The sequence below is a fragment of the Maniola jurtina genome, chromosome 6 (genome assembly GCF_905333055.1).
Source record: "Maniola jurtina chromosome 6, ilManJurt1.1, whole genome shotgun sequence".
NCBI lineage: Eukaryota > Metazoa > Arthropoda > Insecta > Lepidoptera > Nymphalidae > Maniola > Maniola jurtina.
In genome coordinates, this window is record NC_060034.1 from 9394611 (window position 1) to 9466699 (window position 72089).

The 72089-nt window shown below is 35.5% G+C and overlaps 1 protein-coding gene across 2 annotated transcripts; it reads right to left on the reverse strand.

Moving 5' to 3' along the window:
* Positions 1 to 4758: 4758 nt before the first annotated feature.
* LOC123866393 (carbonic anhydrase-related protein 10) lies at positions 4759 to 49803 on the reverse strand. 2 transcript variants are annotated; one of them, XR_006796180.1, is made up of 11 exons: positions 49545 to 49803; positions 40024 to 40259; positions 29207 to 29257; positions 21594 to 21730; positions 21031 to 21222; positions 15314 to 15409; positions 12484 to 12550; positions 10762 to 10916; positions 6822 to 6939; positions 5803 to 5851; positions 4759 to 5674 (listed from the first exon to the last, which is right to left on the reverse strand). XR_006796180.1 is itself a non-coding variant. In XM_045907929.1 (11 exons), exons 2-11 carry the CDS (start codon positions 40085 to 40087, stop codon positions 5652 to 5654), a joined length of 966 nt encoding a protein of 321 aa, XP_045763885.1. In that variant the 5' UTR covers positions 40088 to 40259; positions 49545 to 49803; the 3' UTR covers positions 4759 to 5651. The 2 variants fall into 2 exon arrangements, 1 of the variants encoding a protein (XP_045763885.1); XM_045907929.1 differs by having other exon boundaries at positions 6822 to 6953.
* Positions 49804 to 72089: the final 22286 nt, after the last annotated feature.

Consider the following 72089-nt stretch of genomic DNA (forward strand, 5'->3'; position numbering starts at 1 on the left):
TAAAGGTTTGCGTATTTGTACATTATTTTTGTTAAGTATATACAAATAACTCTATGAAGAGTGTCTAACAGCGGACAATAACGGGATAAAAACATGTACTTCGCACTGAGAACGTCATTTAGTTCTTGACTATTTTTTTCAAGCTCTTTGAATTAATTGTATTGGTCGCGCCGTCGTAGCCACGTTAGATATCCTGGCGTAGCGCCTTCGGCGTTTTTCAGTTATTGTACATTTTACTGTAATGCTGAAGTACTTCGACGCTCGAATTCTATCAACGTTGGCCCACCTACGTACATCTCAATGTAAAATCTCATACTTAGCCCACACCGCTAAATCTCTATCACTCAATGAATATAAAGCAAATAAACTCAAAGCTGAAGCAGAGCTTACACTCATCTTGGAGTGCATACTCGACACACTCGTGAAGTGTTTAGTGGGGTTTGTAAACACCGCGGCCCTCGGGACTCTGAAATACCTTCATGAAATATGTGAATTGCTTCAATTAAATCCATACTAATATTATAAATGCGAAAGTGTGTCTGTCTGTCTGTCTGCTACCTTTTCACGGCCCGATTTATATGAAAGGTACCGAGGTAGCTTGCGTCCCTGTAATTGACATAGCAAACTTTTATCCCGGAAAATCAAACAGTTCCCACGGGATCTTTAAAAACCTAAATCCACGTGGACGAAGTCGCGGGCATCCTCGGGTATGTTTATTTGACGGGCGGCGGGTATGTTTATTTGACACTAGCTAATGCCCTCGATTTCATCCGCGTGGACTACGCACAAACCTTTCATATTGTTTCATAGTCGCATAATATCTCTCACTCTCTTGCTGAGGGTTATGACTCCTTTCTACATTATTAATCACATAATTGTAAGAGTTCTCTTGGTTTTGGGATGCTAATACGGTGGATTCTCTGATCCTTCCGTATGCAACTCGATAGTTGAGAACGAGATATAAATGCAGTAAACAAGCACTATTAGCACTTCAACAAATTCTTTGTCGGTGTTTAACAGGGCTCTCTCCGTCAATTAATCCATACAATCGTAGTTCCAATTTCATTTGAATATTAAGCAACTAAAGTCCATGAAATTTTGCAGACATATTCTAAAAACTAATATCTGTGCCTGTGGTGTTTTAGATTTTTCTAAAAATATGTAGTTTTAAAATTACAGTGGCTCAAATATTTGTATGTGAATTTTTAAGACCGCATAACTTTGAAACCGAATATTTTAACAGAAATCTGGAAAACAACAGGCATAGATATTAGTTTCAAGAATATGTCTGCAAAATTTCATGGACTTTCGTTGCTTAATATTCAAATGAAATTGGAACTACGTTTGTATGGAGCGAGTGACGGAAAGAGTACCCCTGTAGGTAGACGTCAAAATCTCCGTCACTCAAAGAATATAAAGAAAATAAACTTGGAGTTGTAGAAGTGTAGCAGAGCTTACACTCATCTTGAGAGTACACTCGACACGCTCGTGAAGTGTTAAGCGGCGTAAGTAAACACCCTCGCTCTCGACACTCTGTGATACGTGAATTGGTTTGGCAAAAATATTTTACTTTGATAATAATGAATTGAATAAGAAATTGGAAACCAATATTTTTGAGGATTGAGTGCTTGAATTTGAAGATTTCCTTTTGAATTAGAAATCTCATCAATTTATATTTTTACTAGATAGATGATGCTCGTGTTTTTGTCCACGAATTTTTTTTAAATCGCTTTGATCTCTGATTCTTTGATTTTGGAGGAAAAAAGTAGCCCTCGTCCTTTCCTGGGAAGCAAGCTATCTCTTACCTTTAATCAAAAACGGTTAAACAGATGGACTGTAAAAAGCTGGCATAGAAAAATATCAAACTGAAAACATTCCTTTTACAAAACATTGCCACTCATCTCAATCTTTAATTAGCTAGTGGAGTAAACGAAGCATTTTCGTTGGAAGTCCTCAGAAACAGCTCCGATTTTGATGTTTTTTTTTTTAAATTCTTGTTTTTTATACATTATTTAAAATCAGAAACGTTTTGAAGCGGGGAAATAATTTTTAGTATTTTTTTATCCATATGTGCGATATTTATACACGAAGTCCAGAAAAACGCTACCTTCTCTTTAAGAAGTTGTAGAGGAAGTCAAATGCTACAAATGACCTCTAAACACTTATGAGCAAAAATCGCCCGTTTTTGAGTTATTGATCGTTTTCAGAAAAATACGTATTTGTTTCTTTTCTTCTTCTTTGTCGTGTCACTCTTGACAGAGCGGTCGTGGTCATCATGAAGCAACGTCTTTGAGGGCAGATGTTACACGCCTCACGAGCATTCGCCACTTCTCCCTGCTGGCTGACAGCCTGGTACACTCGTGCAAGGGACCGCCCACAGCAGATTTAATTTGGTCGGTCCATCGCATGGGCGACCTTCCTCGCCCTCTGGTGCCCTCCACCTTGCCCTGCACGACAAGACGCTCTATGGAGTTACTCTCACGCCGGGAGACGTGTCCAAAGAATTTCAATATGCGACTCTGTACTAACGCTGAAAGCCGTTGTTTAATTCCGAGTTCTTGGAGTATAGAGACGTTGGTGCGAAATTAAAAGAAACGTTGGTTCGCACCAACGTTTCTTTTAAAATTCATTAAAAAAAAAAGTAAGGCATATTGCCGACTTTTTATTTAATTTCTAAGTACTAGACATCTCAATTAATAACTATAAATACTAAAATAAAAATAATCTTTGTAGGTTCCCCGGTTAGGGATCCAAGACTGTACCAGTTTCATAATTTCTATTGGGTTACTTTGCCAAAAATGCAATTTTTTTTAAACGTTACAGAAATTCTTGGCCTGAAAATTATTTGCAAAGCTTCTACATATTCTCAGCTATCTAATGATGTACAAAACTTTAAAATAAGTTGAAAATTAGCTAAAAAAATGATAAAACAATAGCACAAGGGAGAAATTTCTTAACGTTTAAATTTTAAACAAATCGTTCCTATTGATCAATTGAGCTATCCCGTGGCCGATTTTATGATCAGACTTGACTAAATTATATATTCACAGTAAACTGTTACCTCTCTCTAAGTAAAGACTACCTCTAAACAAAGAAAAAAACGATTTGTTTAAAATTTAAGCGTTAAGAAATTTCTTCCTTGTGCTATTATTTTAACGTTTTTTAGCTAATTTTCAACTTATTTTAAAGTTTTGGGCATCATTAGATAGCCAAGAATGTGTGGAAGCTTTGCAAATAATTTACAGGCCAAAAATTTCTGTAACTTAAAGAAAAAATAGCATTTTTGGCAAAGTAACCCAATAAAAATTATGAAACTGATACAGTCTTGGATCCCTAACCGGGGAATCTACAAAGATTATTTTTATTTTAGTATTTATAGTTATTAATTGAGATGTCTAGTACTTAGAAATTAAATAAAAAGTCGGCAATATGCCTTACTTTTTTTTTAATAAATTTTAAAAGAAACAAATACGTATTTTTCTGAAAACTATCAATAACTCAAAAACGGGCGGTTTTTGCCCATAAATGTTTAAAGGTCATTTGTAGCATTTGACCTCGTCTACAACTTTTCAAAGAGAAGGTAGCGTTTTTTTGGACTTCGTGTATAAATATCGCACATATGGATAAAAAAATTCTAAAAATTATTTCCCGGCTTCAAAACGTTTCTGATTTTAAATAATATATAAAAAACAAGAATTTAAAAAAAAATCATCAAAATCGGAGCTGTTTCTGAGGACTTCCTAAGATTGGCTATTTTACGGCTTTATTTACTCCACTAAGCACTTTACTCGCAAGTTCAAGCGCTGAGTGGCCTAGACAAAATTATTTTTAATGAACTCAATTTGTGTAAGTCCATTAAGCTAGGTCGAATGGAAAGTTTTCCAATAACATAGCCTCGCGATCCATCGAGAACCGATTTATATATCTTAATTAGCAGTTATTGCGATCGTGTGAGTTCATCATATTGTGTATATTGCTTAATCTACTTTACCAAACGTTTTTGTATCGTTTTTATTAGCTGATGCTGATGATGATTTTAACGATTTTGACCAGTAGGTCAAAATCGTTAAAACGGGCAGACATACAGACAAGCTTTCGCTTTATAATATAATAGTATGGATTAATGATGCAGTTTACCTTTAAGATGGATACTGGATGAGCTTAATACTTAAGCCGCTAATCATAATAGTTATTATTTTATCTATATTACCCATACTTTGTTGGCTTCAGCTACACATCATAATGCGGAATACTCGTAACGTGACTGTAGAACATGTCTTGGGTTTATAATCTGTTCGCCCCCATCCACTTTGCATTTGGTACGAAATTCATTATTCCTTTTATTACGGGCACCTATATAAAAAGGTATGATATTCAAATGCTACCATAATATCATTGCGTCACTTACTAATTCTCGAGCATCTAATCCAAAGGACTTTGTGATGGAACCCGATTAAATTAAGTTAGTACAGCGAAAAGGAGAGCCAATTTCGATTCACATAGAATTCAAATGAGCTTTTTATTCAAACACAGGAGTGGAGAAAACACTAAAACAGACGGTTCCGCACCATTGCCGCTGAAAAAAACGTATAGACGTATATTTTAAACTCGCGATCGCACACTTTGTGACTCTGCAAAAGACCCCGAATGGAACTGTAATGGGCTTCCATTGCCATCATAATTTTTCGAACATTTTACTTACTCTAAGAGGAAACTGGAGGCTGTAAATTTTAAGGGAAATAAAGAAAGGCGTCAGGAAGTATCGTTTATTTAAATAAAACATAGATATTATCTACATTCTCAGAAGCAAAGTCATAAATCGCTCTGACATCAAATTTTACATAATATTACTCTCTAAATATGTTATTAAAGCTGTAATTATGCTTTACATCCATCTATAAATCTATACTTAACTAAAATTAATAAATTTTCAAACCAATTTGCATACATTTAAACGTTCGTTATAATGATATGGCTTAATTTCAATCCTCTATATTTCGTTTACGTATGTGTTAGTAATAATTTTGTTAAATCAATGATATTCTAACTAAGTAAATTGTATTATTTTTTCAATCCGTTTACGATTACACACTTGATATGAAGTGATATGAAACTTTATATACCTACTTAAATGTTTGGTGATATGATATGATTTACAAACTAAACACTAAATTTGTTTTCTATTAATTATGCGTGCTATGTTCGAAAAGGATACATAACCGTTTAATATTTTTTAAATTACTTTATTTAAAAACTATAAGGTACTAAGTACAGATTGACAGCGAGACGCAGTTTGAATAATCTATCCGAAAATATTTGTTCTAAATTACAAATGGCTATACAATATTACTAACAGTAACAGTTCATATGAATAATATATTATGTATCTAAAAGTTATCTAATAAGCCTACTGTATATAGATAATTCAGCTCTAAAACAATTTGATTATAGACCCTTTAAATTACACTAACCTACTTAAAAGTACACTTTCTGTTCATAAGTCAAGCAATATACTTTTAACAAGACTGTACAAAAGATATATATACAAAATACTTATCCCTAATTTTCTGAATAACGTTGTTTAGATAAATAACTGCTAGTATAATATAATATTATTATATGAATGCCTGCCGTAGTTGAATCATAGAGGTTCAATACTGTGTCCAGGTTTTGGCTGAAATAGAAATAAGATAATCTTATTGCTGTACCACCAAGTGAAAGATAATAAAAAGAAAAAGTCTTATAATATTAATAGGTTTACGGTAATATCAATAAATTTAACATTGTATGATAAGGACTGACCTTTATAATGCATGTCTCGATGCATACTGGGGCAAGTTTTGCCTGGATACTGAAAAAAAGATTCATATATTAATGCTTTTTTTATTGATTACAATTTAGGTTTTGACTGCAAACTCGCACCTGGTAGTGATGATGCAGTCTAAGGCGGAAGCGGACTATCTTACTTCTAAGATAACCATTACACTTATACACTTAATACACTTCCATTACCCCTTCGGGTAATGGAAGTGTATTAATAATACGTCATATTACCCAATAAATGCGTATAATATATCTATTTAAATCATAGTTAACAATACAATCACATTTTACTCAATCTAGCCCGCGCGTTCGCCGTAGAAGCTTGGTAGGTACCTAAACGTAGGTATGTATATATGCTGTGAATCGTCATTCCTGTTTAGCTGGGCCCGCATATCATGCGGATGCACTCCCGTCTATATCTATTGTGCTTGACCCTTTCCCTACTCGTCCCCTAAACTAGTTACAATATCAACGTTGAGAAGTTGCTTTCAAGTTCGCGGTGCAGAAAACTTGCTATTATGTCGCTATTAAAATATATAATATTCGTATGCTACCTGTCTAGTCTGTAACAAGACTTGCAAGTATTTTTTGCTTGCGTTTGACGACAATCATGCCTAATTAAAAGCAATGACAAGGTCTAAGTTAGAGCGCGCTTACTTAGAAGACGCCTATGCAGCCTTGCCTTGGAGGTATTTAGGATATACATGCCCAGGTGCTGGAAGGACACTCTACTACGGTTCGAATCAGAAACGTTGAGCAAAAACGTTTTGTGCGAGTAGATTTGATGTCGACCACATAAGGATGCCAACGTTCAAGGTTTCTCGCTGTCCTGTGGTGGAATAGTGAAGGAGGAACCAGGTCGTCAATTTTCTGAGCACACTCTCCAAAGTATATGAGTCCATATGTATTCATCTTACCTACGCTGTGTAAGTATGTGTTCTAGTGGAAACTATTATAATATACTTCATATAAGTAGATTGATGAACTCACACACGTACCTTGCTCAAGTCAAAGTCAATGTTAGTCCGCACGGCTCGGTGGTGAAGTGGTTGCGGAGGTCGGAAGTTGTTTCCGAGGGGTGCCTTCGGGTGCCTCGCATCCCCCTGCATCAATCGCCTTAGGGCGTGCAACTAAAGTTGTAAATAAATTTAATTAACCGCACAGTTTGTGGAACAGTAGCTAACTTTTGAAATTTGCGAAAGAGCTTTCGGGGCTATTTGGTTTAAGTGTGAAACAATGGCGTATATGTATAGCTAAAATACCCGTAACTTAAGCATAAGCTAAGTTTTTATATCACACAAACATCATTTATTTTGTATAACTATAAGATCTATAAGTCTGAAGAAATTTCGGGCACTATTCAACATACTTAAGATGTTTAAATGCAGCAAGAGCCTGTACATAGGAAATTTTGAGTGAGAAAAATGTGAGAATGGATAATAAGAGATGAACGATGGTAATTATTCTGTAGGCAACACTAAAACTATCAGTTCGGTAAGTAGTGAGTTTACACTTTTTGAATAATTAGATCAAACTATCCGGTAAACATCTCTCAATATTTCCTTTAGGTTTTCGGGTGGATTTAACGTCCACGGTAAACAATGGATGATGATAGCCTAGATGGCTAGAAAAACCAACATCCAAAAGTTTTTTCTTAGTAGGTATATGCATATTATACATAGATAGATATACAAGATTTGAGTTGAATTGAAATTTCTTCGTATGTAGGTAGGATAGTTGAGGTGTAGTGTTGGTATAGCCCCCAGGTGGGATTAACGGGCGCGAGGCACGCGAGCCCGGTATCTCATTCCATCGCTGTTTACGCCGTATTAAACCGTTTGATTGTGATTATAGACATCACTGCGGAGCTAAGAATTGTGGATTGCCGAAAATGACTCGTACGTTTCCTTTATTGCTTTATTAACTTCCACGGCTTTTTCAAACATCACAACAAAAGCATGGCAATACGTTTCTACCACACACATTCACTGTCTTTTTTCAATGGTTTAAGAACGCCTTTTAATCACACTAGTATTATAAAGGCGAAAGTTTGTGTGTATGTGTGTATGTTTGTTACTCTTTCACGCAAAAACTACTGGGTGGATTTGGCTTAAATTTAGAATGGAGGTAGATTATACCATGGCTATTTTTTATTGCGGAAAATCAAAGAGTTCCCACGGAATTTTTGAAAACCTATATCCACGCGAAAAAAGTCGCGGGTTAGTCAGAAATATTTCTTAGTTCACAATAAAAGATACCTATATGATATTAATTTTATAATTTGTGCTTCAAAGTTAAATTAAACTTTAAATTGTTTCGTGCGAATGCTACGTACGTAATTCACGTAAATTAGGAACCGAAAATGCAAGTGATAAAGTTGTAGCTCCAACCGCGAGGCGTTCGCCGAACTACCCGCAAGATTGCCGGCAGTTTCCACTAACACTTAATTTCCCCACTAACAAACGGAAAACATAAACAATGATTTATAATAACAGCCATACAACGGCACTTTCAGTTTACTTTTAACACGTACATAATTCACGGCGGAGTCTTTGTCTAAAGGCGAGGGACGTGAGTTGTTTATTGTAGCGTGAGCACAAATGAAAATGTTATTACGTTGGCCTCGACCGCGGCCGGCTCACGGACTCGGCTCATGCTAGATGTGCCGTCACTGGGATTTATCAAACAATCCGTACCTATACATACGTAAGAATAGCCGGCTAAAATTGTAGTGGGCTCTTCTCAGACCTGGGCGCGTTTGGAACCCTCGTAGCTAAAGTTTTAAGTTTACGTATTTACCACTATATCATCTTAGAAATCTAACAATTCTGACTATCAGAAGGCGTACAATAGTACCTACTTAGAATAAATGATTTTGATTTCGATTTTACACAAAATTGAAGTATTCATTGTGTCTGTGATTTAGAAAGCTGCCTTTTATGAAGTAAATAACTATGGGTTTTCGATTATGCGTCGTATTCCTCATTGCTGAAGGTCGTCACTCGTGCTCTCTCTCTATTTATCTCATAATGGTAGCGGTTTTCTTGGGATAGTGATGCGGTGGGTTCCCAGGCCTTTTCGCATAAGAGTAGGCACTCTTAAGTTTTACGCTTATTATCATATGTTAGTGATAAACATTTACATACATACACATTACATACGCTCACTTTTTAAATTTTGGTGCGTCTATCTATTTTTCTTTTTGTCTGGGTATCTTCAAAACGGCTGAACTGATTGACTGACTGTCTCGCCTAAATTGATGAGGTATTGTGGAGTGCTATAAGCTACTTTTTCTTTATTAAAAACAATTATTTCGCGCTGAAGAAGTTGTGCAGAGTTACTTAAAAACGTACAGATATACATTTAAGACTATATTAAGTAAAATTAGTCAACACAGTTAATTTCTTGTACCTATATCTACTTTGAATGCTACTTCTATCTAAACTGAATTCAAGCATTATGGTCTACAAGTACAAGTATTTGACGTTTCAAAGTCAAAGTCAAAATCATTTATTCAAAGTAGGTAGGTACAATTGTACTCCTTTTGATGGTCGAAATTGTTAAATTTGTATGATATAGTGGTGATAATTAATTACGTAACTTGAAACTAAAGCTACGAGGGTTCCAAACGCGCCCAAATCTGAGAAGAGCCGACAAAAAACTCAGTCGGGTATTCTTTTTTTTAATTATCACCTTTTTCAAAAGTACTACACAGGTATTATACGTTTTTTGAATAAAAAAAATCTATTTCAAAATTACGTGGAATAGTTAACGTATTGTGTTCCATAATAAGGCAACTAATGAACTAGTTATTTGTTAAGGTAATTACGTTTGCAAATCACGATTTAAAATAGCAAACTATTCTTAATTTCAAATTAACTTCGAGCCACAGCCGGGGTCCTTGCTTATGAATATTATTACCGCTATGCCAGATGTATGCAAACATGAACACTGAACAGGTTTTCAGTTTGATTTACAAGTACCGGCTCGTATAAACGTAGCAACGAACGTCGAGTTTAAATTTGAGTTACCGCAATTGAGTACAGCATAGTATAGCTCTTATATATATTATATATAGGACATAGGTATTGGATCGTACCTATTACAAAACTTGTATGTTATTAAACTATTTATTTGGTACACATAATTAAAATGTCCATCTTTATTTTGAGAAATTTTATGATATGAATATTGAATAGGTATTGTGGGCTCATTCCATGAGAGATAGTCATTATAGCTATAGCCATGTTGTAAGTATATGAAGCATGCTGATAATGATTTATATAAGCTCCAGAGTTGGACCCTAATTTTTTGCAACACTAAACTGTTTTGCAATACATTGTATTTGCAAGCCGAGATGTTAATTATAACACCTTTTAATAAAAAATCGGCCAAGTACGAGTCAGACTCGCGCACCGAGGGTTCCGTACTAGTCTATTTTTTCGTCATTTTGCACGATAAATCAAAAACTAACATGCATAAAATTACGTACAAATCTGTTATAGAATGTACAGGTAAAGCCCTTACATACTATGATGCCCCACTTGGTATATTATTCTTACTTTGAAAGTTGAAAATACTAATTATTTGTTATAGTCAGACAGAACAGACAGACAACGAAGCGATCGTATAAAGGTTCTTTTTTCCTTTCGAGGTACGGAACCCTAAAAACGAGTTTTGGGCAGAGATTTTAGACAAGCGAAAACTCACTCTCTTTTTTTTTTAAAGAGTATCAGCCAAGTTTATTATGCTTACTAATATTCCCCTTTCCCCTCCAACTAAGCGTAAAGCTTGTGCTAGTACAACAATAGTGCAATGGGTGGGGTTTGAACCGGCGTCCTTTCGGCTTTCAATCCGCTCCTTTAATCGTTGAGCTATCGAGGCCATAAATATACGTATATGTACCTATGGATGGAATATTCAAAGCATTACACGAACCTGTTGTTTAGTGATATAAATGGGTTTGTTAATAATAATCCATGTGACGGTCTCGTAGCAGGCGGGCGCAGTGGTAGAGCCATCGTACGTCATGTAATAGTCCGTCTCTGGCAGCAGGCCTCGGACCGACAGCCGGTTTACTGGCATTTCCGCTCCTATGAAACAATGTTATCTTTGTATTATTCCCGTTTTACGTTTTAGTTGGAATTAAACACAGAATTATAAATAAGGTAATAGAAATGGTATCTGTTGTCTATACTTCTATATAACATAATTGTAAAGAGTTAAAACTTGTAAGTTTATAATATTGGGGGTAATGCCCGGAGCCAATGATCCGAAAATTATGTCAATGATAGATAGCTACACTATCTCTTAGTGCTACAATTACGATATAGAGGCTATAATTATGATGTGATATATAAAATAATATACGCAGACGACGACAAGGCCAAAAGGTTGTCTTAAATAGGTACAGCGTGTGGTCGATTTTTATAAGTAATTTATTCATATAACAAGTGTAAATTAAAAATTTTCAACACCCCCGACAAATCATTTTCAAATAAATAATTATGTATATCTAGGCAACGTCCGTCTTGACAGCTTGACATTTGTCAATTGACATAATATTATGAACCTAACGGTTATGTAACCTTCTTTTCTACAAGAAAACTAGAAAAGAGCTGATAACTCTTAAACGGCTGAACCAATTTTTTTGGATTATAGCTAAGAACACTCTCGATCAAGCCACCTTTCAAACAAAAAAAACTAAATTAAAATCGGTTCATTCGTTTAGGCGCTACGATGCCACAGACAGATACACGATACACAGATACACAGATACACACGTCAAACTTATAACAACCCTCTTTTTGGGTCGGGGGTTAAAAACAATTGGAAAAAGTATAAAAATCAATAAGTTATAATTCAAACACTAAAGTTATGCTTAATTTATAATAACGCAGTAGCATACCTACTGATGTTTCACTACACCTCTGCTCGGTTAAAACTTTACGCGCTTTTACTACTTCTATAACAGCTATTTTGAATTTTATGGAATTAAACCATAGTTGGCATAATTTCAAATTATTTCTATCATACTATGTTAATACTAATAGGTGGGGTGGCAATTGGCGTAGAACAAGTATTGTTATTATTAATTAATAAAGCCCAAATCAAAGGATTATTTTCGTTTTTAATTAGGATTTCACACTATGCAAAAAGTAAATGATATTGGACTAGAAATGTCCATTAGCGCATGATAATGGTGCTAACTAATTCGGGCATATTTCTGAACTAAACTAAATTGGCAGGTCTAAAAGTAATATTTCCCTTTTATCACAGAGAAAATTGTAAAAATGTTAGCACTATTTTAAAACAATCCTTTTAGCTTTTTCACTACATGATGTACTTTACAAAATTTAGTAGTACAGTACGTACTACTAAATTTTGTCCTGAACTTACAAATAAATGTTATAATTTGCACAGGATCGTATTCGTATACTTTTTAATTTTTGTTATTGATATAAACAATCAATCAATGAAATAGAATATTCTCAAAGCCATTTAAAGTTATTGCTTCTGAATATAACGACGTTTTGAACGGTGATAAGTACCGTAGAAGATAATAGATTTATCGCCGTAGGGAATAAAAATCCCAACTCAGAAGGCAGCTACGCAAACTTTCAAACGGTCGTTGAAATTGCGTTAAAAGTTATAACTTACCTCCGTACTTTATATTTTCTAACTCCTCCGTTAATATCCTGAGCTCGGGATTTGATAAATCTCCAAGCTGAAAATAAATGCATCTTAAGAAATTGTACGATAACTGAGCAGTAATAATCTGCTTCGTTAAGTTTTGAGTTTCAATCCGACTGAAACTAATTGGTATCGCTTCAAGCTATGACTAATTATATTAATTCTTAAAAGTAACGTGTATTAAAACCTGAAAGAAAAACAACTTGCGGTGTGATGGAAACTGTATGACAGGAAGACATAATGAAAGCGCACGTAAACGTGTATGATTTCGGCTGGCTCATTTTTTGTGCAAAGGATCAGTCTTGGGCATGATTCGAACAGCAAATTAGGTAGATTAATATCCTAGGTATAAATTTTACTGTCACATTAAAAATCTGTCGAGGATTGGACATTTTTCTGTCGCGATGCGCTACCGTCGCATTGTGTGTGTTACAGCTTTAATAATTATATTCCACATTATCATTTTACCTACTAAAGGAAATTTAATGCAAATATCATTGCAGAGCTGAGCATTAGTGTTTAAGCGAAAGCAAACTAAATGTCATTAACCTGGTAAATAGACCAGGTAAATTTAATTAATACAGGTAAATAAGTTTAGAGCAATTTAGGCACATAGGTGTCTCGTGTGAGCAAATTGCTTGCTTGTGCATGTTTCGTGTAGCATGCAAGTTTGGGGAGATATGAGTTCCGTACCCAATAGGAGAAAAATCTGGTCCATATTAGGAGGTAGGTACATGGTCAATTGATTATATCTCCATGCTTATTTAACTTTATAGCTAATTAGCTTAATAGTGACGTTTTGCGTAACTGGTGGCTCTGGTTTGTGTGTGTGTGTGTGTGTGTGTGTGTGTGTGTGTGTGTGTGTGTGTGTGTGTGTGTGTGTGTGTGTGTGTGTGTGTGTGTATGTGTGTGTGTGTGTGTGTGTGTGTGTGTGTGTGTGTGTGTGTGTGTGTGTGTGTGTGTGTATGTGTGTGTGTGTGTGTGTGTGTGTGTGTATGTTTGTTATTCCTTCACGCAAAAACTACTGGACGGATTGGGCTGAAACTTTGAATGGAGATAGATTATACCCTGGATTAGCACATAGGCTACAAACCTACATCCACGCGAACGAAGTCGCGGACATCAGCTACTGAATAATAAAACTGCCATACCCCTTTCATCTTAGACTGCATAATCAGTTCCCACAGGTGAGATTGCAGTCAAGAACTAGCTTGTATTGGAAAAAAAACTATTTCCGAGAGCTAGATTGGGTTGAGATTTAATTTCGTGCTTTACGAATTCTACTTTGTTTAAGGATTTTTCACAGATTCCGGGCCTAATTCGTGAGCGCGTTAAAGATATATGACGAGTATATTATATAATGTGTGGAAGAATATTATACGTGCTGTGTGTATGCGTCTGTGCAAGGTATAGATGTAAACCTACATACGTCTGACATATATTGTGGCCTAAGCTAAATCGGATAACTACGTTATCGGTTATCGGTTAGCTAATCGGTTGGCTAAAAATTAATATACACATAAATAAACCATTGCGCCAGTTTTTTAGTTAATATTTAACTGCTTATCTAGTTAGAAACTTTAAACACTAGAAATCTTGTGCTTATATATCTTCCAAGTAGTAATTTAGAAGCAAAATACCCTATCTCTATAAACATTGCTTGCTTTCACAGGTATCGTATGGCGTGCAAGCTTAGGGAGATATGAGCGCGCCAGCAAACACCCTGAAACAACAGCCTGCCCTCATTAAGGAGTAAACGGTCGAACAGTTACTTTGCTATAAGAAAACAGTCGTTTGAACGGCGTTAAGTCTACGCAACTAATTGCTATCAGTTTATTGAGTCTGAGGTGTTATAGGGATTTTTAGGGTTCTGTAGTAAAACATAGCTTATAGTTTCCTCCAGTCTGTTTGTCCGTCTATCTGTGTGTCACAACCATTTTAAAAAACTTTTTTTTTAATTTTCTAGTTTAACCCTTAAAATTACCCCTAAATTAAAAATTCATATATTTACGTTACACGTTTATGTTTGTCAGATCTATTAAGTGTACCAGATTTCAACTTAATCGGTCCAGTAGATTTGGAGAAAACTGGCTGTGACAGATGGACAGACAGACGCTTTTTCATTCAAACGTACGACACGGTAAAAATACACTGTATAGCAAAAATAAAACATATTTTTATATAACGGTCAGACAGCTCTTAATTTGAACTAATAGCTTTGACTAATCCAATGCCGCGCAGAAAATACCAATTTACTTAATTAACTACCACTATTTTCGGGGAGGCAACGGATAGGTGTGGCTCGTTGATAACAATTCGCCGATAACTATCACCTTGGATCCCTATTCAAACATGATAGATATTGATAGATAGATAGATAGAACACTTTATTGCACACGAAAACAGATATAAACGAAACACAACACAGAAAGAAGAAAACAGAAAAAACAATTGTGTGCAAAGGCGGCCTTATTGCTTGGATATACCTAATTCATTATTTTTCAAACACAGGTAAATGTTACTTTATTTCAAACCAGACTATGTACCTACTTGAAGATGGTATCAAAGTTCAAATTTATTAATGGTAATAAATTTAATAATAAACTCTACTTGATTTGTAGGCTTATACGTATTGCCGAAACTGTCATGTGATATGTTGATATTCATTACCTGTATTTATAAAAAACAATCATACTAGTCTTAATTAAAATAAATAGCGGTAAAGTTGGTAAAACTCAGTACTTTATTGAAGTGTTTTATCTAGAAATAATATAATAATAAATAATGAGATACTTACTTGTAACAGTAAAGAAATTGAAACGATTCCTTGAGCTTTGTGAAGAGCTTCTGAGAAGTTTGAATACAGTTGTGAATTGAAACCAAATATTTGAATCTGAAACAAACATAATTTTTTAAAGGTATACATAAACTTAAGTAGTGAAATCATTCGCAGATTTGAATGACAGAATGAAGTCATTTGCAGAACAGGTGTAAATTAAAAATTTATAACACCCCCGACAAGTGAAGGTTACAGTAACTAGAAAAGAGCTGATAACTTTCAAACGGCTGCACCGATTTTCTTGGATTATAGCTAAGAACACTCTATATCAAGCCACCTTTCAAACAAAAAAATAACTAAATTAAAATCGGTTCATTAGTTTAGGAGCTACGATGCCACAGACACACAGATACTCAGATTCACACGTCAAACTTATAACACCTCTCTTTTTGGGTCGGGGGTTAAAAATTTAATGTTCAAGGCCGTAGAGTCGAACCATTTGCGTCAAATCATGATTCAAAGCTTTATATAGAACTTCTACTGTACAACGTATTGTTATAAGACGAATTTTCTGAGACACAAGACGTTGATGCACGTCGCGTGCAACCTCGCGCTCGTTTATGTAACAACCTTATTATTTAGGTATCTTATCTTTTTAATACCTAATAAAAAAATTAACATTATAAATTGTTATTTTGGTTAACAGGGCTCTCTCCGTCACTCGTTTCCACTCGTTTCATACAATCGTAGTTCCAATTTCATTTGAATATTAAGCAACCATAGTCCATGAAATTTTGCAGACATATTCTAGAAACTAATATCTGTGTCTGTGGTGTTTTAGATTTTTCTAAAAATATGTAGTTTTAAAATTACAGGGGCTCCAAGATTTGTATGAAAATTTTAAGACCGCGTAACTTTAATATTATCTATTTAATAAGGTACGACAGGACTGTCATAAACGTATTGTATAACAAGTGTAAATTAAAAATTTATAACACCCCCGACGATCCAAAGTATTTGAGTTTTCCAAAACATCATTTTCAAATAAATAATTATGTATTTAGGCAACGTCCATCTTGACAGCTTGACATTTGTCTATTGACATAATATTATGAACCTAACGGTTATCTAACCTTCTTTATCACAAGAAAACTAGAAAAGAGCTGATAACTCTTAAACGGCTGAACCAATTTTTTTAGATTATAGCTAAGAACACTCTCGATCAAACCACCTTTCAAACAAAAAAAAACTAAATTAAAATCGGTTCATTCGTTTAGGCGCTACGATGCCACAGACAGATACACAGATACACACGTCAAACTTATAACACCCTTCTTTTTGGGTCGGGGGTTAAAAATGAATAAAAATATTTTTAACCCCCAATCCAAAAAGAGGGGTGTTATAAGTTTGACGTGTGTATCTGTGTATCTGTCAATGGCATCGTAGCTCCTATACTAATGAACCGATTTTAATTTTGTTTTTTTTTTTTGAAAGGTGGCTTGATCGGGAGTGTTCTTAGCTATAATCCAAGAAAATCGGTTCAGCCGTTTGAAAGTTCTCAGCTCTTTTCTAGTTACTGTAACCTTCACTTGTCGGGGGTGTTATACATTTTTAATTTACACTTGTAAAAAAAACCAAGCCATTGTGTCAGTAGGCGGCCGATGTATTTTAGGTTAATGGGTGCATTCGATTTCGCCACATTATGCTTTGAGCTTTAAAACACTTGAATTAAAATAGTAGTGATAATTTTTATATAACGAACACGAGTGTTCTCCATCTTGAATAAAAAATTTAATAATTGTCTCTTAAATCCATATTTCTATAATAATATAAACTAGAAGAGGCCCGCGACTTCATCCGCGTGGATTTAGGTTTTTAAAGATCCCGTGGGAACTGCTTGATTTTCCGGAATAAAAATTGCCTATGTCAATTACAGGGACGTAAGCTACATCGGTACCAAATTTCATACAAATCGGTTAAGCGGATGGGTCTTTAGGAATCACGTGGGAACGCTTTGATTTTCCGGGATAATAAAGTAGCCTATGTCCGTCCCCGGGATATAAGCTAACCGTGTACCAAATTTCGTCAGAATCGGTTAAACTGTTGGGCCGTGAAAAGGTAGCAGACAGACGGACACAATTTAGCATTTATTAACTGTATGGATGTCTGCCTGCTAGTATTCTACAGCCTATCCGTTTAACCAATTTGACCTTTGATACAGATATGGCTCAGTATCCCGGAGTCGGACTTTTTGTCCCAGAAAATCAAAGAGCTTCCACGCGATTTTTAAACCTCCGTCATCATCTAGTCAGTAGTAATAATAAAGTTTCATACCTATTATTAGTATTTAAATGTTTTTGAGGATACTTATTCGTTTTATTCTGCTGTTATTATAATAAGGAATAAGGATATGAAAGAAAAATAAATCCTTTTATAAATAATCGCATGATTTTAGGTTTAACGTGGTTGCGTGAGAATTTGTCACATAAATAAACACGAGGTACACTTGAGTTGACTCGCAGTCGGTCTTGGGTATTACATTAGGGATTTAGGCGCCTTGGGGTAACGCACAGCCGACGCGCGAAACATCTGTTACGCCTCTGAAACTTCTTATGAAAAATACCAATATCCCAATGTTTTTAGTAGATACTTTAATAACAAAGGCATAAGACCTATTATCTAGTCCTGAAAAGTTTAAAGAGAAATAACCCTAGCGCACTCACCAGCAATTTCAGTACAAACGTAGTTAGAACAAATATATGCAAGCAAGGCTAGTATGTCCGTGATCTTCCAGATTTTTGTAAAAATGTTCGATTTTAAAGTTACACGGGCTGAAAAATTTCCAAACAAATCTTGAGCGGCTGTAACTTTGAAACTACACATTTTTATAGAAATCCCATAAACCACAGATACAATTTTTGTTTCTTAAACGTGTCTACAAAATTTGATTGCATTTGATTGGTTAGTAAGTATTCAAATGGGGACCAAACTAAGTTTGTACGGAGCGCTAGGGCTTCTCTTAACACCTTGTTTCACCCCAAAACTCTACCGTAATAAATTGTTTGGATAAATATAAATAAAAACAAATCCTGCCAAGAATAAGCACATGATTTTGGATAAAACGCGGCTGCGTAAGAATTTGTCACATAAATAAACACGAAGAACGCTTGAGTTGGTTCGCAGTCGTTCTTTGGGATTACATTAGGGATTTGGACGCCTCGGGGGTAACGCAAGGCCTATGTGTGAAACATCTGTTACCCTCAGAAACTTCTGCGGAAAAATCCGCGACATTCTAATGTATTTTATATAGGTTCGTGTAACGATTTTATAAATTAACCGAGACATAAGTACTGAACTGTTGTTTAACTTTGTTAACTTACAGGGTAATTTACGAGTAGCAGACATGTAAGAGAATACATCGAGTAGATACCTACTTTACAAAGCTTTGCGCTTTGCTTAAATTAATTGCTTCGGTAAGTTCGGTATCACAAATACAGAACATAATGATTATTTCATTATACTCGTACATAGTTTCTACTCCATTTGAATCCTATTATCATTAATTAAATTCAATAGCGGAAAATCAATTATATCAAAGATTTTGAGTTAATTTTGTCTTCTTACATGCATTCTAGTCTACTAAATATCTGATAAGTATGTACCGAGTACGATGTTTGTGCGCAATTAATTATTTTTTGTTAAATAAACGGGACTCAAGGGGTTAAAAAAATTAAGGTTGCCTGCTTTCCGTAAAGCCTATGTCACCCTCAATGACCCTTTAACTATATCCATGCAAAAAATCACATCGATCCGTTGCGTTGCTCCGTTGCGACGTGATTGAAGGACAAACCAATAAACCATCAAAGTCAAACCAATAAGCAAACACACTTTCGGATTTTTGAAATGGGTAGTGATAATATAAGGATTCATCATAATCTATTATAACATAAAAAATCTGAAATAATCTGCTATAGCAGGTTTTTCAGGGATAGTTACCCTTAGATAGTTGTAGACCTAAGTCAAAGTCAAATCAATTCAAAGTTCAAATTGGGTACCATTGTACACTTTTTAATTGTCAATTTTTGAATTTGTAAGATAATGATGGTAGGTAATAAATTACGTAAACTTAAAACTAAAGCTACGATGGTCCCAAACACGCCCAGGTCAAGTCAGGTAAATAGTAATATAACTAATGAGTACCTAAGTATTCGTTGCAGTATTGCAGTCACGTCTAAGTTTCACTCAGTAAACAAGGGGAGAGATGCGCACTAATTGATTGCAGCTCACGAATGCAAACATTTACAACTATTATTATATTATGGGTAGGTATAATGCAGATATAGACCTACTGTATAGGTACACTAAACTGCACCAGGTTGGCACTGCATTAGCTTTAATATTGTATTGTAAATGATCACTACCCATTTTGTAAATGCGAAAGTGTGTTTGTCTGTCTGACCTTTTCACGCTCCATCTGTTAAACTGTAAACCTGCATCAATAATTACAATCGCCATTGCTGTTATTGCTTTTGCTATTCTTAATTTATGCGATTTATGCTATTCTTGTTGCAACCAATCGGAGGTGATTGCAATCGTGACATTGTAGCTGACATTCAAGTGCAATCGAGCTGCTGATTTTAACGAAAGACATAAGCGATAGTATCTCGAAAACTACTTTCATCCCGGAAAATTAAAGCGTCCCCACCCACATACATATTATCTACGCGGATGAAGCTTCGATGAATTAAACACGGGATAGGAAATGCAAGAAAAATGATTTTTCTTGCGTTTCATTTTTGCCGGTTGTTTCTATTCGAGCACTCGCGTCACACTGACAATGTGATATTTTTGCATATTTTTGACTCTGACTAAACCGTACGTGGAGGGATAAAGGCGAACGTTGACAAGGCTTCCTATCCTGTGTTTAATTCATCTAACGGACGAAGACGTCTCGGCCATCATTATTAACAGTATAGGTATATAATATCAATTTCATACCTAGAAGTTCATAGAACTAACCTCAGCAGGAAACGAGTAACCCCGGAAAATTAAAGCGTCCCCACCCACATACATATTATCTACGCGGATGAAGCTTCGATGAATTAAACACGGGATAGGAAATGCAAGAAAAATGATTTTTCTTGCGTTTCATTTTTGCCGGTTGTTTCTATTCGAGCACTCGCGTCACACTGACAATGTGATATTTTTGCATATTTTTGACTCTGACTAAACCGTACGTGGAGGGATAAAGGCGAACGTTGACAAGGCTTCCTATCCTGTGTTTAATTCATCTAACGGACGAAGACGTCTCGGCCATCATTATTAACAGTATAGGTATATAATATCAATTTCATACCTAGAAGTTCATAGAACTAACCTCAGCAGGAAACGAGTAACCCCGGAAAATTAAAGCGTCCCCACCCACATACATATTATCTACGCGGATGAAGCTTCGATGAATTAAACACGGGATAGGAAATGCAAGAAAAATGATTTTTCTTGCGTTTCATTTTTGCCGGTTGTTTCTATTCGAGCACTCGCGTCACACTGACAATGTGATATTTTTGCATATTTTTGACTCTGACTAAACCGTACGTGGAGGGATAAAGGCGAACGTTGACAAGGCTTCCTATCCTGTGTTTAATTCATCTAACGGACGAAGACGTCTCGGCCATCATTATTAACAGTATAGGTATATAATATCAATTTCATACCTAGAAGTTCATAGAACTAACCTCAGCAGGAAACGAGTAACCATTGATGGCGTGCTCGGATCCGAACTGGTCGTGGAGTCCGTAGTGGATGTGGATCTCGTGGAACTGGTACTTGTATGAGAGGGGTCCTCCAGTTATGTTTATATGGTGCCGAGTCTCGTTTTCCACTGTAAAAATTACTGAGTGACCGGTGTTACTTATTAGACCATTTATCTGAAAACAGAATATTAATTGTTAGTCTCTATTCATACTTTAAAAAAAATTATTATAAATGGTAAAGTGTATCTATAGATCTATTACTCTTTCATGGTTCATCTAAGCAAATCGTGACAAAAAACAAGATATTATAATATCATTCTAGACTCTAGAGATGGACAAAGTATCTTTTATATCCCAAGAAAACTAAAAGGTTTATCGACGTTTCTATAGCATTCGAATCCCATGTAAACAAATACGTGAACTAAGCTTGTTTTTTTATATATTAATGTATGTAACTTTGAAGCCAGTATAAAAATTGTGCCAGGAAAGCAAATATAGAAAATTTTATTCTGCTTATTCCAACATTAAAAGAAACATAAACTTACTCTATGCTTATCTATGTGTAAAAATCGCAGGTTTGGATCGAACAGCAGCTTCTCTGGCTCTAAGTTGACGGGGGACTGCCTCCGTCCCTTGTTGCATAGCGACCATTCGGGGTTGATCAGGCCCCAGAACGCCGGCCCTGTGCGAAATAGGCACACGTTATTAAGGATTTAATTAAACAAAGCTATAGGGTTACTTAAACAGAACAACTGGATAAAGCTAATTGCACACAAATCATTACCCAACGAACGAAAAGCATTTTTCTGTAGGCACTGAAAATTCGAAAAACGGGGAGACGTTGGAATCCCAAGTTACTAGAATGGCGATCTCGTACCGGAAAGGGCAGTGTTGGAAGACCTCTTACTAGGTGGACATACGAATCACAGGGAGCCGCTAGATTCAGGTGGCGCAAGATCTAAGAGAAATTCCTACAGGAGACCTAATTTGTCCAGCAGTGACTGAAAATTTTCAGTCATCATCAATGACTGAAAATTCTATTACGTATAATCAGGTGCAGGGTACCAAATGGTTCAATGAAGTCACAATATTATTAGAAACTAGCTGATGCCCGCAGCTTCGCCCGCGTGGATTGGTCAGATCCCCTGCAGCATCAGGATTGAGGAGTTGGACTCCAAATTTTTTATGAAACAATGTCGCAAAGTTTCTCTATCGATTAAAAAAAAAATTACGCAAATCGGTTCAGAAATCTCGGAGATTTCGGTGTACATAGGTAGAAAAACACAACTCCCTTTTTGAAAGTCGGTTAAAAAAGTAGCCTATTTTACGCCCAGGTCAATACTCAACTTGTCTGTGAAAATCCCGTCAAAATCGGTTCAGCCGTTCCGGAGATTAGCCTTTTCAAACAGACAGACAGACAGACAGACAGACAGACAGACAGACAGACAGACAGACAGACAGACAGACAGACAGACAGACAAAAATTTTAAAAACGTGTTATTCAGTGTTGGTATCGTTCAAATAACCATATGAGCTTAATATGAGGTAGTTATTTCGAAATTACAGACAGACACTCCAATTTTATTTATTAGTATAGATAGGTAAAATATTCAATTACCAATAGAAGCCTTTAAACCCTTAGGTCAGATATCATCCGGCAAATAAGATCCCACCAAAAACATTTCATGTAAAAAGTTAGCCAAGACTCACAAGTTCATAATGTTTCACTGTTAAAAAGTTATGTAATGTAAATGTAATATGTTATGTCATGTAATAGTTTTACGAACATTAAACGGCCAAGCCGTACTTTTATATATACCCCCTTATAAAGAACTAGCTGACCAGCCTCAGTTTAGCTCGATTGGAATTTTTGAAAATCGGTGAGGGGGTAAAATTTCCAAAAATCCTGAAACACGTAGTTCTACATCTTGACAGAAAGTCCAAATATCAATTTCTATGGAAATTATTTGAGAAGTGATAGACCTTCATTTTACGGGGGTAAAATTTTCAAAAACGTGAAACACATTTTTCCTTATTTTTTACCGAATTAGAAATAGGTAAAATATTCAATTACCAATAGAAGCCTTTAAACCCTTAGGTCAGATATCATCCGGCAAATAAGATCCCACCAAAAACATTTCATGTAAAAAGTTAGCCAAGACTCACAAGTTCATAATGTTTCACTGTTAAAAAGTTATGTAATGTAAATGTAATATGTTATGTCATGTAATAGTTTTACGAACATTAAACGGCCAAGCCGTACTTTTATATATACCCCCTTATAAAGAACTAGCTGACCAGCCTCAGTTTAGCTCGATTGGAATTTTTGAAAATCGGTGAGGGGGTAAAATTTCCAAAAATCCTGAAACACGTAGTTCTACATCTTGACAGAAAGTCCAAATATCAATTTCTATGGAAATTATTTGAGAAGTGATAGACCTTCATTTTACGGGGGTAAAATTTTCAAAAACGTGAAACACATTTTTCCTTATTTTTTACCGAAAGCTAATAATACCCAGCTTCATGCATACCTATAACTTGAAAAATGATTGATTTTCATTTTCCAAAAATCTTTTCTTAGTAGGTGCCTAACCTCTTAATGAAAGCATTTCATTATCAGGTCATAAAAGACGTCTACTGTCAACTTTCTAACCCCAGCGGTTTAGGTTGTGTGTTGATGGATCAGACAGTCTTTTTTAGATATATAGATCTGATGTTGACGTCATAAATAGGTTACATGAGATACGTATAGTACGAACACGTACGTAGGTAGGTATTCATGACATATGGTATGATACACGCACATCCACATTCAATCTATTCCATTGAAATCAGATGAAACCAAACTCTCTGTTAATTATCGCAATGACAAAGCTTCATATTAGGTGCATTGGGTGTGCACACCACAAAGCTATTACGTAATAGACGATATTATTTGACAGAATCGGAGTACGCGTGTTCAACTGCTAGGTATATTTTGTACAAACAGTAGGTGGTTAGTCCTATATAATATGAACAAAACAGGTGAATGACTGACTGATTGATCTATCAACGCACAGTTCAAACTACTGGACGAATCGGACTGAAATTTGGCAGGTAGTTATTATGACGTAGGTATTCGCTAAGAAAGGATTTTTGAAAATTTAACCCCTAAGCAGTAAAATAGGGCTTTGATTCCAGTAGTCTACGCGGACGAAGTCGCGGGCTTAAGCTAGTTATTAAATAATTACAAAGCTGTTGTTTTTAGGTCAGATAATTATTTTGCAAGTTTAAAAATACGGTTATCGTATAAAGATGAGCAATTGAGCATGTTTTCTGGCACGAAGCTAAAATAATACTTCTGAGAATGACATTTTATTTTTTTGTTTTTGATTTATTATAAAAAACGTATTTATAAGGGGCATTTTATTTATCTAGTGCTCAGTTGCATGGCAAACGGTTAAAGTTACTTTACGATTAAACTTCGATCATCAATAAAAGAAAAAAATTTTGCTTACACCATAATCATGGAATTATCGTGTGATCCACTTTGCTTTATATGTCAAAGTTTAACGTACCGTTACTTTAACAATCTGTCATGTAACTAAACCTATGACAGTATGAAAAAACGTACCAAAACCACCTAAACCAAAGGAGATGACGGCCATTTTCTTTTCAAGATTATATATAACTTAAACTGTAAAACTTCCCATTTAAATTCTTCATTACATATGTTGTTTTAACTATTTATGAGAAAGTTTGGATGTTTGGATATTTATTACTCCTTCCTGCCACAATGACTGAACCGATTTGGCTGAAATGTGGAACAGAGATAGCACGTACCCTGATTTAACACATAGACTACTTTTTAGCCCGAAAAAATAAAAAAATCTGTGGGACTTAAAAAAATCTATATCCACGCAAAATAAGTCATCTTCTTCTTCTACATCATTAAAAAAATTACATGTTATTTTTAAAGAGAATCATAATTTTTCAAAATATTAACTTAAGTTTGTGAGAATTCAATCAAGCTTACGTCCACATTCACTGTTTGAATATTGAGAAAACTGTGCAAAAGTGGCTAAAGTGCTTTGGATGGCTTTCATGTTTTTATTATTTATGGCCTTGAAAATTGCATGGGTAGCCGGCGCTGGTTGCGGTGATGCCTTCTTTATGACCACGCAATGAAGCTGCTAGCGTATTGGATTTTCTTTGATTTCTAACCAAACTTCTGATTTGATTTATACTTATACTCTATCCACGGAAAGAAGTCAATATAGGGCTCTCTCTAACATGATCAATCACAAACAAGCCTATGCTATCCACAGAAACATGGGATTTGTTGGTTACTCAAACTTTTTTGTCTTTGTCATTTCTATGGGATTACGTAACAGAGATAACAACAGAGATAAGATTATATTAACTTCTCTCCGTGGATATTGGATATTGGATATAGAGTATTGGATTAATTAAGAGAATTGTTGATGTTAGGCTTATTTCGTGGTTTGATGACTTAATATTATAATGTTTTAATTAGTTAATGTACAAGTATTAGTCGTGGTGCGTACCCGCTAAATTATTTACTTAATATTGTTTAGAGACTTAAGTATTGATTGAAATATTGGCACTGGCAACGTTATAATGACTGTTTCATATTTTCTGAAAAAGGCTTGAACGAAATCTTGTAATAGGTATTACTAAGTAGGGAGTAGGATTTTTTTTAAATAAAATGAATTTTAATATTTTGATAAAAATGAGTTTTTAGGTTCTGCAAAAACACACGAAATGTAAAAGCAAAAGCAGATATGTCCAGGCAGGTACAGCCTACTCCAATTCTTGTTCTATGCCATGTTACACGAAAACGCTCAAAGCTAGAAAGGCCAAATTGGGTTAACGTCTACATTCGGTATTTCAATATGGAGAATACAGCGCGAAAGAAGTCAAAGCGCTTTGGATAGCGTTCACGTTTTTATTATTTACGGCCTTTAAAATTGCATGGTTAAAGCCGGCGCAGTGGTTGTGGTCACGCCTACTTTATGGCCAAACGTGTGAACTTGCCTTATTGTAAATACTTTTTTGGCACCGCTTAGCTTGAAATAAAAACTGCAATTACGTCACAAACAGCGTTCTAACCACACTATTACCGTGAATGTAGTACCTACTAAACTGCTACGTACACCCTAATCTATTTTTAAGTATTAGTGGGTAGGAATTCTTAATTAGTTACTGTCTCATTTAAAATTTATTTTCTTAGCGTGGGCCTTTTTTTGTAGTTTTAAACAACAACTAAATATCGTAAATAAAATACCAACTTGTTATTTGTAAAAAGACTTGTTTTAACTGACTGCTGTATCAGGGCACAGCCTAAACTGCTGGGTGAAAATTTTACATTATAGGTTCGTTTTATAATGTAAGTAGTCATTAAGAAAGGATTTTAAAAAATTCCACCCTGAGTTAAAAGGGGCTAAAGTGTACGACATTCCGTCATTTTTCAAGTTATACTTAATCATGAATATTGGTATTTTGCTCTTCGGTTAAATATTAAGAAATAAATATTTCAAGATTTTTAGAAATTAAGTGTGGAAGATAGTTAAAAAGGGGAGAATATTTTTATGAAAATCCACAATTTTTCCAGTTCTACCCAAAAAAACAACAATTATAAGGCTTTCGGACAAAAATGAAGTTCGTGTTTCAGGATTTTTGGTATTTCCGCCCCTCATAGATTTTTCAAAAATTCCATTCCAGTGAAGCTGAGGTGGGTCAGCGAGTTATAAATAACAAGTGTAAATTAAAAATTTATAACACCCCCGACAAGTGAAGGTTACAGTAACTAGAAAAGAGATGATAACTTTCTAACGGCTGAACCGATTTTCTTGGATCGAGAGTGTTCTTAGCTATACTAAGAACACTCTCGATCAAGCCACCTTTCAAACAAAAAAACTAAATTAAAATCGGTTAATTAGTTTAGGAGCTACGATGCCACAGACAGATACACAGATACACATATACACACGTCAAACTTATAACACCCCTCTTTTTTGGTCGAGGGTTAAAAAGCAATTCTAACTAAACATTGTTAGTACAAAGTAGGTACATTAAGTGGGAAATAATATTCATATCATGGGAACCGTTATCAAAAAATAAGAGGAAGCAAAGTATCGTAAGAACGATTACTAATGGGCTTGAATATTAGAAGGGATGAGGGTTTGAGCTCACGCAACACCAGTTAATTTTAGATTATGCGACCAAAAATAATGTAGACTTTTTTTGATACGTAGTAGTACGTGCGTACTTAGTAGGTGTCTACGTCATATTTGGCCCCTCGAAAAGTTACCTAGATTTTTATGATAACAATGGATATGTATGCATAAAAAGATAGGTAAAAATGAGATTGAAACTCAAGTTTTCAACTCAATCAGTTATAATTTATTTAATTTTCTGATTTAAAACAAATGAAAGTAATTTTTGTTTTAAGCACGCTACGAGTACGATGTTAACTTTTTACTCAAATCTCAAATAACGTCTTAGTGTTCACTAAAGCGGCAAATAATATAAAATGATAGATGTATCGCAGTCGTAACGGTATCGTCGAGTGTAAAAGTAGGCGACTAGATCGAGAGTCCACCACTGCTAATGTTTGATAAATTTTTAACGCCTCTTATTTGATTAGCAATACATTAAACCCTTGAGGTTTCCAAATCGATACCATGAACATAAAATCGAATTTATGAAATAAAAGATACTTATATGAGAAGATTTACGATTTGTATCGTTAGTAATTTAAAAATTAAATTGATTTGTTATTGTGATTTTGAACCACTGTTTATGAGAGATCGTTGAATTAGACCGTTGCATGTCGCGCAATTTCAATGCCACAAAGATTCAACTCGGAAAATCCATGCAAAAACACTTTTATCTATACTAATAAATAAAATTGTCTAATTATATAAACGGAAAAGGTGACTGACTGACTGGTGGCTGGCTCACTGACTGACTGACTGGTGGCTGGCTCACTGACTGACTGACCTATCAACACACAGCTCATACTACTAGTCGGATCGGACTGTTTCAAATGGATATAGCTATTATAACGTCAACAACCGCTAAGAAAGGATTTATGAAAAATAAACCCCCTAAAATAGGGTAAAATAGGGGTTTCAGTGTAGCCCATGCAGACGTTGTCGCGGGCGTGAGCTAGTCCTCAAATAAATGACGCAGGTGGAAACGCCAAAAAGAACATAATTTTCCGCCAAAATTCGAATGATGAAATTCAAGTAAGACCGTATGAAATATCTGTGCCCGAACGATACGATAACACACCTCACAATTTTGCCAGTAACGCAATATGAATGCAAGATAAATCGCCCGTATAAATTTCATGTCACGTAAACTGGCAAAAATGTTATCGGCGCAGAGGAATTGATACGGTTCGCAATCGAAATATTTGCGGGTTTGCGGTAGGTCATCGGATTGAGATTTTCACCGGCACCGTATTACCAATTTTATACCTTTGTAGGGTCCCGTAGATTTTCACCGGCACCATGTCACCCATTTTATACCTTTTTAACCAACTTCCAAAAAAGGAGGAGGTTCTCAATTCGTCGGAATCTTATTTTAGTGTTCTGTAGATTTTTTCGGCAGAAAATATTACCAATAAAGGTTTACCTTTGTAGGGTCCCGTAGATTTTCTCAGGCACCGTATTATAAAATTCAAACTTTTATAATTCCGTAGTAGGTACAAGGTACCCTTATAGTTTCATCCATTCCGTCTGTGTTTTAAAAACAACTTTCAAGAGCTGTATTTACCTATGTTTAAAAAATTATTTGAAGAAAATTCCTTGACACCATTCTATTTTAAACGCAAAATACTGTTTAGCTATAGATGCCAAAAAATCACTACCAATATTATAAATGCGAAAGTGTATTTTGTTTGTTTGTCCTTCAATCTGGCTTCAACTGAGCAACACCTCGAGAGTGACATTTTAATCCCACAAGATAAAGAGTTCCAACGGGATTTTTAAAAACCTAAATCCACGAGAACGAAGTCACGGGCATTAGTTAGTTTAATAATAACAAACAGAACTAAATGAACGCTATACCACAGAATACATAATAATACAGGCACACAGGTAGCTATACTACTCGTACGGTATTCATACATACAAATATGAAATCTCACCTGAAATGCCGTCGTAGGTCCACCATTCTTCCCAGCTGACGCCGCTCACAGCTACAATCAAACCGAGTCTAATTAAGTCTGCAGTCTCATTATGAACATAGCTTTACATTTCTTGCGCTACTTGTCTTAATAAAATTTGCATTTGGAGATGTAACAAAGCAAAAACTTTACAACGTCACAACATTACTTGAATTAATAATTGTATAGCGACATAAACGTGAATAAAAATTGATTAATATGACATACAATACAATCTATACATAATAATATATACTCGTACATTAACATAATAGATGATGCTTGCGGCTTCGTCCGCTCGGATGTATATCCATACTAATATTATAAATGCGAAAGTTTGTCTGTCTTTCTGTCCTTTCGTGGCCCAACAGTTTAACCGATTTTGATGAAATTTGGTACAGTTACGTCTGTTTAATTGACATAGGCAACTTTTTATCCCGGAAAAGCTAAGAGTTCCCACGGGATTCTTAGAGGCTCATCCATTTATCCAATTTTTATGGTATTTGGTGCAGAGCTATAGTTTGCGGCCCGGAAATTGACATAGGCAACTTTTTATCCCGGAAAAGCTAAGAGTTCCCATGGGATTTAAAAAAACCTCAATTCGGACCGGACGAAGTCGCGGGCATCATCTGGTTTCTTGTAAAATCGCGTGGATATTTTTTGATTTTATTTATTTGTTCGAAATCAAGTACAAAATTATTTTTACAATATTATGTGTAATCGCGGCCTTACAAAAGTTATACAGCTACTATTATAATAGCCATCCCAAAAGCATTTCTTACTTCTTTGCCTTTTCTTTTTCATTTTTATTTAAACGAATCAATCATAATGAAATAAATAAGCCAATGGAGCGTGAAAGCGGTCTCCTTTTGAAACAAAACGTTTTCCTTGACGCGGCGCGATGGGCTACACTTCAATTGTTCACAAATCGTTACAATGTCCATTATGGACTAAGAGCCTGTGAGCGCCAGATCTTCGTTATTTTATAAAAGCTAAACGTTTCTATGACGCAGGGAGGAACGATCAGCGACGCCGACTATGAACTAGATCGTAAACGTGATGGCTTTAGCAGTTAACAGGTAACAAGGACGTATAACATCTATGAAAACCAAAGAAATATTAAAGTTTAAGGGTGCGTGGCAGGGGGTTGTCACGATGATAAGTATCTGGCATTGCATGACGTAATTTCTAATACTTTTACAAAGAAAATATTAAAATAAATACATTTTATATTTTGACGAAAGACACTTTTATTACATGATATTTGCCAAAGCCATCATGATCCAAACTTCAAAGTCGCATGTTGATCCTCCCTGTTTTGGGGGCAATGCGTATAAAAACTTTTAACTTTTATAAAAACAACGAAGGCCGGGCCCTCATGGGCTCTTAGGCTATCAATATTGTTCATAAATCGTAACAATGTTCATTATACCCATCGTCTTTTATTTTTGAGATAACGTAAAAAATTCGTTTTTTTTGAATTTTTTTCTTTCGTTGATGCCCGCGACTTTGGCCGCGTGGATTTAGGTTTCTTAAAAATCTTGTAGGAATTATTCAAAATCATTTCTTACTGGGGTCTACTTAAGAGAAGAATCCTATTTCTTTGTATTGTCAACTTATCGTATAAGGAAGTAATATAACGTGCCGTTCTCATTCTGTGATGAGACCAGCAGGTACTCAGTAGTGGGCCGGCGATGTGTTGATCATTATGTTGATACCAACTAGTATTTTTTTTATAAGTCTGGTTGATGTGGTAAATTCATATTCATGCTGACGGTGTTCGTAAGGTAAAAATTTCATGAAGCTTATCGTAACTTTCCGTGGCTCATCTTTCAACTCAAAAAACGCGAATATTTTTTACCTCAAAACAAAAATATTCCAACTCCACGGGCTCCACCAACTCGCAAGAGACGGATTTTCAAGAGATTAAAATTTCTAATTTGAGTGTTCTGGAGTTCTCTTAATTAAGATTATAGAATTATGATACTCATAATATTTCGGAGCAATTAATTCAAAAATACTTAAAATGAAATTCTTATGCCGTAATTATCTGAGAATTCTGTTATAACGAAATATTCTCACTCTAAGGACGCCGAATAATTATTTTAATACACGGCGGCCATTTTAATGAAATGTAATATCTTACGCTTCCCCAATTAATAAAATACCTATAAGTACATAATAATATACTCTGATCTCTAATTTTATTGATAACAATAATAATAGGCTTTAGATTAACTATGAAAACTCTGATCTGAAGTAGGTATTCGGTTACCAATTGCACAGATATTCTTATACTCCGTTAAGTGAGTATATTATAGTACTTATGTATTCGAAAACAAATATAAAGGAACAGACCACTGAATAAACAATTATTTTTAGGTTTGTTTATTTCGTTAGAAAACAAGGCGTTATGAGCTCTAATTATTATTTATTATTAATATGTTCTATATAAAGAATGACGTTGTTGATTATCCAACGATTGTCCAACGCAACGGGAGGAATTCAAACCTACAACCTTTCAGATTTCAGTCCAACGCCTAAACGTATGGGCGAGCTAGCCAGGCTTATGGGTCCAATATGAACAAATACAAGAATGAGTAGACAATATCCAAATAGCAAAACGATATCTTTCGAAGTACATATCCCAAAGCGTGCAGTTGAAATGTATACCAATCTCGAACTTACTCGATACATGCCTGATTTATGCTTTTAATTTAAATTTTTGCATTCGCCAGGCGAAGTTGGCTACGGACGCGCAGCCTGCATTGCAAATATATGTCGCAGTCGACTCCGCTCTCGAGATATCGTTCCCAGTTTCGATTCGATACAGCTCGAGCGAACTGTCGACTTTTAATCTTTTAATGCTACTCAACAAACTTTTACCTCCCGAAGTACGCTCACGTTTATTTCAGTTAATAATATGTTTCGAATAAAGTTTTTGTTGGAACTTGGATACATGCCTAACTTTCTATTAATAAGAGAGCTGCTGGAAAAATAACTTGTTTGAAAAACATGTTATTTTTTGTTTTTATTGTCTGTCTGTCTGTCTGCCTGTCTGTCTGTCTGTCTGTCTGTCTGTCTGTTTGTCTGTCTGTCTGTCCGAATTCCGAAAAATTTAGACCGATTATTACCTATTAACGTTGACGTTCCTATTAGGCCAAGATTGATTGTGATTCGGCGAGTGTTGATAATAGCATAGAAACAGAAAAGGTCAGTTACGAGTACGTCTACTAACGAATTCTTTTAATGCTCCGTAGTACTAGAAAGGGGAATAGGGGATAACATTAACTGAAGCCTACGAGCACAGTGAGTACCTATAGCTCAGAGCGGCTTAAAGTAACTTTACCGCCGAAAACAACACCTGGGGCAGCTCGTACATCGTCGCAAATCTATGAATTGCTAAACTTTGAAACGGCATTACCTAAGCAATAACCCAGTATTGTAGCAATAGATTCAGCTGAATAAACCAATCAAATTACGTTAAAATAATAAAATCTTGTAATTTTTTCTGCTGGGCTTAGAAGCCTACGAACACAGTGAGTTCATAGCGGCTTAAAGTAACTTTACCGTCGAAAACAACACCTGGGGTAGCTCGTACATCGTCACAAATCTGTGAATCGCTTAGCTTTGAAATGGCTATACTTTTGCTATAACCTAGTATTATAGCAATAAATTCAGCAGAATATACCAACCCAATTACGTCAAAATAATAAAATCTTTGTAACTTTTCTGCAATAATTCCGATTCAATTATTTAATTATAAATAAATAAATCTTTATTATCTTGTCAAAACAGTGTTTACAAACTTTAGTGTGAGGCCCTGCCTCCTGATGAAGTGAAAACTGTATTTCAGGAAGCAGTATCTTCCCATAGTATAATGTAACAGCATAATAATTAAATTCTCATTTTAAAATAAATTGTCACATCTAAAACTTAGTTCAAAATATTGTATTCCTTAAATACAGGGAGCAAAAGAGAAGCTAGTAAATTATTCCGTATTTTGACTCGTTTAGCGCTGCAAACGCTCTGAAACAAACATAAGATTGAATTCTTATGCATTGTTGCATTTTGCAGACGCGATCGCTACGTGACTGAGGGAAGTGCCCGCCTGGGAGATGCCAGTCAGCGTCTGTTTTGTAGTCTTAACTCTCGACCGAGTCTGGAAGACAGTGCGCCGCCGGTTTCGCCTGCGGGAATACGGAATTATTTCCAATAAAAGAATTATATTTCCGGCACCGCCGATATAATGTCTGCACTCTACGTTCAAACTGAACCAAATTGATAACGATACAGGTACGGCATAACATGACCAACAATATTTCAACGGTATTGATGTCGCAATCAAATGTTGAAAACGTGAGCAATTCGCAGCCGACGAACTTCCACAAAGAGCTTCAACCATGCATCGGAAATGAATCAGTTTCCGTTTAATGTAGAATAAATGATACATCTCCCCGGCAAAATTCAATCAAATCTAGACTTTAAGCTGTGAGAAAAAAGGTGCGATATACAAAAAAAATAATGAATTGAAACAAGAACTGGTGGGGACACATTGAACTTACTTATTCGTACATTTTAAATTCATAGTGTAAGTTCGTGAATGTTCGTGAATTAAAAGTAATTCAATTCAGTTTTGCACTCGCTTTTTGTGCCTTGGGTTGAATATTAAACCATTGTGCCTATAGGCTACCTATTTGTAGACTTGTGGATATTTTGTGAATCAATAAGTTGAATAGTAGTAGGCACAAATATCGTTCATTGCTGGACGTAGGTCTCTTGTACGGATTTCCACTCACCACGATCTTACGCCGCCTGAATCCAGCGGCTCTCTGAATCTCGTTTGATGTCGTCTATCCACCTAGTTCTAACGCTACGCTTTCCAGTGCGAGGTTTTCAGTCTACCATCTTGACACCCCAACCTCTATCGGTTTTTCAAACTGTGTGCCCTTGCTCTTTGCCACTCCAGCTTCGCAACCCATTGAGCCATGTCGGTTATTTAGCCTGATTCTCCTACGGGTTTCCTCATTTCCGATTTCATCACGTTCAGAAACTCTATGCATAGCTTTCTCCATCGCCCACTGAGTAACTCTGAGCTTTCTTATAAGGCCCATAGTTAGCAACCATGTCCCTGATCACTGGCAACATGCAGTGTTCCAAGACTTTGGTAGGTACTAATATAATAGCTGTTCAATATGTTTGGCTAGAAGCGGAACACCATTCAATGTATGAAATAAATAAGTAAATAAAATCACGCGGAAAATAGGCTATTTCACGGTGCAATGAATGTTCTTTGCGTGGCAAGTGCAGCTTGAGTTGAGCTGTTGGCGCTGACGCCCGCATAATACTACGTTTTATTGACGCGAATAATTCTAAAACTCTAGAAATTTATCGAAATCGCAATAATATAGAATAGAATAATAAAGTTTTTTATTCAAATAAATCTTATCTTTATATCGAGTAGAACCAACACACGTCGTAATCAAAAAAATGAACAAATACGACTGCCCTACCAAAAAATGAACTAAAAGATTTTTTCACATTACATACAGGCGTCACATTCATAGTTTTTTTCAAAAAAATTATAGCCATTGTCACTCTGAACGATGTAAGACCTCTGATCTAAATCTTTTTAGGTGGAATAAAGAAACCCACATACATATACCATGAAAACTTATACTATACTTTTTTTGGACAATCCTGGAAAAATCGACGGTTGCTCTTACCAATTTAAATAAAAATATTAAGCGACGTGCAATTGCAGTCCCACTCAATGCTGGAGAGACTCAATTCCATGCTCATTCATCATTTAGGTATATCAATTTCAATTGTAAAAAAATGTTTTACATATTGCATGCCTTGTACTTTTAGCAAATCCAATAATATCGATTTCTATCTACTTTAGGAATAAATTTAGAATAATTGGAAAAAACTGATCTATCAATTTTGAGTTAAAATTTTCAAGCTGAAATTGGATTTGAATAACGATGAATGACGTTAGAGAATCACAAACACGCGATATTTAAAAATAAATATAACTGGATTATAAAAATGTGCGACAGGTCTAATAGACAATATTTAAAAGGTTGAAAACAAAAATACTCGCATAAAATTATGTTGCAGTTAAAACTATTATCCAGTCAAAATTACTTTTCAATGAAAAGACAGTCAAAACTAGCTTTGGCGAATGACTTTGGTCAAAAGCATTCTTGACTGAAATTACGGCCCAAACTCTTTACTGGAGACTGGAGTCATTAAATTCATATTAACATTAAGTCGAATGTAGCCCAAAACGAAGTTAGAGCTCCACGGCTCCATTCAGTTTTGTCTGTCCTAACTACTACCGCCTACAGCTCGTATGCCCTCAAGAAATAGACGCTCATACCTAATAACGTCCACACCATAATTGAACCAATTTGATGTAAGATTCTAAACTTGAAACAAACAGCAGCAAAATATAGGTTGCAGCTTATGAAACTCTATTTTCGGTCACCGCACCGCACCGGTGCGATGTAACGTTACATATTCAAACCGTATCGCGAGTGAACTCTCGTCCATGCAAATTTTGCACTATTGCATTTGTGCTCCTAACATCTGGAAACGATAACCTTAATAGAATTTAACCTTTATGGCCGAAGTAAATGCGATGAAAATATGAAAGCTAGTCGCGTAGGAAATAGGAATGTTATATGAAATCAATTCTTTTATTACCACGGTTCTATACTGTCACTAAAGCGGTGATAGCCTAGTGGTTAAGACGTTTACCTCCTAGTCGAGGTCGAGGGGTTCGATCCCGGACACGTAACTTTAACTGTTCAAAGTTAATTTATCTACTATCGAAAACACAGAAACTAATAATACTATAGAAAGACACAGTATACCTACCATACCTTTTCGAGCTTAAATTAGGAAAAACCTTTTCTCGGGAATTCATTATGTAAAAGCACGTAATCACCTGCAAGCTAGAATAAGAGTGTTTTAAAATTAACAAGCTGAAATTAAAATATCAAACTGGTTCGCAATGTGAAGAGTTTTAATAACTGGAAGTAACTCTTATTTTAGTTTAAGAAAGTCATTCAATGAAGCGAAGCCAAAACCCTGTTTTGTGCTTCTGAGAGCTGGGAACGGTAGGGTCCGAGTGATTTTGATTTTTAGTTGACTTGTATAATTTTGGTCATCATCTAAAACGAATTTAAAATAGCGATTCTAATTGTATAAAATTGTAGATAAGTACAGCTGGTAGGTATAGTCAATGCCTCATATTTTTTCATTTAAGTGAGTTGTACAAAGTGTAGTGTTCCTCTTACTCTCCAAAATAAATGTGCCTCGGAGCCAATTAGCTTTTGCTTCTGAAAAAAGCTTTTACTTATTTCGATTTATTTTCGCAGGATGTATTTCAAATGTTACGCCAGACTAGTGACGGTGTAATGTAGTAACACTTTCGGAGAATGGAAACATACTTAGGCTGTTTCAGCTAAATCATCCAAATAAAGGAAAGGATGGATGGTTTGTACTAAAAAGCTAGTATTACGAAGTTTTATGTTCATGTGAGCTTCACAATTTAAGTATAAACAATATAATCTGTTTCTTCTAGGTAGATGTTACTAAAATTGTTTAAAAGTAAGCCATTATATCTTTGAACAACAGTGTTTTAAAGTTAACTAACAAACTGCACCAACTAAAATTAAATCCCAGCCATTCAAGTCACGACATTTCATTGTTTTAATAACTGGAAATAATTATATTTTAGCTTAAGAACAGCATTCAGTGAAGCAAAGTTAAATTGAAGTCGCATGCGGATTTGGCGCCGGCCGCCTGAGCTTAAGGCCGGCCACCTGCTCCCTCGACCTATTCCTACCACTGGAAAGTGGAAACACAATTTGCGGTACGGCTTTTGTGACCCCTGTTTACTTTATGCATTTTTTCCTTTGTTTTTATGGACGCTGCACGGCATTCATCCACGGCATTTCTCTAATTCGCCAGATGCTCGCCAGTTAGCATTTGAACAAGTTTGTTTTTTGCAACGATCACACTTTTTACTATATCCACATCCATATTAATTAAAAACATTAAATCCATTTTGGGGTAGCAGCGTATACCTACTGCCAAAAAAAGGATGTAATGTTTTCAGAGTTCTTGGATGCATGTATGCGAGTTTTTTAATTCCACCTCAACTTTTAAATGCCAGATCCGATTTGGATTTATATACTCGTATTATTAGAATTTTTATAAAAAGCTTTAGTTTCACTTTTAGACTTGCCATTTTAGTCTACAGATTTGGGTTCAGAAAATTGTATTTATACCTACAGAAAAATTGTATAGATACGTAATCTTTACGCTGAATAAAGTAAGCCAGTATGAAAATTTTCCTTTAACACAATCCTTTGTCTAAAAGCTAGTTGTTTATAAGGTGGGCAAATAAAGTGCAAGACAATGGAAAGAGTAAAACAAGGTCATAAAACACGACACAGGAACGAGCCTATATATAATCAGCTTAGTGATAAATTGGTAAACAGCACGCGAACGACACAGCTGTATCCTCGGGCGACACGACGCTTGTCTTTATAGCGAAAGAGCAAGTGATCTTCATCAATTATAGGTATCGTAACACGAGATTGAAAGATATTATTCACTAAATTGCAGTAGTAAAGATATTTAGAACTAGGTGCCAGTGGTAGATGTATTTGACGAATCTTTTACTTTTAAAAGTTTATTTGAATACGACATATTTCCATTCAATTATGTTCTAAAATAATACACAGAACTCTATACAAATAATACATAAATCTGTTTTATATACCTACTCTATTTCTACGACGCAATAGTTTACTCCTAAATAAATAAAAATTGTCAATATAGTAAGTTTGTTATAGCAATGTTGTATTAACAGAATTAGACCTGATTTATAAAAGAATTTAGGCTCTTGTGATAGCCTAGTGGAAAGATGGAAAACATCGTGAGGAAACTTGCATCCCTGAGAGTTCCCCATAATGTTCTCGAAGTATGTCAATCCGCGCTTGCCCAGCGTGGTGGACTATGGCCAAACCCTTCTTATTCTCAGAGGAGACCTGTGCTTAGTAATGAACCAGCAATGGGTTGTTGATGATGATGGTGATAAGCACTTTAATCATCCGTTTTTCATTGTAGTACGTTGCACTCAAATACTGAAGGGTTCCAAGTGCGCCATGGCCTAAGAAGAAGCCGACGACAATCCAATCACAGTGTATAAAAAACCCCCGTTTTTATTGTTGGTGTATCTCTTGGTCTATAATCGCTTGAGTAAGTAGTTTCATAGCTCAGCGACCACTGTCTACAGTCCACACCGAACAATATTGACTTACATTGCCCAAGGTATTGAATTTTATCATTTAAAAACAGAAATGGAATTCCTAACATCGAACATTATTCTTTATTGTTTTTGAATTTAATCTTAATAGAAGTTTATTTTAAGCTCGATAGGTAGTAAAAGGTTTGTTTATTGTAGCTTTATAGAACACTTAGTCCTAAATTATGTAATTACCTTTTACCCAATATACTGAGATATAATTAGAATTAGGTGCACCAGAAGTTCGTCAGTAAAATATCTGCTTCTTATAAACATTAACTAACTCTTGGACTATTCTATTGGATTATATTACTAAATAAAGTTATAAGTTGAGTTTATTTTAGGCATCATCTTTATCGTTTTCTTTATAAAGAAAATTAAAAAAAATTGGAAGTGATGTCTCACAGTGGTACCTACGGTAATTCATGATAGAGATAGTTCAGTAGGTAGAGGCATATTATTTTAAAATTTAAAGTTGTGACGTTGTAAAGTATTATTGAAGCAATTTTCTTAAACTGCTTGCTTCCTTTATAATGCATACCTATTGTAAGATATATACCGACCAAACCAATTTAATTTTAAATTAATGACAAAGAACTTGTTTTAATTTTGCTATTAAATAGAATATCTGAAATAATTTAAAATTCTTTCAGATATTTCTTAAAAGCATATTAAAATAATATATCTAAACATCAAAGGTTCCATAGCAAAATATATACGAAAAAAATACATTTCTAGTTTTTTTCCTGCAATAGATAAAACAAAACTATTTAGATACATAGGTGTAGGTCTGAAATTTGCCTAGAAAGAAATGTTCCAAATATCAACTATTTAGTTTTGATTTTATCCACATTTTGCCCCTCCTGTTAAATTGCACTTTGACTATAGTGCGTACATTTTGAGAACTTACTCGCCATTTAAAAAAAGTACGATTTTAGTCCTTAATCTAAGACATGGAAGTTGACACATAAAGCAAAAATCGGTCAAGTGTGAGTCAGACTCGCGCACAAAGGGTTACGTACTATAGTCGTATTTTTTCGACATTTTGCACGAAAAAACAAAAACTATTATGCATAAAAATAAATAAATATCTGTTTAGAATGTACGGGTACAGCCCTTTCATAATTATGACACCCCACTACAAGTTAAAAATAATTATTTGTTCATGACCACATTTTAGTTTTTTTTGTGATGTAACCACAAATTCACGGTTTTCATAATTTTCCCCTTATGTGTGCTATAAGACCTCTACCTACCATATTTCAAGATTCTAGGTCAACGGGAAGTACCCTATAAGTAGGTTTCTTGACAAACAGACAGACAGACAGATAACGAAGTGATCCTATAAGGGTTCCTTTTTTCCTTTTGAGGTACGGAACCCTAAAAATGGCGAGTGAGTTCTCAAGATGTATGCATTAAGTATATACGCTCTTTTGTTATGGAGCCCTCGATTTATTAATCAGCATAGACATACCTGTATAAGAAAGCAGTATTTGCAGCAAAGCCGACGTTGTTGCTGCTCCAAGGAGGTTGTACATTGTCTATGGCATACTTTTCATCTCCGACACTGGAAATTGTCTATAACTTTATAGCAATTGCTCCGTCTTTCTCTTTTAACTTTTTCATTATTGATAATTATTTTTATGATTTTGGTTTACCGTTGATTGTGACTCGATCGACGCATGATATTATGTTGTTTCATTCTGCTACCTGAAACAATAAAAAGTATAAATTAAAAATTTATAACACCCCCGCCAAGTGAACGTTACAGTAACTAGAAAAGAGCTGATAACTTTCAAACGGCTGAACCGATTTTCTTGGGTTATAGCTATGAACACTCTCGATCGGTTCATTAGTTTAAGAGCTACGATACCACAGACAGATATACGATACACACGTCAAACTTAGAACACCCCTCTTTTTGGGTCGAGGGTTAAAAACATGTTTACTTGAATAAAAACATTAAACATAACATTAGCTCATTATAAAAGCAGTTGTAAAAGTTTTTTCGAATAAAAATCTTTGTATTTCTATTTCATACTAACGAAACACGAAATGATTTATCCTGGTCCTGCCTCGCAAACTACATTTTACAAATAGATTTTTTCCAAGCGCACACACATAGAACGTCCGTCTGTAAAATTGGTGCAACGTTCATAAATCCTTCACGGCCTTTATAAATTAATGCAGGCCCGATTCCAACACGTTACGAACCGAAACCTTGCTTTATGGAATTAATATACGAATGCGCTTTTTTTATTATTGCAACTCAACGTATGGTCAACAATGATAAATAAATAATGTGGCCAATATATTTTATTTTTACGATGCCACCCTATCCATCCCTTTAAGCGTGGCTTATAAATTGAAAAATCTGAAAGTATAATAATTATGTATGAAATTATCAGACACTACAAACAGTCTAATATAAATACTATTTGCCCCAAATCTGGAACAGCCAAAAGAATAATTTGCATTTACCTACTAATTAAAGAATTTTTAACGTTGGTACCTACATAATATTATTTCAGAATATTTCAAACAATCTCGTAAGTATAATAAACACCATATTCTCTTCCAATTGTGAAGCTTAATCTAATTAAGATACAATATAAATATTCAGAGGGATGACTATACAATTTACTACAATTCAACTTTTTTGATCATGTATCATCATACATCCATACTAATATCATAATGCGAAAGTGTGTCTATTGTCTTTTCACGGCCCATCTTTTAACCGATTTTAGCTTGCATGCTGGACACGGACACATGCTACTTTTTCTCGGAAAATAAAAGAATCGATTTAAATAAAACCTAAATCCACGCGGACGAAGTTTCGGGCAATACCTTAACTTAGTAACTAAAAGTCAACCTTTATACCATTGAGCTACTTACTCTTCACTGGGCTTTACAAATAATGATATTGTAGAACTCAACGAACCATTAAAATAAATATTTACAAGAACAACAAAAGTCGCTTTCACGGCATTACCACTATAATTTCGTTACACAGGTACAGAGTTGAGTCAAAAATGTCTACATAAGTTACGCTTGAAACTTGCTGATAATGGAAATTTGATAGGTAGCGCCATGTAACACTTGAATGTAAGGTCTCGGTTTGTTCGTTCATCGTATAAATAAACGTGAAGTAGTGTGGTATCACGCGAACCGGTCATTAACCCTGCCTCACGGTTTACTAATGGGAGCTGAGGGTGTCAAAACGACCGCAACGAAACCGCCACCTAAAAACAGCTCGCCTGAGATTATGGGTAACATAAATACATTGATATGGGGGTTTATCTCGCTTTTGTTTGCTCCAACGATATAAATGTTCTTCTAGATGCGACATTTCATAGTAACATGTTCCAACGAACATCGGTGACCGCACTCCTGTCAAGTGTAATCCGCTTTAACGCAGTCCGTTTCTACGAAATAAATAAGTTTAAACAGAGTATAGAGACTAAAGCTACCTATGTGAATAATAACTTAGAGTTATCGCGCAAGTATAATTTTACAAACGGACTGCGTCTAAAGCGGATGACAATTGAAATCACAAATTTACAACCGTTGCTGGCCTGGTCGATCGGTACGATGTTACATCGCAGACCGCATCGCTGTTGTCAACGTTGAACCGTTTTTTAGAGAATCACACTGCAGGAGTGCGGTCACCGATGTTCGTTGGAACACGTTACTATGTATGAAGCGCCCCGTCTAGTGAAACATTTAAATCGCCGGTTTGCTTTATGTATTCTCTCATTACTCAAACATGAGTATTAGAAAAAAATCATAACGATTATTATCATCCCTGCTTCATTAATCTTTCACTAAATAATAAGCAAACGTTAACGATTTATAAAAAAGTTGCAGGCAATCCTCTTAATGCAACAGCTTTTCTGGCACTTGGCCGACAACAGATGCATCCAGACCGATCAATATAATGCTATACTTATCTTTTTGTTTTGCACCTGTTTTAAGGCACCTACATTTTTCGGGATAAAAAGTAGCCTTTGTCTGCCGAATGCAAGCTCTCTCTGTATTAAATAGATATGATGCTCGTGACTTCGTCGGCGTGGATTTAGGCTTGTAAAAAATCCCGTGGGAACTAGTTGATTTACTGAGAAAAAATCGGCCAAGTGCAAGGCAGACTCGCGCACTGAGGGTTCCGTACTCCGGTATTTTTTCCAACATTTTGCACGATAAATCAAAAACTATTATATATAAAAATAAATAAAAATCTGTTTTAGAATGTACCCCATTTGGTATAGTTATCTTACTTTGAAAATTGAAACACATTTCAATTTTTTTTTACATGATATAACCACAAATTCGCGCTTTTTAGATTTATTCCTATATTTGTACTATGAGATCTACCTATCTGTCAAATTTCATGATTCTAGGTCAACGGGAAGTACTCTATTGGGTTTCTTGACACACACGACGGACGGACGGACGCGGGACGGACGGACGGACAGACAGACAGACAACAAAGTGATCCTATAAGGGTTCCGTTTTTCCTTTTGAGGTACGGAACTCTAAAAAAGTATCCGTATCCTTCCCCGGATGCAAGCTATCTCTGTAATAATATCAAAATCGGTCAAACGGACGGACCGTAAAAAGCTAGTGGACACACTTTCGCATTTATAATATTTGTAGGTATGGAAGTATGGATATAATGATTTAATAGAAAGTTAACAGACGATTTAACCCGCGGTTAATGGCTTGGGTGAAAAGCTTCCACAGTTCTATGTGAACATAAAAGTTTATCGTAGCTGTCACGTTTATCCGCAATTACGCGTAATTGGATGCAAGATAATACGAATACTATCCGATACAAACATTATGTGTTTTAATTTTGTAACGCGAATTCAAACCATAATATTGGAGAATTCATATATGTTGCTGGTAGACTTGGTGAAAAACATATATAACCTTTTAGCTAAAAAAATCCTTTAGGGTATTTTCATCCATTTTTTTTGACACTTGTATAATTAATGTTCTAGGAATTTTTAAATGGATAGCAAACACATGCAGGCTGGTCACTTATGAATATCTACAGTACGAGAGAAACTACCGATATGTTGCCGGCTTTTAAGTTACAGATTCTTCAGTGCCGCTGTACATATTTTTACAAACTAAAACATGAGATGAATGTGATAGACTAGTTGTTATTAAGTTAATATTCACCTACGAGTGGTAAACATAATAAATCTTAAATCATCGTTTTATTTATTATTCACTAGACAGTGAAAAAGCCATTCATAAAGTAAAAGTTTTTATGATGCTACAAAAATGCTAAGGTTTCCATGTAAACTGGCGTTCGTTCGACTCTACCTATTTCGTAACCATTTCGTAACCTTCTACATGAGTTTTTTAAATGGCCTACGCCAGAAGACTAGCTTCGTAGTCGCTGATCTCCTGCGTAAACTTCTAGCTTCGCGCTTTACAAAAGCATTCTAGACGTAATATTTTCACACTGGCTTATGATTTTCGGATCTTCTCTTTAGGTGTGCCACGAGACTTCCATTGTGCCTTTACAGGATTATAGTTCAATAGGTACATCTGGTGACGCATCTTCCTTGCATGAACAATGAAAATGTGCTTTGGATAGCTATAACTTTTTAATGTACTAAGTATACCTACTAGAAACTTGAAAGTACCGCATGACAAGCTATTTTTTTTAATTGAAAATATGACAATAAAACTTAAAGCTAGCCTTATCTAATTACTATACAAGCTATTAACCTTAGTACCAAGTAGTTTCAACTTCATACCTGTAGCGGTTTCTGAAAAAAATGGTCTAGACATACTGACAGACAGCCAACAATGTGATCCTTTAAAGATTCCGTTTTTCAATGATGAGGTATGGAAATTTTTACTACACATATTTATAAATATGATATTGGGTTTTGTTTCGAGTGCAATTAAAGATAATTTACGAAACTTCACATGGAAAACATTCATCGGAAAACATTAGACATTTCATAACTTTGTGAATATACGATCAAGACCAGTGCAAGGCAAAAAAAAACAAAGCAGAATTCGCGTGACCAAAGTTTTTAGTATGGCGATTTATGTCACCATTTATGATGCTAAGCATCACATGTGTCCTTGACTTTTTGATTGCCTGACCTAGATATTTTTATAGTTATTGGACAACTTGGTTTAGTATTTTCGCCCCTATATGTAATGAAGTGAAATCGTTTAATTTTTGAAATGTAGGATGTATATTGTATACATAGCGAATAAAGTAAGTATCTATACCTTTTTAAGGCGTTAAATAGGTAGGCGTTTTTTGCAATGCTAAATTTAAAAAAAAATCTAAAATCTTTTCGCTGTAGTTAGTAGTGACTTTTCCGGCATCGCACTGATGTTGTGATTCATACTCGTGCCCTTTGATATCTGTTGTGATACAGATTTCTACTTTTTATTTATTTATTTTTGCGTGTATCTATTCATTCCGTTTAACCAATTTTGATGAAATTTGGTCGAGATAATCGTTTAATTTTATCCCAGAATTTACAGAATTTTAGAAAAACTTAAAAACGTCGAAGTGTCCTTGCCCAATGTATTAAAGAAGTAAGAATTTGTTTATTTTAAAACCGACAGTACAATTTCTTTAGCCTTAACGTCATCAAGTTAATGGGTTTCCAAAACATAAAAAATATACGCTGTATTTGCAATAGTCAGGGATGCGATTCACCCGGCGGCCATTGCCATACAAGGCATGGATTTCATTCGGCTGAAACTAAACAATATTTCCCTTTAGGCAGTTGTTCGAAACCGATGAAACGAGTTAAGCTAGAAGCTAGAAACGAGTTGGCGAGCAAGGAGAAACATGATGAGTAGGAACTCATCACGGATGTTAGAATTTGTAAATTGAATGGAATTGGAGTAGAAAAGGAGCAAAGAGAAATTTCAACGTTATATTTTTGAAAGGGTTTGCTCTTCTAAAGCCATGTCGATGAGTTTTAATGGAAAAATATACGCTGATTGGAAACAGCCAAGCGGAACCCCCCAAGCGAGCGATCCTGTTATCCACCATACAAGATATTGAAATATTAAAATCAACAAGTTTTTTTTTTGTGGAAGTGGAAGTGGACAGCTCAAGTAGAAACGTTGCCTCAACCTGCCTGACTTGAAGTTCTCCGTGCCGCGCCAGATTTGCTGAGCCATATTTTGATGGTTTCTCGCTCAAAAGTGTCTCATTTTGAAATCTGTAGAGCGTGATTCGACTTTGTTGAGACTTTCATGATTTACTTGGCGTTTAAATGACACAGTTAGGTATGTCAGTGACATAAATCCGTCTCGTTTTAAAAGGCAAAATAAATGATTAAATTAGAGCGTGATTGCTATCACAACATCTAATTATCAAGTTCATGATCTGAACACCGAAAATGCAAATGCAATAATCGTTCCGAATTTCATAGGGAGACTAAAATAAAAACCTACAAAACCTCCTAGCAACAGATCCTATGACATCGAATGAGCCAAATATCGACTTTATTCTATATATATAGAAATATTTCTGATAATTCATATTAATTTTTAAAAATAACCTTACAGTTATGACTATATGGATAGGGATGGTAGTGATTTAAAAAACTAAAAAGAGATCTATATCATTCGACTACAAGTTGTTAATATAATAGGATGCAGTTTTGAAAGGAATGTCAGTGAAATATTTTTGAAAAGACCTGCTATTTCAAAGCCACGTCGTTGTATTGAATGCATTTTACATTTTTAATGAAAAAACATGCACCGATTCGCAACAGTCAAAGAAATTAAATCTTCCAACCAACGCTTACGATGGATTTTCATATTATTTCGAGTAAAATACCATTTTCACGAAGTGGTTGTCTATTCTTTAGGCTAGTTGCACATTTATCACTTCTTTTTCTCAGTCGAAGAGGCTGATTTTTAGCACTTAAGGCTTCAATTTAGAGATGTCTGAATTTCCAGGCGTCAGTAGCCAATGTGCACTCACCCTTACGATGGTTTTCAGATTATTATTTGTAACCAAATATTATTTTTACAAAGTGATTGTAACTATTTTCTCATTCTAAAAATAAACACGGACCATTCTTTGGAAAATTTTAATTATTATTTATTCGAATTAATAATGGACTTTTCTTTCCAACTGCGCAAAAGCCTACCAAGCTTAATTAAACTTTAGTGCTAATATGGCTATCGCTATTTAGGCTATGGCTCTCCCACTACAAAGAGTATCTCAGCCGGGGACATGTAAAAGTAAAAACTGTTAATTACTGTTAAATACGTCAAATCTGCGATACTCTTTAGCATTAGAGTTTTGTATGCTTTTGCGCAGTCAGTTTTTTTTTTCATATAATAATTAATTAATCAATTTTTATTTTAAGCGTTTTTTCTTTTTGTTTTTCGTAAACTAACGATGCCAAAGAATTTTATTATATCCACAAACAGATAAACATACGAGTACGTTTACCCTAAAAACATTACCCGCCTCTTAGTGTAGTCGAGTAAGAAGTGGAAAGCTTAAAATATTAACAAAAATTGATTAATGTATTCATTAAAAGGCAAAATACTCGTCTACAAAAATTTCTTTAACTCGAAACCATAAAATACGATGGTAGCAGAATCGAGGGGAATGTCAGCGGAATATTTTTGAAAAGGCCCGCTATTTCAAAGCCACCGTCGTCGTACCATTCATTGAATGCATTTTAATGAAAAAACATGCGCCGATTCGTGACAGTCGGGGGAATTAAATCCCCCGAGCGACTCTATCAGTATCAAGTGCATCGAAATTTTCATTCGCTTGAATAATATTACAAACTAACATCTACCCGCGACTTCGTCCGTATTGAAATAGTTTTTAGCACTGAAAGGTGCCAAAAGCTCCCTACTACTAAGCCTCTGCTGTCCGCCCGTCTGTCCGTCCATCTATCAATCCGTCTTTCTGTCTATCAGTGGGCTGTAACTCACGAACCGTAATAGGTAAGTAGAGAGTAGACATTTTCATAGAATGTTTTTCTATTGCCATAACAACAAATTATACAAAATCCAAACTGGCTGCCAGTTTGTCACTTGGTAATTTTATAATGCGATCATTTATGTTATAAATTGATATAGTCTTCTAGATCTTAATTAACTGGTAGTCCATATTAATTATTAAAAAGCATTTGTGATCTAATCCCGTAGCTAAGAAACCTGACTGGATATTATAATATTACTTGTTTTACCTTTAAGATACCAATACAAACTAAACGTTGAACTGTTACTTAGAAGCTACACATTTTTATGGGAATCTAGCAGACCACAGACAGATATTTTGTTACCAGAAAGTGCTTTTTCATTGAGTTTAATTGGTTAGTATTCAATGGGAACCATAATACATTTTGTATGGAAAGTGCTGGGGTGTAAGCTAGGGAAAATTCCTTTCAGCCAAATTTTAGGAATCAAATCGTAATGTTAATACGTTAATTAACTTGACAAGTAGTCTCATCTGTATTTTAGTACAAGTATAATTACTACCTAAATTTCTGGTTCAAATTACTTTTTTCATCCAGAGTTTTTGACCCACTGAATACGAAATCTAAATTTCCAAGCAAAAGGGCTCAAAACTGTGCTAAACTTGAGTCCTAAGTTTTGATTTTGCTCACTGACTACAATTGTGAATTAATTTCCAAATTCAAAAAAAATTCAATTCAGAACGGCATTAATTATACCGTTTTGATCGAAATCACGAACTTTTCCCAGCTTTCAACAGCTTTCTTTAAATTTTTTGCTCCTCCTGTAAAATTTATTTTTAACCCCCGACCCAAAAAGAGGGGTGATATAAGTTTGACGTGTGTATCTGTGTATCTGTCTGTGGCATCGTAGCTCCAAAACTAATGAACTGATTTTAATTTAGTTTTTTTTTTGTTTGAAAGGTGGCTTGATTGAGAATGTTCTTAGCTATACTTAATCCGAGAAAATTGGTTCAGCCGTTTGAAAGTTATCAACTCTTTTCTAGTTACTGTAACCTTCACTTGTCGGGGGTGTTATAAATTTTTAATTTACAATTGTCGTTCAATTACCTTCATAGTTTTGTTAGCCAGCTCTTCAAGTTAGGTAAATTGGAAACAGTCTTGTAATGTATTCAGTAGAACTTTGAAGTTAGTGCTATTCACGGAAAGCTACAACTCCAAGAGATATTTTAAGATCATTCAATGATACAGAAATACTTTTTAAGTATCGAAGTAGAATCGTAGTATATCGTAATGAATAAATTGACAGTAGTTAAGTATTTATAACTAGTTGATCCGCCCCGGCTTTGTTTGGTTGTTTCGGTGGTTTAACCTATTCTGTTCTGTTAATTCGATTGATCGAATAATCTACCCGTAAAGCCTTGCCGCCAAGCGTAGCGTTCCAGTACGATGGTGTGTAGAAACCAAAGGAGTATGGGTTTAATGAAAACTGCCATACCCCTTCCAGGTCCATCTTAGACTATATCATCACTTACCTACCACCAGGTGAGATTGCAGTCAAGGGCTAACTTGTATCTGAATTTCAATTCACCATGGGACATTAACTAAATAATAAAATTATGTATCACGAGAAAGCAGAAATTATAGATAAAGTGGTGGGCAGTAGCTAGTTATTCATATTGTGGGATATTAATATTAATCTAATTAAAGTTCCTAAACTGATTAATATTTCAGTAAGCATTCTTCATGCTCTACTTAATTAGGATATTTTATTTTGCAAAAAAATGTTGTTAAGTTTATAAAGTTTTGTATAAATTTAAATTTTGTATAAAATAAACGAAAAGTTTTAAAAATAAATAAGGGTATTGCTTACATCATTATTACTAGTATTATAAGTTTTTATTTGTTGAACCTTTTTATTTGTCATTTATATGGGCAAATTATTTTGTCCTGTTTAACCACTATTTAACCCTGATAGATGTTTTTTTTTTAAATAGTAGGATAACATAAAAGTAGCCCAAAAAGTCCTTAAATGTAAAATCTTACATACCTCATTGGAAGAGATCAGTTGATGATGATGATGACTAAATAACGTTATTTTATCACTATTATAGAACTTATTAGCAATGTTTATACAAATATTTATATAACTATATTTTCACAATTTAAAACTAGTATTTTAAACAAATTTTAGTTAGAATAAAAAGTTAGAATATTATCGTAAAGTTCCCGCCATTTTACGTACAACGGACTAAAAACCTGTGCACATCATGATACGTGCGCAGCGCGACTGAAGGCATGTTTCACTGGGAAACTCACTCAACACGTTCCCTGTGGCCTACCTTTTAAGTTTCCCACGCATCCCTCAACCCTAAACGGCCTATATGAATCGCTGTATATATTTGAAAATGAACCTTATTCATAAGGCGCTAGCTTGGATATTTTTTCAACAAAATAACTTTCTTATGACATACGTAGTAACTTACAGTTTACGTTTCAGCAGCCTAAAGATGAAAAGGTACAAAGTCATGCCAGCTGAAGCACAATAATAAGCTTTATGTTGTAGTACTTGAGATTTTGAGTAGGCTGCAAACAAAGAATCGAATGTGATGCGGAACGCTGGAAAATGTTTGAATTTTTCCGTGTCAGACAGAGATAGATACAGTTTTCAGTGACAAAAGGGAACGGCCTACATCAATCGAGTGGAGGGGATGATCTTAAAATGTTCTAAAGATGTGTGAAGATAATGTCTTTATTCACCTATAGGTATTTAATGTAGAGACTGGAAGTGAATACTGACACGTTTCTTACATTCTTCTCACATCAGGAAATCTATTAAAATTTATTAAAAAATTCAGTATAAAAATAAAATGCAACTGAAGAACTCTTTCATAAAACATGTGAGGAAGTCTTTCAAAGGACCTAACTCAAAGTAAAATGTTGTTTATTTTGTTAAGGAAGAAAGCCTGTATACAACGGAGAAAACGCCACATGTCAGTGCATGAATAAAACAAGAGCTATGTTTCAGACTTTCAAAACTTTACCTAGTATTTTTCTGTGAGATAGGTACTTACATTTCTCATGTTGCGTGCCGGGCGACTGGCATCAAGGATGCTATAAATATTATGTATACCTATTTAGTTCCTAATGACCTTTGGAATTTCTTATTCTTTAAAATTACGGTAAAGTTTTGCTACTTATGGACAAAGTGGGTCTTAAGTGATCCTGAAAATTGGTTGAAGAAGACTTTTACAGTTCATTCGCGCTTTCCCGATATACGACGATTATTCTACTATTTGTTGTTCTTGATCGAAAACTATGCCAATTATCGATTTATCTTGCATGTTTGATAATAATAAATATTTTTAAAAAATACTGGTTTTGAACGAAACGATATGGCCCGTGAATATAAATATTGATTCATTTTCAAAATAATGACGTAATACCAATGATTTGCGTTGTTAAAACAGTGTCCACCTCACTCTTGGCTTTTGAGTATTTCCTGTTCGTAAATGTTAATTAGAGCAGCTCACGTTTGACTTGGAGCGACTATGGAGTGCACTCTTAAATAGCAGGATCCATACTAAGCATGATTCATGAAACTTCGCGAAGTTCTATTTTGTACATCAGCGCAACTAATGTGGGCAGTAGATGCACTGCCTTAACCGATTTATGCACGTTTCACACTGGTTCGAATCAATATAATGAAAACCAAATGGATGTGCCTCAAAGGGCAAGCCGTCGCAATGACAAAAAATAGAGCTAGTTTGAGTTGTCAAATAGATGTTGTGACTCTCCACTCCACTCTGAAAGTGAGTGCAACGCTTTATTGTGGTCACCATGAAGTGTGGAAGAACATTTGTAATACTAGGTACAGCCCGCGGCTTCGCTCCCGTGAGAATTTCTAATAATCTGGCCTCATTCCTTATCTACATTTACTTTTATTATTGGCATGTTATAGACAATCAAGCAATGGTGAGGTCTAGTTTGGAATGCACTTGCCTAGAAGATGCCTATTCCTCTCCCTCGGAGGTATGTAGATTATTAAGGGGTACATTATAGAGGAACCTCTGTGTACACATTTCTAGCTCCAAGGCTTTGGGCTGGGCGTTGATGAGTTAGTGAGTAAGTTAGGTATTTCTTTAACCCCCGACCCCAAAAGAGGGGTGTTATAAGTTTGATATGTGTATCTGTCTGTGGCATCGTAGCTCCTAAACTAATTAACCGATTTTAATTTAGTTTTTTTTTTTTTGTTTGAAAGGTGGCTTGATCGAGAGTGTTCTTAGCTATAGTTGAAAGTTATCAGCTCTTTTCTAGTTACTGTAACCTTCACTTGTCGGGGGTGTTATAAATTTTTAATTTACACATGTTATTTGTATGAGATGCATAAGGCCTTCAACTCAGTTCAAAATTTAAATATTGAGTGTAACAATTTGATTCTTATGACCTTTCATATCAAAGAGTCATTTAAGTGAAAGAGGAAAGCGTTCAGACGTGTCAGCTTGTTCCTGTCGTTACTGTACGTTGTCGACGGGCGTTCATAAAAAAGACAATTTCCCTTATTGCCGCAATCTGTTACACATGTTCGGGCACGGTTATGTCTACAGCAGCCCTCATAAACGACAAAGTAAACCATAATTTATTGCGCGAATTTAGGGTCAAACATTGGGCTCGTAAATTTCTTTAGTTGCTGTATTATTGCTCCGTAATGACGATAGACTTAGTTAGTTCATAATATATGGGCGAATCGGTTTTGGTGTTTGTAGAGTGACTTTTAATTTTGTCAAAAACAGACGTGACCTATCGATCGCTCGCGGTTTTTCCTAGGATTTTTTCTTGTCTACAATTTATACAAAGGGAACTTCTGTGCTAAAAGGTCTTTAGGTCTAAAAGCTTGGGATAAGCGTATGTGAGGCAATCAGTGTATTAGGACTTTTTTTTTACATATTCAGATACCTTTGAGATATCAGCCTTTCTAAGAGCACGCCACCAAACACGGTCCTCCGCCTTCATCATTGGTCCAGCGGGCTGGAGGTCGTCCCACACCGTGCATGGTGAAGGAACACCGTAGGAATTCCGGAAAATTCCGGGGAAAAAGCTCTAGATAATGGGTCAAAAAATCAGAATAGGATCATTAGTTCCAGAGCTTATTATCTAAATACAAGCAAATTTTTACCTTTTTATAATATTGATTTAAATTAAAAATTCTAATACCTACTTCATTAGGAATTAAAAACTTTTTAATTACAATTCTGTAACCTTGCGACATCTATCGAAGTATTGATTGCCCTCGGGTCGTTTGTCTTTCGTGCCTGAAGTGTCCAGTGTGGACCGAATCCAGGAGTTAATTTCACGGAGTATTTCATCTGCTACAAAGCGGGTCCTTATTTTAGAGCACTCCTGTGTAAAATAGAATTAATTTATTTCCTTCTAGTCATTACAGCAAAAGCGTACCTCTTTCAATTATTTTTACTTTTATGTTTCGTATTCTTTAAAAAAGAGCAGTGATAGCCTGGTTAGGACGTTAGCATTTTTTCTGGTAGGTCGAAGGTTCGACCTTAAAGTTTTCAGTTTTGTGGGCTTTAAGAATCAAGTAATATCACTTGCACGTTAGGGTCATGAAATCTTTGACATAAAAAAAAATTAAATTTTGTACGGAAATTTTTATAATTTTATTTCGTCATTATACTTCAGCATTGTATTTATCAGATCAAAGTAGCATGGGTACCTGTCGTCATTATATTCGTGGAAGTCCATAAGCTCGTGGAAGTACATGGAATTGAAAGCATATAGAACCATAAAGTGTTCCAGAGAATTATAGGAAATTAAGCTGATAGTTCCTAGTTTAATTTCAAACAAGATCAATTTATCAATGAAAAATTCTAAGTGAACATCATTAATTTTAGAGTTGCCGCACTGTATACTTATTTGAATGCTTAGAGATGAATTTATCAACTATATATAAAAGTATACAATTATGAGTAGTGGTTCTTTTATTGCTAAGCTCAATCATTATAATCATATCTATAATATATTTAATTATAACAGTATTTCGAATAATATTCAAATGATTAATGTTCTGGTTGAAGACGTTTAAAGTCTGCATAGTTTGGAAAGGAACTTTGAATTTATAAATTGGCCAACTGTCACAAACAGGTTATATTGTGTTGACGTGAACTGCAAAAGATAAACTGAGATTGAACGGGGTAGGTAATATTATTATAGAGAAAGTTGGAAGAGCCTGTGAGGGACAGACCTTCGTTATTTTATAAAAGCTGAAAGTTTCTCTGTACATCGTCCCCAACACAGGGAGGAACGATTAGCGACTATGAAGTTTGGATCATGGCGGCTTTGGCAGGTAACAGGTAACAAAGACTTCAAAAATCTTTCATCAAAGTATGAAGACTAATGAATTAAATATAATATTAGCTAATCGTCGAACTATTGAGTACAACCGCTCCTTCCAGTGTTATAAAATAAAAAAAATACACTCGAAACATAAATCCTGTGGAATTAAATTCAAAAACATTATAAAAAATCTAGAACATGGGTTTCAAAGGGAGATAGAACGTCCGTCACGCCATCTACCGAACAATTTTCTTCGTCTCAAGACATTATCTCAGAAAGCAGCCGAGGCGCTGCAAAACTTGCACGCCATTATTTTCTTGACGTATTTCACAATAGCAAAACCGTAGCATCGTTTTATCTGCTACGAAATACACTTTTGAAAAATCTTACCAGTACAGCGTAGTAATAGGAAAATTTCGTTTCAATGTTAAATGCTATATATACATACTTGAACCTTTCATTAAAATAAAAAACGGCCAAGCCCTAGTCGGATTCGCGCGCCGAAGGTTCCGTAGCTTGGAAAGATACTCGTAATTATGTTGTCATATAAATTATCATATTAATCTAAGTTTGTAATCGCCAAAAATGTAATGTAATATACTTGACTGCGAATTAACACTGTTTTGGATTTTTCGTTTACTTGTCTTTTGCGCTTTCTGTCAAATTTCATGATTCAAGGTCAGCGGGAAGTATCTACCAACCCTATATAACGATGTATTTGCTAAGGTCAAAATATGCGGTATAAATGGCAGAATTTTTTGGTTGTATTAATTTAGGTTTTTCACAGGAGTTGTAAAAAAAATCAAGCTGTAGACTTAAATATTTGATATTAACTCCATGCGTTCCTGAAAAAACGGTCTAGACAGACATTCAGATAGACAGACAGACAGAGAGACAAACAGACATACAACGAAGTGGTACTAAAAAGGTTACGTTTTTCCTTTTGAGATATGGAACCTCAAAAATGAAAACATGGAAGAAAGGGTAAGCCACACTGACACCCAAGAACCGAAAATACAAAACGATGTCAAGAAAAAAAAACAACGTCACCGACGAAGTTACTCGTAGACTTGTAGAATGTAAACCGACTCAATGTAAACTGTCGGTTGGTAAGACATGATGCTAAATTCCTTAAATACAAGAACTTTTCATATTGCGATATCCTTTCTTATCATACTTTCATTTAAGTCTTAATTTATAAGAAACATGGGTTCGTGTTGTTAATAACTTGAAAGTACCTGTCACGCAAATGAAATTATGAAATTTTTAATTTCCTCCAGTCAATCAAATATTAGAGAAACTGAAATTGAAATGACGTTGTTCACATCACTCTAGTAAATAATTTCGCAACTTTTAATTTAAAATTCGATTTAATGACGCCGTTGTAACAATATAATGTTGTCGTTTTCTTGAATTATTTGAAAAACTAAGTACAATACCTGGCAGGAAATACCTAATATTTTAAATTGAACTTTAGAAAGAGACTTAGGCTTTGTAGAGCGTCGTCTCTGTCAGTCACACCTATATGACGTTTAGTCGATTTCAATGACAGAGATAACGCTCTACGAGCGCACTATCTCTTTCTAAAGTTCGATGTGCAATATTTCCTTCTGGGTACTTAACACTATGTATTTAATACTCTTTAAGTCTGTATAATTGTGTAAATACCCTAAAAGGCAGGTAAAATTAATTTATATTCTTTCTAATAAGGTCAAGTATATCCGGGTTAACTCTTTGCAAACGTTATTAATGCTTAATCAATGATATCGCTTAAATACTGACTCAATGATATTATGATTAATTGCATACTAATCATAAACAACTAACGTCATTCCATTTGAAAAATGGATTGAAACCGCACCCGAATACACAACAAAGTGAAACAAATCAACGATACGGTAGAGTCTGACTGAACCGTTTTTATTTTGTCTGCCACGTAATTGAATTTTGTGGTTCGTTCGATCATATACCGACCTGGGCACTACGTTTGTTTACACAAATGTATTTCTGTATGCGACATGCAATGTTTTAGAGTTGATGTCAGTTTTAGGATATTACTTAGTGGAAAAGTTTAGATTTGTTTTGGGTAGTGATATTATATTTATAAATAACTACATGATGCCCGCGACCTCCTCCACGTGTATTCAATTTATTTAAATTCTTTAAGACTGGGCTCATAACCTATAGCACACTCGACTAATCTATTTAGCTTTCAAGTACGATGCCACAAAGAAAGCGTGTGACTCCAAAAAAAAACTATAACCTGGTTAGCGAGCTTCCATGCATCATTACTAAGGCGAGCGAAAACCTGTCACCGATGAAAAACTGAACATAAAACATTCTACATACGAGTAGGTTTTCAAAGGTTGATCTACAATTGTGCTCGCTTGCAATACAAGTATAGCCCGCAGGCAAAATAAAAAGTGTGGCCCCACACCTGCTCCATTCGCACGGTTCGCTAGATAACTTTCGTATTCTAATCCATTCGTTTTTCGGTCCAAAAAAGAATCTTTTACCCGAACGTTCGTATGAGGGAACTCTGGTATCATCTCTACAATTTATAGATAGAATTGAAATAGCCATCCGTTTTTACTAGTTCTGTTTTTGTTTTAAAAATCTGTAAGTAGGTATAATTGTATGTAATTGAAATAATCATCAACGTACAGCGCAATCCGCTACAGAAACTTAAAATTTTGCATGTCAGTCGGGCCGATTCAGCTAGTGTAAGCTTTACAGTATTACAGCAATATATATCTTTTTTTTTCACTATAGGTAAGCGCTTGACCACAATCACACCTGATGGAAAGTGATGATGTGGTCTAAGATGGGACGCGTTTATCTACTGAAATCTAATTACATAAAAATATTCTAACTTCATATACTATAAAATAGACAAGGAGGAGATCACTTACAGAGTTAAGGCTGCTATTGCGTATCTACTATTTTATTTGTGTAGCAGTGGATCTTTTTTACCCATCTATTATTATTTACTGGACCTTAGATTGCTCTATTAAAATAAGTTTTAACAACGGGAAGCTTTTAAATCTCTCGTCTCAGTAAGAAATTCAAATGTGTAACAATTTTAATGCTACGGGCCTAAACTGCTTACCGTAGTAAGTAAATGCACTATATCTAGCAAGGAAGGAACCAAGAACTTTGAATACCAACGCGGTATCTACGATGTATTTATCACATTGTTAAATTATATTTGGTCAGATTATATTACTCCTAGTTACCACACTGCTTATAATTCCGTCACATACTATAAAAATGATGATGATAATTATTACTAGCTGACGCCCGCGACTTCGTCCGCGTGGATTTAGGTTTTTCGAAATCCCGTAGGACCTATTTGATTTTCCGGGATAAAGCCTATGTGCTAATCCAGGATATTATCTATTTCCATTCCAAATTTCAGCCAAATCCGTTCAGTAGTTATGGCGTGAAAGAGTAACAAACATACACACACACACACACATACACACATACACAGAAACTTTCGCCTTTATAATAATAGTGTGCTGTAGTATATGTATTAAAATCGGTCAAGTGCCAGTTGGACTCGCACACGAAGGGTTCAGTACCGTCGTACATGAAACAACAGTGGAGGCTTAGTAATATGGTTCCGTTGGTACTTTTTGGGTACGGAACCCTAAGAAGGAAATCAATACATCAGCAACACTTTCAAGGTAAGCATGGAGACTTCGTCAGTGTTGGTGTTAGCTGGCGGAGTGCCGTGCGTATGTCGGCGAACGCCGGCACAGACGGGATCCACACTTGTATAGTTTAACTAACTTGTTACAAATAACTACAAACTTGACATTGGCTAATCTTTGTAAAGCCAGACGAGAAAGAAAAAAAAAGGTATGCATGAAATATCTACCGTGAGAAATACGAGGTAAGCTAATGATGCTATTTCCTTTAATCGGACTTACCACTATACCCCTTAAAATATAATTTTCAAATGTTTTCACTAACGATAGTCAACACATAAATTTAAACCGTGATAATGGTAGGCCAGATATCTAGTTTGATTTAAGGACTGACGGAGCTGAAAATACTTAAGTTAGGTAGTTATTAAAATGAACTATCATTATAAGGAGCATAAAATAAAAAACATGTTGCAACGTATTATGATTACTATTATTACTTACGTAGTTACGTTTACTTTTTCTAATGAGACCTTTCGAAAATAAGTAATTTAATAGTAAAGATAGATAAAGGCGCCACATAGCCATCATACCAATTTTTTTCGAAAAATATATACTTAGTGTCACTCGGGAATGATATACGGACTCTAACGATTTACATACCATAGATTCAAATCTGGTGGATCCAAATCATTATGGTGGAATAAAGAAATTTACACACGTTTACAGTTTACATGATCCTTGAAAACACCCTTTTTTTAAACCGATCGAGTAAAAACCTGGTAAATTGCTATCTTGAAATGTCGACATTATGACAAAACTCAATACCAAATGCCTTACTCGCGGTACGAAGAAATTATGTCCTATACGCATACCTAAGTACATTATTGCTGTTTACTAAGAATAACCAAATATTCATAAAAAATACATACAGTACCCACAAATACTGAAACGGACAAAATCATAAGAATTTATTAATATAATTTATGAAGCGGTTACAGTGCGAGAAAAATGTACGAAGCAATAAATTAAACCACCCCGGGACTGACCCGTCTACAGCTTAATTAACTTTTTAACCAGTTATTTCCAAATGGAAAATAAGATACGTGCAAGTTTTTCCTATACTTTCTACATCGTATCTATAGAACTATATATTTTCTTCTATGTAAGTTATACCTACGAATTCTTTTATCTTTTATTATTATTTTTAAAATTACTTAAATAATATTTAAGTATTTGGTTATAAAGAATTTTTTTTCATAATAATTAATTAACATCAATCATCATCACCATGATCAACGTATTGCTAGCCCACAAATGAGTACAGATCTCCTCTCAGAATGATAAGGGTTGGACCATAGGCTGCCACATTGACCCAGTGTGGATTGGCAGACTTCACACACCTATGAGAATATTATGGAGAACCTTAAAAGGCATGCAGGTTTCCTCTCAAAGTTTTCCTTCACCGTTAAAGCAAGTAGGTACTTAATAGGTGATATCTTAAACTGCGCTTAACTCCGAAAAATTACATATAAGTGCCCGGGATTGAACCCCCGACCTCCAGAATAGAAGGCTACGCCTTAACCACTAGGCTATTAAAACTTTTTACGAAGATTTACCTAACTAAAAAAATTAAAAATAATTATGGTATTCCAAACAGAACCTGTGATTAATTGGCAAAAGTTGTATGCTTCTGCCAAAGCGTCTACTTTCAGGTATTAAAAAAATCTGTGATGCGATATCGTGGTATAACAGTGGTATATCTCACAGCTTGTTAGTGCTGTCATATGATCTATCTCATTTGTCAGTTTCATTCGCGTATACAAAAGCGAAAAATTGGGCAATATCGCGAAAATGTTGGTAATATTGCACCTGTCCGTTAATCTTGACATGGGACGACTAGTATGTATCATCTTGACGTTGTGAGTGAATTTATGTCGCTTGAATAAATAATCACGACCTTTTGTCGACGGTACGTACCTACATGTTTGAATAATAAAAAAAGATATTGTACCTAATTAAAGCTGCGTCTACGCTTGGCTAGCAAACACGAACTAAAACTTGCGTAGTATAGAGTGTAGACGGATGGTTCGCGTGTAAATTGTACGCAAAAGAGTGTGTAGTAATATCGCGCGGGCGAGTCGAACGTCTGACGTTTATAGTACGCGACATATTTAGACAAGGTCTGAAGCCTTGAATAACTCATTTTTGAAAAATTGAGCGATACAAAATAATTATGAAAGCACAAATACGCGTTTCGCCGTGCGTCGATTCATTTGGTGTTGTTGTTAATAATAATAATTGATTGTTTTTCCTCACTTGGGTGCTATACCTACATTACGCAGTGGAGATAACGTCGGTACAATATTTAGAAAAGTCGTGTTTCTTTGCTTGGATTTTCTTGCAAAAAGTAGATACTATATAATATTATATAAGACTGAAATACACAGTATGGCTTACAAGGAACCAAAAGCTTAATTTGCTATAATCCGCCAAACCAACGAAATCTGTATGGTACGCAGCACCACACAAATTCCAACACCACTCGACGCGCGTTTCGCCCCGACACCGGAGCATCCTCAGGAGATGTAGACGCAAGCTTTGCAATTAGACATTGTAATTATAGCAAATTAAGCCTTTGGTTCCTTGTATATCATGGACTTCCGCAAAATAACGCCTGCTTCTATAATACAGTATGGCTTGACAAAAGTCTAGAGGCTGGCACAAAAGCATGTTAATTTGAAACAGATACTAGGTACGTATAGCAGATATAAGATTTGTAATGCAACTATCGGAAATCAAGATGGCTGTATGACTCTCCGTAATAGGTTTTGTAATATAAATACTATGTCGTCTACTTTACATATTTTTAGATATCATCTCGAAGTTGGGAATAATCTCAGGTTTGCAACCCCGCCACGTATAATTTTCATAAAGTAGAGGATTACCATAGTATTAGATTCTAGCGCGTAAAATGTTCGAAGCACGGTCGGACATCGTGGGTTTAAGTTGTTCGAATAGATACTAATACAATTTGTAAATAAAGGCTCGTTATTTAACTTTTTAACAATTTTGACTCGTCTAAGATCTGTCTGAAGAGAGAATTATAAGAGTGCGACTCGTAGCTTTAGTATCAAGTTTACATAATTAAGTAATTATCACCACTAAGTATTTCTACAAATTAACAATTATGACCATCAAAAGGAGTACCTACTTTGAATAAATGATTTAGACTTTGACTTTGAGTATGATCTAGATAATTATTAGAAGATACTTTACTCTATCCAAGGAAAGAAATTAGTATAGCCCTCTCTCTGTTACGTAATCCATATAAATGACAGAGCCAAAAATCTCAGTAAACAGTTGACCATTTCGAATCACTAACCAATAACAAAAATGTTTTCAAAAACATTTTTTTTTTAAATTTAATAGGCTAGCGTTTGGCTGCAATCAGACCTGCTAGCAAGTGATGATTCAGCTTAAGATGGAGCGCGCTTGCCTAGAATATGCCTATTCACTCTTGACTTGAAGGTACCCATATATATATAGGTACCTTCAAGTCAATATATAATATAGGTCAATATATAATATAGGTGGAAGATATATGGTGAAACTGATGCCGGAAGGGCATTCCATATCCTAGTGGTTCAGATTAGAAAAGAGGAAGCAGAAAAGAGGAAGCAAATCAGAAGAGAGAGCAACATTCGAAATTCAAGTCAAAAACGTATTATCGTTTGTGATTGGTTGGTGTCTCACAATGGTTAACACTCACTGAGATTTTTGGTTCTGAGCGCTATACTAACTTATTTCCGTGGATAGAGTATACAACGTAATAAAACTAAAAACACAGCGAGAGCTCAAATCGTAAAGTCTCAGTAACAAAGTGAGGGTATTAGCAGGATTTATAATTATTTTCTAAGGCCACGAGGCGAGCCGCATATATTGCCGCGTCGCGTGCTAACACCCGATACATCACAGCCTCTAGGCTTAGACGTCTCTGTTTACTACGCTCGGAATGCTTTGTTTACTCACAGGAACTGATTTTTTTACAATAGTTTATATGTCTTTTTTATATATCACACGACTTCAGGTGGATTCCGTTTTTTTTTTTAAATCCCGTGGGAACTTTTTAGATTTCCAGGTTTAAATAGCCTATATCGACGTGCAAGCTATCCGATATTTATTTGTAAACGATATCCGCGACTTAGTCCACGTGGATTTGGTTTATAAAAAAATCCCGTGGGAACTCTTTAATTTTCCGGGCAAAAAGTAGCCTTTGTCTTTTCCCGGGATACAACCCCTGGATAAAAGCCATTTTTGTATCTTTGGTCAAAATCAGTTTAAGAGATGAGCCGTGAAAAGCTAGCAGCTAGACCGGCACACTTTCGCATCTTTATAATATTAGTAATGGAAGTTTTAATGGAACACATGAGACATAAGATTTGGCAAAAAAGATACAGGGTACAGCACTCACATTCTTATTAAAAACTAGCTGATACCCACGACTTCGTTCGCGTGAATATAGATTTTTTTAATCCCGTGGGAACTCATTGATTTCCCGGGATAGAAAGTAGCCTATGTGTTAATCGAGGGTATAATCTATCTTCACTCCAAACAGCTAAATCCGTCCAGTAGTTTTTGCGTGAAAGAGTAACAAACATATACACACACATACACACAAACTTTCGCCTTTATTATATTAGTGTGATGTGATGTGATGAAAGAGTGACGAGTGACGAAGTGTGATATATTATGATGATATATAACGCCAGTTCAAGTTCTAAAATATTGTCTTCCTATTTATTTAGTAGCGAAAACTAAAAACAAACTGTCTGTTCGTGTTGAATGCAACGGAAGTACGTTGCGATGACTCGCCCTCTCGGGAGGCGCGCATTTTCAACGTTTCTCCGCTACGATGTTTATATCAGTTTAAGAGGCGACTTCGCCGATCGGAACATTTCCTTTCCATAAAGGAATTTCAAGAAAGTAACGGCTGTTTTGAATACAAGTGCTACGTATTTGGAATCGCTTTTCTCGAGCTTAGAGTTTCACGTTTACAAATACGTGATATACTAGGCAAATAAGACAAACGTCAAGAGATGTGATTATTACCTCTTTATCCTAATTACTAAACATACTACTATCACAGATACTTAGGTAGGTACTATTATCACTTAAAGAAGTGACACCTGACACCCACTCTCCTCCGACAACTAATCGTCGTTCGCAACATAATGGCACGGCTACTGGCACCACAGAGGAAGGAAATTTCCGTTTTCCTCTGTGCTGGCACTACCGCGCTGGTGTCACTCGGTTCTCACCTTGTAGTCCCCCTTGTCTGGTGGGAGGCTTCGGCCATGGCTAGTTACCACCCTACTGGCAAACCGTGCCGCCAAGCGATTTAGCGTTCCGGTACGATGCCGTGTAAAAACCTAAGGAGTACCTACCTATATGGGTTTAATGATAACTGCCATACTCCTTCCAGGTTAGCCCGCTTCCATCTTGACTGCATCATCACTTACCAGTAGGTGAGATTGCAGCCAAGGCTAACTTGTATCTGAATAAAAATAAAAAAACTCACGCGAATAGGAAGCACTGATACTGCTTACTATACAGCTCTATGCTTGTCCCGCTGGATTGGCTTGGCTAAGTCATCAGCCATATCGTTTCTACACACAAATCGTGTGCGGACAGGCCGGTATTCTGGTAGTAGTAATAGGTAATTAAATCAGTTCGCTTTATAGGATATCGGGGCTGTGCTACTATTGAACATCATTTTTAGGGAGGTCTACGGTAGGTATACAAAATTTCAAGTTTCCAGACCCAGCAGTTCGAGCTGTGCATAAATATGCGAGTCAAGCAATTTCTTCTTAATAGAGGAACGTATAGGTATTTTTCTTTTCATTCAGAAAAGTTGTAGACAAATACGTTTCCTGCGAAACTTTTTGTAGTATAGTAAATCTCCTCGTTAGAAAAATAAGTGCATTTGTTTGCTGCGCTCCATTATTGGGGCTATAAATAGTACTACGTACATTTAAAATGTAAAGAAATAAAGGAACAAGGATTTTCAGTTGAATATTAGAATACAATCATGACTTTTAAAGGATTTGCCTTTTGGAGTTTAATAAAATTAGCATACCCCTTCCAGGTTAACTCTGTTTCATCACCACTTATAGGTCATATCGCCATCAAGGGTTAACTTGTACCTATCTAAATTTAACAAGTGTAAATTAAAAATTTATAACACCCCTGACAAGTGAAGGTTACAGTAACTAGAAAAGAGCTGATAACTTTCAATCGACTGAACCGATTTTCTTGGATTATAGCTAAGAACACTCTCGATCAAGCCACCTTTCAAACAAAATAAACTAAATTAAAATCGGTTCATCAATTTAGGAGCTACGATGCCACAGACAGATACACAGATACACACGTCAAACTTATAACACCCCTCTTTTTGGGTCGGGGGTTAAAAAGTAGGTATCTGTATCTGTATATAATATAAGTTTACTTTACCAGCAGCTATTACAATATCAGGAATTCGACGTTGAATTATTTACGACGCTAGCAGTGAAAGCCATTATTGAATCATAAGCAGTCGTATTGAATGGCGCTGTTTTGACAGCAGCCATTGACTGCACTCCGCCACTCCTGACTGATGGCGTTCTATTGTGGCTATTGTTATTCTTCCTTTAGCTATCATTGCTCACAATACTGGCTTTACGTTTCTTTATTGAAAACGATTTTCGTTACTCCATAGTATTGTAAGATCTTAGTAGGTTTCCAGAACAGTCGCGTTTATTTAACTTTACAATTCTTTGAAAAGAGCAACCGCTGAGTTTCTTGCTGGTTCTTCTCGGTAGAAAAGGCATTCCGAACCATTGGTAAATGCTCTTGACGATTCAAAAGTACTTGTACAAGTCTAACTGAGTAAAAATATTTTGAATTTGAATTTGTTTTTGACGTGTTCATTCTATACAATGGTCCTTGATCCTTTAGGATACAGACAGTTTGCCAGTCGATATACTGTAATCATGACCACGGTTAAATTATATTTAGCACTCTTTATCCACGGCTTCGTTATTCGCGAATTATACCAATTTTGTTTTTTAGCAATCCTAAATCACTGATATTTATTTTTTTACTTATTTTAAACGAACTACTAATCCGTATCTAATACTTTAGAGTTCAATGCGTTCTAAGCAATAAAAATATCACTAGATTTATTGGTGAAGGAAAACAACGCGAGAAAAACAGCATGCCCGATGGTTCTCAATAATGTTCTTAAAGATATGTAAAGTCTGCCAACCCGTATCTACTTGGCCAGCGTGATTTTCATTCTGATAGGTTATCCATGAACTACAGTGGACTGACGATGGGTTGAGATTGTTTCTGTCAGATTTTTCGTGGTTGTAACTAAGTGATACTTTTCTGCTAAAATTAAGTACGAAATCAGCCTTAAAACCAAACAAGCGATTGTTAAAACAATTACACAGCATAAAGCACGTTGCACTACGGATTATTTTGTCTACGTAGTGTCTCAGTGCTGGAACACATCAGTAAAGTTATCAGACCTCGTGAAAAATAAGTTATATCTAATGTTATAATATGTTTTCCAGACTGCGGTAAAATTGCCATTGCCTCCAGGCTCCCCTGTAATAGGATCTGAAAAATAAATGTATGAAGACTATCTTCATATACTTAATAATAATATGTTCGTAGATACTAGATAGGTCTCGTACTTTGCTATGTTCTTTAAACTTATATAATTTGTAGGTATTTTACTTTGCTACAAAGCCAATCAGAGTCTTGAGGAGATGCCTGATAAGCGGAAAGTTTGTAAGATGGTTATTCTACTTTACCTGTATACCTACCTATTTCTTTTTTTAACCTCCGTGTTATAAATTTTTAATTTACACTTGTTTATAAACAAAAGTAACCACCATCATAACTTTCAAAAACCATTTTAACATTTTCTACGGGTGAGAAGGTATAAAAAATTAGCTAAGTTGTTGTTTATTCACGATAATTACCTCCGCAAAGTAAAACAAGTTTTTATCAACCACTTTTATGATACGACTAAAGTGCATGTTTAAAACAGACCTTATTTTGTGGTTATAGTAATTGTACTTTGAATTTTTAGTTGGCTTATAAAGTACCTAGAGTATCAGGTTTAATTGATAAAAGCTTCATAAAGTCGTTGTTTTATTGCAAATTAAATATTGCGATTGCAGACAGAGATGTTTCAGCCTGGACGTCGTAATGTATTGGAAGCTAACACGCAACTCGGCAATACGTTTCCCTGCCTGGACGAACTTTGAATTATATTATAAATCCTACACACCCATAGATACGGGTATTTAAAAGATGATTATAATCGTTCATCCAATTTGAGTCCTGAGTGTGTGTCAAAAACTTTACTAATAATGACCCAATGACTTAAGTATTTATAAATATCAAAGTTATGTGCTTTAGCATTAATAATTATTATTTAGTTCAACTTAATGCTTGTCATCTATATTTTTTGTAATATTTACATAATATTTAATTATGTGGGACAATTTTTGTTTTATGTAGTAATAATGGTGGGTGTGAAAGTTTTTAACGAAATCGGAAGCTCTAAGGAAAAGTCTTTGGGATAGCTACAAAAAATATAGGGTAAAAACTAGCTGCAGACGACACGATATCATAAAATCATCAAATTTCGATCAGACAATGTAACAGGTTGGCATAATGTTATGAGTCACATTTCAGCATTTTTTAAAATAAGTAGTACCTACCTAGTTATATGTAATTTTTTAATCGTTGAAAATATTACTACTAAGTAATAAGTCGGATATGTTTTTATTTAATTCTTAATTAATTTTTATTAACATTTTTAACAATTTAACAGTTTTTTGAAACATACGAACAACCGAAAAACATTACCCTCCTGATGCAAACAGATAAGCTTAGTTATTACTAATTTCTTATTAAAACGGATTTCTTAGAAATCCGAAATTATAATCCTCATCACAATGAAACCAATCTCGTACGAAAATATTTTTAATACGACCTTTCTTTATTCCCAATTTCTTCATATTACAAATAAGAGCAGCCCCGTTTATCTTGCTTCAGATTTGAAGTGGGGTCTATAGCGGTATTATCGTAAGAGGTGAACTTTGTACACCCTAGACCTTTTCAAGACGCGCACTTGTACTAAGAGGCGTACTCAGCTATATTTCGGTCATATCATTAAAATTAAGAAGCACCCTCCAAAATTGTTTTAATTATCCTTATATTTTATAAACATAGCAAATTTTAGACAACAAAGCCTTATTTTTAATTTTAAGATTTCTTATCAATATTATTGTTGGCATTTTGGTCTTCGCCGTTCAAGTATTCTTTTATAGTAGTAGGTAGGATGTATGTACCTATGCAGAAATAAGCTATAATCCGACAGTCACTTGGAGGCAGAGTTAGAAAATATCTTTTTTTTGTCACACTAATATTGTAAAGGCGAAAGCGTGTGTGTGTGTGTGTGTGTGTGTGCGTGCGTGTGTGTGTGTGTATGTGTGTGTGTGCGTGTGTGTGTGTGTGTGTGTGTGTGTGTGTGTGTGTGTGTGTATGTGTGTGTGCGTGTCCACAATGCCACTTGCCAATCTGCTTGTATGAGATGGTGGAGATTTTTAAGCTATAATTTAATTTTTAAAATGTCTTACATTAGAATTCACAGTCAAACAGTCAAGAAATTCAACTTTTATGAAATGCATTACGATTGTATGTATGTCACAAATTTATAACAGCAGCAAGATTTACGTATTCTTACCTGTCTTGTCTACCTACTATTACCGATTACCTACCAATAATAATTACCTATTATTACTTTATATACTATTACTTAACACAGTAGTACTTATTGAAAAAGACGAAAGGAAAGGTAACCCATAGTATTCACGTGAATAGAAACGAATTTTCCAACCGTACCTTTAATATTCCCACTTGTTACTTATGCTCTACTTAAAGGGGAATTACGCAGAAAAAGGGTCGCGACCCTACGATTATAATACTGCCAAGTTCGCGATGAAATCTAGAAATATGTAAAGTAGTCATATGTGTTCATTTATGGATCCCATTACAAGCAAGGCTTGCGGCGATCGCAACTTTACCGCAGTCTAAAGATAACATATTATGACATCAAAAATAACCTTTCTAACAAAGTGTTATTGCTTGGCCGATTCACACCAATTGCGTATGCAGCAAGTACACGTGACACGTGCGTAGTGACGCGCGTGAATCCGTAGACATAACTGCACGCATTATGTCTACGTGAATGTTCACGCCACCCAAGTGGTATGCCATGTTTCATACAATTCCATACATTACAACGCAATGGTACGCGCTACGTCTACGCTTACGCCACGCTTACGCAGTCTGTGTGAACGAGCTGTTAATGTGAACTTAACACATTTAATAACCTGTATCGTACAAAATCTAATGTACAGATTGCCAAGCATTTTCAGGCATGCAGGCTTCCCACGATGTTTTCCTTCATTAAAGCGAGTGATACTTAATTGCTTAAAATACACATTAACTCAGTAAACGTAATTTATTTGATTGAAAGTCCGCGATTTTCTTTTCAATACAAATAAATGCATATAGAATTAAAATAAATTGTAATTTGCAATGTTTTCTCGTTGTAAATTGCATCCCATATATTTGGTCTCGAAGCGATAGTTAAAATTGCCAACAAGAGTAAGTAGCATGTTAGCAAACTATTCTTAAACAGTCCGCTCGCCGTTAGTTTCCTTTGTTCCCACTCGACTTGTTACACACACCCTCCACTAGCTTCTTGTGCATACAATTTGCCCATTTTCCCCAATTTTCATTGAATTAAATTACGTGGATGTGGCATTATAGTTCTTATCTGGTGGTAGGCTTCGGCTGTGGGTAGTTACCACCCTACCAGCAAAATCATGCCGCCAAGAAATTTAGGATTCCGGTACATGGCGCGTAGAAACCGACCAAGGCTAAGTATGGATTTAATAAAACTACCATGCCCCTTCCAAGTTAGCCGGCTTCCATCTTAGACATAATTCTCACTTACCACCAGGTGAGATGGCAGTTAAGGGTTAACTTGTATCAAAATGAATAAAATACCTATTGAGTTTTCAACATTCGTTCTAGCGCATAATAAAGTTACGAATTGCTCATTCCATAAGACAAAACATAATACAAATTCGTGTGAAACGAAGTGTCCACTAGCTATAAAAGCAGGATTCACATCTGGTAAGTCACTTGTACTACAGAGCAAGGATATTATCTTGTACCTACTGTATTAACACTCGCAACCAGTAATTGACATAGCAAGTGACTTGCCAGACTTCTGCCAGATTTATTGCTAGTATAGTCACTTCGCTTAACAATGACAACACAACAGCTTTCTCATAAACTCTTTCAACCTCTTATCCTCTGTTTTCTTTTCTTCTTTGCTTATTTTATTTTATTTTATCCAGCCAGTTAAATATTTCAAAACATTTTTAGTCAACTGATATCCCTGAAAATCTTGTCTTGTGTATACTTCGTCCCAGTGTATGTATTGTTTGTATGGCGCAGGAGTTCCTCGAAGAAGATTTCATAAATTCAAAATATTTTTTCCTAAACACAAATTCTTGAAAATGTTTCAGTAAACATTTCTTCTAGAGTTAGATCTTTGTAAGATAAACGGAAGCGTCCGAAACCGGCTGGGCGCGACACAGTTAATTTCACAGAGTATTTGTCTGCCGCAAAATACTACTCCAGCCTCACGCTCATCTTTGCCTAAACAACGTATTGCTAAAATATTGCCTCTTTGCTATTATCCTACTTGTCTGAAAACATTTATTTCAAACGAGTGAGCCAATCTCGAGAAAATCTTCATTATTTTTGAAACGTGACCTACGGATGAGGCCACTTACATTTTTTTACCTTGCATTTTCCTTGATTTACTGACGCAATCATGTTTGTATTATAAATGGAACTTATGGTTCGTATATTATAAGATTTCAGCAATTGTTATTATCCGTATTGACTCAATTAGCTGATACACTTTATACAAAGTTATTACTTCTCCCTTCTTAAATGAAAGGCAAACTATAAGATAGCTACTACTTTTATAGTTTGAAAAATTGGCAGGTAGATAACTACCTACGAGTATGTTATGGCTTTTTTTTGGATTCTACCTACTTGAGTGCACCGCTGTTTATTTGGGCTGAAGGAAATAGCGTCATTAGCTGCTCTCGTATTTCTTACGGTAGACATTTACGCGCACCTTAAAAGAGTTGCCGCGATACGGTACTTTACTACTTTAGAAATCCGCAGTCGTTGTAATTACTAATTTTACCTACTTATGCTAAATAATTATTATAACTCGTGTTTTTTCTCGCCTTGCAACATCACACAACGGGTATGACATCTCTATTTTGGAAGTAAGTAGGTTTTTGACTACGATCTCACCTAGCTAACTAAGTGCGGCTGGCGCCTCGTCCTTTCAAAATCACTTCACAAGTCCTCGGCTTCGTCTCGACCTTCCAATATTACTCGGCCAGTAATCGCTTTATTTCAGGCCTGGACTGTAATGTACTATTACATCTTTATATCCTTTATTCCTCGAAAAATTACATCTACGTTGTGATCGCACGCTGCGAAATACGATGTATGTAGGTAACAGCTTCTTAGGTGCATATTCTCGTGTATAATATTTACAGTATCTTTTATAACGCACCTAAGGCTAAATACTATGATAGTCTAGTGGTTAAGACGTCCGCCTCCTAATCGGAAGTCGTGGGTTCGATCCCAGGCACGCACCTCTATCTTTTCAGAGTTATGTGCGTTTCAAATAATTAAACATCACTTGCTTTAATGGTGAAGGAAAATGATGTGAAGAAACCTGCATGCCTGAAAGTTTTCCATACCGTTCTCAAAAGTGTGTGAAGTCTGGCCAATATGCACTTGGCCAGCGTGGTAGACCAGGACCCTTCTCATTCAGAGAGGAGCTCCGTGCTCTGTAGTGAGCCGGCGATGGGTTGATCGTGATGAATATGTTTTTACATGTAATTTAAACATACTACACCTATTATAAGGTAAGGTATACCTATTTTATTCGTTCCTGTAGAGTTATAAAATAAATATAATGTTAAAAGACGGTGGAATTTTATAACCAGAACCCTACGCAAATAAAGGCGTCGCGCTCGGAGGATTTGCTTAAGCGATTTTCCACTCGTTTTTGCTCTTTTTGATCCTACGTTTACGTTCTACGTGAACTAACAGCTACTTCGTATAATTGATTGAATCAGGTTACTTTCGATAACTTACGACTTCCATGGATTACGGCAGATAATTCCTGCTACAATAATAATAATTATTCTAACTTTCAAGGCTAACCACATCTATACCTATTGTAACTACTTATGAATAATGAAAATATCATTATCATGATTATTACAACCGGTAGATGTCCAGCGATGGACATAGATCTCTTGTGTAGGTATAATAAAAAAATAAAAATAAAAAGAATACCCGCCTGAGTTTGTTGTGGGCTCTTCTCAGACTTGGGCGCGTTTGGAACCCTCGTGTAACGTAATTAATTATCACCATAACATCATTGTTTGTCAATCAGGAAGTGTACAATAATACCCAATTTGAATAAACGACTTTGAATTTGATTTTAAATTTGACTTGGGAGACGAGCTGCGACAGTCAGGTAGGCCGCATGGTCGGCGGGCGTTGCACTGCAGAACAAAAATATAACTCTCATATTCTCTTTAAGATACAAATATGAAAAAATCTCATATTTCGAAGCCAACTAGATATCTGTCGATGTTATGTAGAGCATTCGACGCTCGTAAGATTAAATGCTCGCTACAGTAGTTTGCAATGCACACCGCCTGTGGCCCCGTTTGGCGCAGTGGTAAGTGCTGTGGTCTTATTAGTGGGAGGTCCTGGGTTCGAAATTTCTGGTCTGGTCTGGTGGGAGGCTTCGGCCGCGGCTAATTACCACCCTACTGGCAAAGCCGTGCCACCAAGGGATTTATCGTTCCGGTACGATGCCGTGTATAAGCCAAAGGAGTATGAGTTTAGTGAATACTGCCATACCCAGTGGCGTGCAGCTCATAGAGGTATAAAAGTACTGCTTACCCTAGTTATAATAAATCAACACTTATTTTCCATTATGACCTGCCAGAAAATAAGTTTATACCTCAATGCTTACCCTGGCTTTAAATCCTATGCACGCCACTGGGCCCATACCCCTTCCAGGGTAGCCCGCTTCCATCTAAGACTGCATTATCACTTACCACCAGGTGAGATTACAGTGAAGGGCTAACTTGTATCTGAATAAAATAAAAAAGCCAGCTAGATATCAGTCGATGTTGTGTAGATAGAGCATTCGACGCTCGTAAGATTAAATGCTCGCTACAGTAGTTTGCAATGCACACCGCCTGTGGCCCCGTTGTCTGAGTGCACAACTGCACACGCACTCGCTACAGCGACGCCACCCCTACGTTATGATTAATGCTAGCCGTATAGTATTTACCTACAAATAAAACGCACCGTGCTAGGATGGATTGCACCATAATTCC

Bases quoted from the DNA above. Each gene is read 5' to 3' on its own strand.
- LOC123866393 (XM_045907929.1), bottom strand. From the start codon at position 40,087: ATGTACAACCTCCTTGGAGCAGCAACAACGTCGGCTTTGCTGCAAATA. The intron at 21,223-21,593 runs GTAAGTTTATGT...TTCTGTTTTCAG, and splicing joins TACACATAGATAAGCATAGA to ATAAATGGTCTAATAAGTAA. The intron at 15,410-21,030 runs GTTAGTTCTATG...TGTTTGTTTCAG, and splicing joins GTTACTCGTTTCCTGCTGAG to ATTCAAATATTTGGTTTCAA.